Source organism: Bos indicus, chromosome 18 (genome assembly GCF_029378745.1).
Source record: "Bos indicus isolate NIAB-ARS_2022 breed Sahiwal x Tharparkar chromosome 18, NIAB-ARS_B.indTharparkar_mat_pri_1.0, whole genome shotgun sequence".
NCBI classification, from domain to species: Eukaryota; Metazoa; Chordata; class Mammalia; order Artiodactyla; family Bovidae; genus Bos; species Bos indicus.
Window position 1 is genome coordinate 50,757,550 of NC_091777.1, and position 72,089 is coordinate 50,829,638.

At 45.5% G+C, this 72,089-nt stretch overlaps 1 protein-coding gene and 2 pseudogenes across 1 annotated transcript; all 3 read right to left on the reverse strand.

The window, feature by feature from the left end:
- Nucleotides 1–4,239: 4,239 nt before the first annotated feature.
- LOC109571731 (cytochrome P450 2B11-like) lies at nucleotides 4,240–38,255 on the reverse strand (annotated as a pseudogene).
- LOC139177253 (cytochrome P450 2B9-like) lies at nucleotides 17,798–31,942 on the reverse strand (annotated as a pseudogene).
- A 1,005-nt stretch (nucleotides 38,256–39,260) lies between the features above and the next one.
- On the reverse strand, nucleotides 39,261–56,364 carry LOC109573028 (cytochrome P450 2B4-like). The gene is made up of 9 exons (XM_019980232.2): nucleotides 56,109–56,364; nucleotides 50,406–50,568; nucleotides 50,108–50,257; nucleotides 48,627–48,787; nucleotides 46,996–47,172; nucleotides 46,375–46,516; nucleotides 44,647–44,834; nucleotides 44,333–44,474; nucleotides 39,261–40,356 (listed from the first exon to the last, which is right to left on the reverse strand). The coding sequence occupies exons 1-9, from the start codon at nucleotides 56,277–56,279 to the stop codon at nucleotides 40,166–40,168; spliced, it is 1,485 nt and encodes a 494-aa protein (XP_019835791.1). The 5' UTR covers nucleotides 56,280–56,364; the 3' UTR covers nucleotides 39,261–40,165.
- Nucleotides 56,365–72,089: the final 15,725 nt, after the last annotated feature.

The window sequence follows — 72,089 nt, forward strand, 5'->3', positions numbered from 1 at the left end:
TGTCACGCCCAGGAATTATTATTAACTGGAGCTCTAAGTTAACTCCTTCTCCGAAAGAGGTGGTGAGGGACAGCCCCCCGTAAAGTCAGAGGTGTAGGTGAGAGCACAAAGTAGTAAAGTAGGCAGGCTCTGGTTATGGGGGTAGATGCTCGAGAATTTCCAGGGGGACTCCTGAGGCTCGATCCCGCCTTTGCGTATGTCGAGCCTCCTTCCTCATGACCTTTGCCACGGGCGGAGTGCCTCACGCTGGCCCCCAACAATAGATAACTAATAAGAAACTACTGTAGAGCACGGGGATCTCAACTCAATACTCCATAATAACCTAACCTATTTGGAAAAAAATCTTAAAAAGAGTGGATATATGTGTACGCATAAGTGATTCATTTTGCTGTACAGCAGAAACTAACACAACATTGTAAATCAATTATACGTCAATAAAAATTAATTACAAAATACTGCACAAGAGGCATTAAGGATGAGTTCTTCCACCAGACCATTCAAAGTATTGATAATTATTATTGTCAATCTTTATTATGACTACTTTTGAACACTCATTTGGCATGTATTATTAAACTGTACTGGGGACTATATTAAAAGTCTTTTTTTTAAAAAAAAGAACAAGATACATGCACCCCAATGTGATTGTAGCAATATTTGCAATAGCCAAGACGGGGAAGTAACCTAAATGTGTATTGACGGAGGATTGGTAAAGAAGATATGTTACTTATATACAGAGGAATATTACCCAGCCATTAAAAAAAAAAAAGAAATAATGCCATTTGCAACAACATGGTTGAACCTAGAGATTATCATAGTAAGTGAAGTTAGATACAGTAAGACAAATGTATAATAGCACTCTATAGAATCTCATTTTTTTAACAAATCATACAGATGAACTTATTTACAAACAGTAACAGAGTCACAGATATAGAAAACAAATTTATGGTTACTGAAGAGGAAACATGGGTGGTGGGATAGGATAAATCAGGAGCTTGGGATTAATATACACACACTAAAAAATACTTTCATACACACTACTATATACAAAGTAGATCACCAACAAAGACCTACTTGTATAATACAGGGAACTCGACTCAGTATTCTGTAATAACCTATATGGATAAAGAATCTGAAAAAGAATAAATATATGATATATATATATATATATAAACTGGATCACTTTTCTGTACACCTGACTAATGCAACACTGTAAATCAATTATACTCCAATAAATTTGTAAAATAAAACCAGTACAATATTGTAAACCAGTTATCCTCCAAACAAAAATAAATAATTAAAGAAAATTTTTTTTTAATTTCTCTCTCCACCCAACCTTGTCTTCACTCCTTCTCATAAGAATTCTGGTGGCTTCTCTATCGTGTATCTAGGGCCAGATCATGGCTGGAAGAAGACAGTCCCCAAGGGGGCCTGGGAAGTCACACCCGAACTTGACCCCCAGGTCCCTTGCTGCCTCAGCTGTTTTCCATCCACCCACCTCCTTTTCCCCCCACCCCCACCTGCCCTTTCCATCTACCATCTGCAATGACTTGAGGAGGCCCTTCTGATCCATTTGCAAGACGTTTCCCGGGAAGGGCAGAGGTCAGGGTCCAGGGGGGAGGTGGCCCTGGGAGGCAGGGCGGCCCCAGAGGAGCAGGAGGCCAATGAAGAGAATGAGGAGCAGGATGGTGGAGAGAGCCATGGTCCGTGCCTGCCTTCGATCCTGCTGTCTCTCTTAAAGGTAGTCTGCTCCACTGTTTGTTATTTTGCCCTATGGGTGGGGAAGGTGTGCCAGGATCCTACCTTGGCAGAGGTCCTGCTAACTCTCCAGAGACAAGAGGGAGCCCAAAGTTTGCAGGAGCTGCAGAGGCCATGAAGTTTATCATCTCAGCAGATCCTAAGCCAGCTCCCCACGGGCCCCTAACAGGCTGGAAGTGTCTTGGTGGGTGATGCCCTTGAACAGAGAGCACATCCCCCAAGATGGTGGGAGGCAGTGTCAGCTCCAAGAACATGTGGAGGCTGGGTACAGTGTGGTGGCACCACAAGGGCAGCTCTCAGAGAGTTTTATGGGCTTGTGGCATTGCATCATGAGGGATGGAGGTTAGCTGGCCAGCAGAAGTGGGGTGTCCTGTGCCCGCTGAGGATGGGCATCTGTGAAGAGTGAGGTGTGGAGGAGGAGGTAGGGTCTGATGGGAGACCTAACTCTGTGTGGTCTGGGTTTGGAGGGTTGTATTTTTTAATATATATATAATTTTATTTATTTATTTATTTTTGGCTGTGCTGGATCCGTTGCTGCACTTCTTTTCTCTAGTTGCAGCGAGCAGGAGCAAGGGTTGGGGGGCAGAGGTGGCAGTTCAAGGGTCTTCTCACTGCAGTGTCCTCTCTTATTGGGGAACTCGGGTTTGAGGCATGCAGGCTTCAGTAGCAGTGATACGTGGGTTCAGTAGCCGCAGCTCCTGGGCTCTAGAATGCAGGCTCAGTAGCTGTGGTGCACAGGCTTATTGCTCCACCAAGGAGATTGTGGGATCTCCTTGGACCAGGGATCGAACCCACATCTCCTGCATTGGGAGGCAGATTCTTTTACCACTGAGGGACCAGGGAAGCCCCAATGGGTTTCTTGACTCATTCATTTTTCCCCATGGAAAATTTTATTTTATCTTATGTTATTTTGCCACACATCACGGCATGTGGGATTTTCCCCAGCCAGGGGTGTAACCCAGTCCCTTAGAGTGGAAGCATAGAATCTTAACCACTGGATCACCATGGAAGCCCACTCAGCAAATATTTTAGATGCCTGTCATCTGATACACACTACTCTAGGTCCTGAGAGTATAGTGATGACCAAGACAACAGATTTTCCCTCAAGGAACAGGCATGGAGGTGTGAAAGAGAATTCTCACTTTTTTGAGGCTCTTTAGTGACCTGACAATAAACGGTTCACAACTAAGCTGGCAGGGATCATCACCTGCCCCAGGGATGTCAGGCTTCAGATTATTTGGGTGGCAGGGCATTAGGAGGGAAATATAGGCAAGGAGGTCAAACCAGTCAATCCTAAAGGAAATCAGTCCTGAATATTCATTGGAAGGACTGATGCTGAAGCTGAAGCTCCAATACTTTGGCCACCTGATGCGAAGAACTAACTCATTGGAAAAGACCCTGATGATAAGAAAGATTGAAGGCAGGAGGAGAAGGGGACAATAGAGGATGCGATGGCTGGATGGCATCACTGATTCAATGGATATGAGTTTGAGCGACTGAACTGAACTGACAGGGACTCAAGATCCCTATATAGAGCTACACAGCTCAGGGGGCATGGGCTGATGGGGCCTTGATGGATGGAAGGAGGTGGGAGAAGCAGGAAGATGAATAAGTGGGGGGTCCACTCTGTGTACACCTATGGTCTACAGTGTCAATGTACCGCAAAAACACCACACTAAGTGAAAGAAGCCAGACATGAAAGACCAAACATTTTATGATCTACTTATATGAAATGTGCAGAATAGCAAATCCATGGAGATAGCAAGCATTTGGTGTTGGCAGGGGCTAAGCGCAAGGGCAACTGGGGATTGACTACTAATGGGTACTGAGTCTTCTTCTGGGTGATGAAAGTGTTTGGAACTAGATAGGGCTGGTGATGGCCAGGATTGTGAATGAACTAAATGCCACTTCATTATGCACTTTAAACTGGTTTGTTACCAGAAGTGAACTTCATCTTCATTTTAAACTCTATCTTGGGCACAGAAAGGAGTTGTGTGAAGAGTTTGAGTTCAACAGCCAGGGACCCAGAGTGTGAATCTCGCATCTCCACTTACTAGCCAGATGACCTCTGGCTAGTTTACCAGTTTACTAGCATCTGTTTACTCATCTATATGATGGGCATGATCACTTTACCCACTGAATGGGGCTACTGAAAGGACTCAAGTGAGCTCATGGATGCACAGATCATGGAGCCCAAGAGTTGAGAAAGGGAGGCTGTGGCTATTCTCAAGAGGGGAGAAGTCACTCAGGGTGAACTGTAGCCTTGGAGACAGAAGTACAGAGAGATCCTGAGCCAAGTTGCAGAAAGACAGAAGGAGGTGAGACGTAGATGGGATTTCACCATGGAGGTGTCATCCATGGAGGGGAGGGATGCTGAATCACAGCACAGTCTCCTCAGAGGCAGGAAGACAGGGAGAGAGTCCAGCGGCCACTCTCTGCAGAGGTGGGGACACACATGACCCTGGTATCCTTGATCACCTTCCTTCAGCCTCTTTGACGGGGCAGGAACTGGATCTGGTAGACTGAGGACACTTTGCCCACTCCACTCTCCTGGAGAGTCTGGTTGATGTCCTCAGAGATCATGGGATTGGCCATGGAGAAGTTCTGGAGGGTGATGGTGAAGAAGAGGAATAAATCTGTGCAAGCAATGCCTTCACTAGCACAGAACAGAAGTTCACAATGTGGACACAGGATGCATGCACATTCTTTGCCCTGTCACACCCCAAAACCCAGACACCTCTGTCCATTGCAATAGATTTGTATGGGATTAGCCTTTAACTCGCAGTTACAGTAGACTGGTAGAAGACTACCAAATCCTTTGAAAGCAGTTGCAAGTCATTGGGTGATGCACCTTGCTTATTTGTAACAGAGTTTGTAACTTCTGTTCAATTTTTGAAGAGTTCTGTGGCCCCACAGAACATAAGAAGATATTGCTGCTTGTGTGTGTGTGTGTGTGCATGCGCATGCACACGCATCTGCCTGCACATAGGTATGTGTGTGCACTCTGTCATGTCCAACTCTTCACAGCCCCATGGACTGTAGCCCACTAAGCTCCTCTCTCCATGGGATTTTCCAGGCATGAATACCATTTCATTTCCAGGCATGAATATCATTAGAAAGTGGCAGGTTGCTGCCTAACTTCAGAATATACTACAAAGCTACAGTCATCAAGACAGTATGGTACTGGCACAAAGACAGAAATAGAGATCAATGGAACAAAATAGAAAGCCCAGAGATAAATCCACGCACCCATGGACATCTTATCTTTGACAAAGGAGGCAAGAATATACAATGGAGAAAAGACAATCTCTTTAACAAGTGGTGCTGGGAAAACTGGTCAACCACTTGTAAAAGAATGAAACTAGAACATTTTCTAACACCATACACAAAAATAAACTCATAATGGATTAAAGATCTAAACAGATCAGACCAGAAAGACCAGTTTCTTTACAGTAAGACCAGTTTCTTTATAGTAAGACCAGAAACTATAAAACTCCTAGAGGAAAACATAGGCAAAACACTCTCTGACATAAATCGCAGCAAGGTCCTCTATGACCCACCTCCCAGAGTAATGGAAATAAAAGCAAAAATAAACAAATGGGACCTAATTAAACTTAAAAGCTTTTGCACAACAAAGGAAACTATAAGCAAGGTGAAAAGACAGCCTTCACAATGGGAGAAAATAATAGCAAATGAAGCAACGGACAAAGAATTAATCTCAAAAATATACAAGCAGCTCGTGTAGCTCAATTCCACAAAAATAAATGACCCAATCAAAAAATGGGCCAAAGAACTAAATAGACATTTCTCCAAGGGAAGACATACAGATGGCTAACAAACACATGAAAAGATCCTCAACATCACTCATTATCAGTTCAGTTCAGTTCAGTCACTCAGTCGTGTCCGACTCTTTGCAACCCCATGAATTGCAGCACACCAGGCCTCTCTGTCCATCACCAACTCCTGGAGTTCACTCAAACTCATGTCCATCGAGTCGGTGAAGCCATCCAGCCATCTCATCCTCTGTCGTCCCCTTCTCCTCCTGCCCCCAATCCCTCCCAGCATCAGAGTCTTTTCCAATGAGTCAACTCTTCTCATGAGGTGGCCAAAGTATTGGAGTTTCAGCTTTAGCATCATTCCTTCCAAAGAACACCCAGGGCTGATCTCCTTCAGAATGGACTGGTTGGATCTCCTTGCAGTCCAAGGGACTCTCAAGAGTCTTCTCCAGCACCAGAAAAATGCAAATCAAAACCACAATAAGGTACCATCTCACACCACTCAGAATGGCTACTATCCAAAAATCTACAAACAATAAATGCTGGAGAGGGTGTGGAGAAAAGGGAACCCTCTTACACTGTTGGTGGGAATGCAAACTAGTACAGCAACTATGGAGAACAGTGTGGAGATTCCTTAAAAAACTGGAAATAGAACTGCCATATGACCCAGCAATCCCACTGCTGGGCATACACAGCGAGGAAACCAGACTTGAAAGAGACATGTGTACCCCGATGTTCATCGCAGCACTGTTTATAATAGCCAGGACATGGAAGCAACCTAAATGTCCATTGGAAGATGAATGGATAAGAAAGCTGTGGTACATATACACAATGGAATATTACTCAGCTATTAAAAAGAATGCATTTGAATCAGTTCTAATCAGGTAGATGAAACTGGAGCCTATTATACAGAGTGAAGTAAGTCAGAAAGAAAAACACCAATAGAGTATTAACGCATATATATGGAATTTAGAAAGATGGTAACAATGACCCTATATGTGAGACAACAAAAGAGACACAGATGTAAAGAACAGACTTTTGGACTCTGTGGGAGAAGGCGAGGGTGGGATGATTTGAGAGAATAGCATTGAAACATGTATATTACCATATGTGAAACAGATCATCAGTCCGGGTTCGATGCATGAGACAGGGTGCTCAGGGCTGGTGCACTGGGATGACCCAGAGGGATGGCATGGGGAGGGAGGTGGGAGGGGCGTTCAGAATGGGGAGCACAGGTACACCCATGGCTGATTCATGTCAATGTACGGCAAAAACCACTACAATATTGTAAAGAAATTAGCCTCCAATTAAAATAAATAAATAAATTTAAAAAAAAAAGAAAATGGCAGGTTGCATTTTCTACTCCAGGGTATCTTCCCAACCCAGGGATAAACCTGCATCCCTTGCATCTTCTGCATTTGCAGGCTGATTCTTTACCACTGTGCCACCTGAGAATCCTCCACATATAGGCAGGTTCATATTTCTGACTTGAATTTTTGATGCCTGTCATGTCTAATGTGTGAAGAACAGCACCTATTTTGTAGGGCTATTATGAAGATAAAGAAGTTAGTGTTTGTCAAAATTTTTCGAGTAACACTTAACCCACATCTTCTAGGCACTTTTACAGGTTAGGATACATAAGCTCACGAATATTTGGAATGGAGCTCTCAGCTGGTTCACCTCCAGTAACTGGTTCTGCAACCAGGCTTTTCCAAAACAGCCTGACTTCTGCTTCCTCCTAATCAGTCCTCCCCATCCCTGGGGCTTTGCAACTGGACACCCTTTGGCTCTTTCTCTCTGCCGATGGCCATCTCCTCAGTATTTTTATATGGCTATACTTTCTGCCAGGCACTGTTTCTCTGTCTGTCTTCTCTTGTTCCCTTCCTTGTTCCTCTTCCTTGTCCTCGCCAATCTTGTTTAACTCCCTTTGTCTGTCTGTACGGGTCTGATTCTCTCTGCAGTGCTCTCATTTTTCAGTATTCCTGTACAGTTCCCTCTTCTCTCCTTCAGTGTTTCTTCATTGCTCCTTATATCACTTTCTCTTTTCCTCTCTTTGTCTTACTCTGTTTCTCTACCTTTTATCCCTCCTCCACCTTCCACCTTGGGCTTCCCTTGTAGCTCAGCTGGTAAAGAATCTGCCTCCAATGCAGGAGACCTGGGTTGGATCCCTCAGTTGGAAAGATCCCCTGGAGAAGGGAAAGGCTACCCACTCCAGTATTCTGGCCTGGAGAATTCCATGGACTATACAGTCCATGGGGTTGCAAAGAGTTAGATAAGACTGAGCGACTTTCACTTCGCTTCACTTCACCCTCCACTTTCTTTTATTATCTCATATTCACTCTCTTTCTGCCATCATTTGTCAGTCTCTTTCTGCCATCATCTCTCCTGTCTTTCTCTGTGTTCCTCACTCCTTTGTCCTTATCTGTCTGTGTCTGTTTATTTGCCACATCTCTGTCATTCTCTAAACTTCAGAAAGGACTCATGGATGGAGAAATCGACCCTCAGCTCCCCGACCCCACGTGTCGCCTGATTCTCATGAAGATGAAACGAGGGAAGAGGCCATTGCATTGCAAGGAGCTAGGAGTCCCCGGTCACTGAAGTCACCTGTGAGATTCAAGATTAGGGACGTGATGCTGGGGTCTACCTTTCTCCCCAAGGAGAAAGACTCTGGGCATTGGGATTTTTTCTGGATGGGGTCAAAGAGTGGAGAATGGGGAGAGAGAGAAGCCAGAGCAGGTCAAGATCCTCCTGACTTCCCCCGATAATCCCCACCACCCCGCCTCCAGCTCCCCCTCCCCGCCTCCAGCCCATCCCTGGCAGGCAGGACAAATCCAGACTCCTCCCCATGTCAAGGCCCCGCCCAGCTGAGCTCTTCACTGCTATCTTCTGGAGAAGGAAATGACAACCCACTACAGTATTCTTGCCTGGAAAATTTCATGGACGGACTGAGAAGACTGGTAGCCTATAGTCCATGGGGTCGCAAAGAGTCGGACACGACTTCTGTAACCGGGTCTTCCAGAGTTCTACTTTCTAAGATGGGCCATGCCGTGTCCACCTGCAGGCTCTGCCCTTGCTTCTTCCTCTGAAGGAACACCCCTTCCAGTGGCTGGTTGATACTCCCCCATGATGTCATAGCTTAGAAGCCCCTGCTTCAGGTAAGCTTTTCCTCACCGATCCACGAGGGGGAGTCAGTACTTCCTATTTTATGTTCCCAAAGCCAGCTTTAGCGCACTTATCACAATTATGATTAATTATCTGAATAAGAGTTGCCCTTGGTCTTTCCTAGTGGCTTACTGGTAAAGAATCTGCCTGCCAGCACAGGAGACATGGGTTCCGTCCTTGATCTGGGACAATCCCACATGCCTTGGAGCAACAAAGCCCATGCACCACAACTGCTGAGCCGGTGCTCTATGGCCCAGGAGCCGCAGCTACTGAGCCCACCGTGCTGCAACTACTGAAGACCTTTAGAGCATGCAGTCTGCAACAAGAGAAGCCACCACGATGAGAAACTCGAGTACTGCAGCTATCCCCTGCTCGCTGCAACTGGAGAAAAGCTTGGGCATCAACAGAAGACCCAGCATGGCCACAAAAAAAAAGAAAGAAAGAAAATTATTATTTAAAAAATGAAAAGTTAAAAAAAAAAAAAGAGTTGCCCTCTGAGCATGTACTTTAGCCAAGCAGTTTTAAACATATTGCAAGCAGTCGTTTAATTATAGGTTATTTTGTGACCATGAATTATGCTCATCTTCCCTACTGGACTGTAAATTTCCTGGGGCAAAAACTGTGTTTCGATGTGACTTACCTGCTGCACTACCTTCAAACCCCAATAAAATATTTGGGATCAGCATAGTGCTCAACAGATATTTGATACCAATGTGTGTGGAGCTTCCCAGGTGGCTCAGTGATGAAGAATTTGCCTGCCCAATGCAGAAGAGACGCAGGTTCGATCCTTGTGTCTGGAAGATACCCTGGAAGAGAAAATGGCAACATACCAATCAAGAGGTTAAAAGTAATTGCCCAAGGTCTAGCTTCCCAAGATGTGCCTTAGGATGTGGTTTCACTTCTCTAGCCCCCTCTAGGCTTGGAGTGAAGATGGGATGGGTGAATACAGGTAAAGCAACTGGTGTAAGCTAACTGCCCCATGAACTAAGACCTCTGTTGTCTCAAGGAGACCATGGCACCTGTACTCTGGAATGCAGGTCCAGCCTACTTTTATTGGCATCCTGAATGTGGTCAGGGGGACCTTGGGGACCTTGTTGGCGGTTAAGACTACACTTCCAATGCAGGGAGTGCCATTTCAATCCCTAGTCAGGCAACCAAGATCCCATATGCCCCACAGAGTGACCCAAAAATTTAAGAAACAAACCCAAACAAACAGAAAGTGGTCAGGGTTGAAGGCATCTGGTTTTTCAAAGTAACCCGGATCATGGAGAGCAGAGCTCAGGATGGGATAGACTGCTGTGCCCTGAGGGGAGGGTCACAAGATTAAAAGACACTTCCGTTCCCTCTCCAACCCACCCCCAGACATAATGAAACAAGAGTGAGTGATCCAACCAAAAGAGTTGTTGTAGGAGGCTCACGCAAAGGAGATATGGGAGCCCAGTAAGGTGCTGTACCTTCGGGAGGATGTACCCTCAGAAATGAGCATCTTTAGTATCCATGTGGGACACGCCAATGGAGATGAGGTCCGCAAATCTCTGAATTTCATGGATGACTGTGTCTGTGTATGGCATTTGGGCTCTGTCATCCAGGGCTGGAGGGCAATATGAGCCAATTACCTGGTCAATCTCCTTGTGGATTCTCTCTGCACAGAAGCGTGGGACGAGTGAAACTTGTTTATAGAGACATTTCTCCAGGAACACTGCTTTCTATGTTGGAACACAGTTCAGTGTTCTGTGAACATTAGCCCATTCATTTCCAGGCCAATGAAACCAGAAAAACCTATAGGAAATGGTTAGATCATTGACGCCCCTCTGAGTAACCAGCTTGTAGCAGGAGGCGAAGTGGAACAATTGTAAATTTCTCACCTGTTGGTATCTAATGAATGTTATGGATACTCTCCCAACATGCACAGGCAAGCATGCACACACATGTGCACCCACGTTTTGCTCAGAATTTCAGACTGAGAACTCAAGGTATGAACCTGTAGAAACTCCTCCTCTAAGAAGAACTAATATTTATTGTGAGTGTATTATAGATGTGCCAATGTGCTAGGTCCTCAGGAATATAATAATAAAACAGATCAGTGAATTAACCCACAAACAACTGGAAAAAATAAATGAATACATCAATCAATCAAGCAGTGGGTCAATTCATGAATGGAAAGGCTGATGAATAGAAGAATGTTAATGAATGGATATATTATTTCCTTATCAAAGATCAATTAATCATTTATTAATAAATGATCCATAGACAAATAAATAAATGAGCATGATTAGCCAGTAAACCACATGAATGGTGGATGGTTAAATTTATGGAAGAGTAAAGTGAATGAATTGTTTTAAAGGAATAAATAGAGGAATAAGTGGGTGGTTAGATGGATTGAATAATAGATATATAAACAAAGGGAGAATAAAGGAGTCAATTACTAAGTACATAAATCAAAAGATAGATTGGATGAAGGATGAATTGAAAAACTGGATGATGGAAGGATTAGGGTATGTTACCTAGTTTTAGAAAACTATGTGGATGAATGAATGAATAAAGGGACCAATGTATCGATGACAATTCATTCAGTGAATAATTATTTTAAAAGATCAACAGAGGAATCAATTATCCAAATAAAGAATGGAAGTGTATGTCCTTAGATGAATCATAGATGAAAGAATCAGATGATGAATTAGTTTAATTGGTGAATCAAGGAATAGACAGATGGATAAATGGATGGGTCTATCCTTAAGTGATGGAGGAAAAGACATTGACAGCTTCTCTCTCTTTCTCTCTTTTTAGCCATGCTGTCCTGCTTCCAGGATCTTAGTTCCTCTGCCAGGGATTGAACCTGGGGCCAAGACAGTAAAAGCACTGAGTCCTAAACACTGGACCACCAAGGAACCCCCTACATTGGCAGATTCTTCATTCATCCATCCACCAACTAGGCTGGCTTAGTTTTGGAGTCATTCAGAACCTCCAGTGCTCCAGGACTTCCCTGGTGGTCCAGTAGTTAAGACTTTGAGCTTCCAGTGCAGGGGGCATGGGTTCAATCCCTGGTGGGGGAAATATGATTGTCTTGCTATAGGGTACGGCCAAAGAGGGAAAGAAACCCTACAGTGCTCCTGGTATAAGAGGGGAACACTGCCTTTCTGGTTCACAGAAGACCACTAGACCCATTTCTGCAGCCCCCAGAGGGGTCAGAACGCCCCTCCCCCAAGTGGCTGTCCCCAGTCCGCCCACCTGCAACGTGCAGGTATGTGAGTATGAACAGGAATCCATAGCGGAGTGTGGTGCTGGTGGTCTCAGGGCCAGGGAAGAAGAGCAACAGAGCAGTGACGATGAGGTTGCGCTCGTGGCACTTGCTGTTGAAGATGGACTTCTCCTGGGTCCAGAGGCGCAGGGTTCATGTCAGGAGAGACTGGGGCCCTGCTGCACATACATGTCTCTGGGTCCCTCCACCTCTTTCTGGGTCTCACGTCGTCTGGCCCTTTTTCCTTCCTCTATGCTCAACCATCTCTCTCCTGCCTCAGCCTTGCTTGGTTGCAATCCGTCTCTCCATCTCTTTGGTGTATTTGTCCCCCTTCCTCTCCCAGCTTCTTTCTGCCTCTGTAGCTCTTTTCACCACTTGCTAATGTTTTTCCCCTTCAGAATCTCCCCTCACCCGATTCTTCTACTCCTTTCTCCTCCCTTCTCACCCCATGTCTTTTTCTCATCCCCTCCCACCACCCATTGCCTCTCTGGAATCCCATTGTATCCAAGCAGAGCAGGCAGGAGGTGATGAGGTCTGGGAGGAGCAGGGTGGAAGTAGGGGGGCGCATTGGGGTCCAGGGTTTCATGGGTCTTCTCCACACCATGGTCGATGAAGGCGTTGACTTCCTGCAGGTTTTTGTAGACTTGCCTGTGAGCACCAGGAAGGTGCTTCAAGAAGCCAGAGTAGAGCTTGAACCGCTGTGAGAAAGAAGGGGCTGTAAGGTCCTCCCGGGGCTGAGCTAGCAGGTCACAGGGAAGGCAGCCCTCCTGGCCCCCAGAACCTTCACAAGAGATCTGTCTCCCTCTGTTTCTCTCTCCATCTCTCTGTCTCGGTGTCTGTCTCCCTGTGTCTGTGTTTCCCTCTGTGTTTCTGAGCCCCTCACTCACTGTTTCTGTGTCTCCTTTGATCTCTTATTGTCACATTTTTCTCTTTGGGCATCTTTCCCCCTCTTCTCATGTCTTTTTGTTGGTCTCTGCCCGCCTCTCTTCCTCTCCTTTCCACCTCTCCTCATCTCCCTGTGTCTCCTTCTCATCCACCCTCTGCCCTGCCCCTCTCTCTGTCTCTTTCCACCTCTCGCATCTTCTTTGCTGTGTCAGATGTTGATAACATAATGGTTACACAGGATAAATTTGCTGACTATTTAAGACAATTTATGTATTTAAGAGCATATCTCTGTGTTTGGCTTACAGAGAAATGTAATACCTAACATCAACAATTGCAAAAAAAGAATGCAAAATTGTATAAAGTCTGATGTAAAATTCCTCCTTCACCTGTCCTTCTAGACATAACCATGATTAACTGTTTGGCAGATCTCCTTCCAGACTTTTGATTCCCTGTGAGAGGAGAAAAATGAAACCATTGTTGGCCTTGTGCAAATACTCACCTGAACCTCCTTCCAGCTTTTCTGGATCTGACTCTCCACTAGGAGGTCATGGGAATTTTTATTTGCAACATTCATTCGTGTGACTCTGACCCGCACTCCCAGTTGAGAACAACAGCCAGTCAGACTTTTTCAAGTTTACCTTTTAGCTTAATGTACCATAGAGGTATTTCCAGGTTAGTTGAGAAAGAGAAGCTTTATCATTCTGTTTTATTTTTATTATTTCTTTACTTATTTTTGGTGATGCTGGGTCTTGCATGCTGTGCGCCAACTTTTCTTTAGTTGCGGGAAGTTGGGGCTACTCTCTGATTGCGGTGCTCAGGCTTCTCACTGTGCTGGCCTCTCTTGTTGTGCAGCACGGGTTCCAGGAACTTGGCTTCAGTAGTTGTAGCGCAAGGGCTCCATAGTTGTGGCACACTGCCTTCTTTGCCCCAAGGCATATGAATCTTCCCAGAATAGGGATCAAACCCATGTCTCCTTCATTGGCAGGTGGATTATAAACCACTGGACCACCAGGGAAGTCTCTATTATTTTGCCTTAAAAGAGGAGCATGTTGCTTTGTAATCTGGGAGGAAATTTTGTATGGGATGTTAGTTCCCTGACCATGGATTGAACCTGTGCCCTGAAGTGGAAGCACAGAGTCTTACCCACTGGACCACTAGGGAAGTCCCCAGGAGAATTTTTTTTTTTTTAAGATATAGCACTCCCCAATTTAAAAAGCCATTTATCTTGTATGAAGCTGAAAAACAGGGCACTGCTCTGGGGGTCCTTGTACGAAAGCTAGAAGTTCCTAAGCCTATTGGCTATTTTTCCCAAACAACTGGATTCCATGGCCTGAGGGTGGCCTGGCTGCATCTGGGTGATAGCTGCCCCTGCTTTATTAGTGGAAGAAGCAAACAAGCCCACCTGTGGACAGCCACCGGAAGTCCAGACCCCTCATCGAGGACAAGGGATTCTGGAAATTAAAGGCCACCATTCGTTAGCTGGAGGCCACCTTACTGAATACCACGCTTTACTTCTTGACTTCCCAGATGTAACCTTCAAAACTTGCCACACCCTCAACCCAGCAACACTAACGCCTACTCAGGCCCCAGAACTAAGACATTCCTGCCTTGAAACCCTTGACTAGGTTTATGCCTATGGATCTGATCTTACTGACCAGGCCACAGAAAAACCTGAGGAGGAATGGTTTACTTATGTCAGTAGTTGCCTTAAAGATAGAGTTGGGAGGGCTGCTGCTGATGCTGCTAAATCGCTTCAGTCGTGTCCGACTCTGTGCGACCCCATAGAGGGCAGTCTACCAGGCTCCACCGTCCCTGGGATTCTCCAGGCAAGAACACTGGAGTGGGTTGCCATTTCCTTCTCCAATGCATGAAAGTGAAAAGTGAAAGTGAAGTTGCTCAGTCGTGTCCGACTCTTAGCGACCCCATGGACTGCAGCCCACCAGGCTCCTCCATCCGTGGGATTTTCCAGGCAAGAATACTGGAGTGGGGTGCCATTGCCTTCTCCATTGGGAGGGCAGGCCATGCTATTATGAACCCTTATACTTCGTAAAAGCAAAACCTTTATCAGTAATACTTCATCCCAAAGGGCTGAGCTAATAGCCCCAACTTGAGCCTTAACCTTAGGGGAAGGAAAGATTATAAATATATACAGAGACTCAAAATATGCCTTCCTTGTCTTATACATGCCCATGCTACCATATGAAAAGAAAGAGGATTGTTATATGCAAAAAATTCCCCTGTAAAATATGGACCTGCGATTTTACAGCTCATAGAAAGGGCTCAAAAGCCAAAACTAGTAGTAGTTATTCCCTGCTGTGGACACCAAAAGGAAAATTCACAAATTACCCAGGGGAACAAAAAATGGCAGATCGGGAGGCAAAGAAAACAGCCACAGACCTGATGACCATTAAAGATGTGTGTATGTGTGTGTGTGTGTGTGTGTGCGCGCGTGTGTTTAGTTGCTGAGTCATGTCCAACTCTTTGAGACCCCATGGACTGCAGCCTTCCAGGCTCCTCTTATCCATGGGATTTCCCAGGCAAGCATACTGGAATGGTTGCCGTATCCTTCTCCAGGGGATCTTCCTGACTCAGGTATCAGTGGAAACAAACATGGAGAAAATTTGACAACAAGCTGCTAGGCTTCAGCAGACAAATAACCACCAATCCTGTTATTTAATATAGGAGAGAAAATTAGAAACTGATTCTCTACTTTGTTCTACAGGATCCTATGAGGTTTAACAAACTTGCTGGCAGCAGGTTTTCATTTTCTTATAACCCTTTTTCTTTTCCAGTCATATAAATTCATATTACTACGTATGTCTCATGCTCTGTTATCTACCCTACTGTGGTCAACCTATGACTAAGAATTTTTGGTCCAATAAAGACATCTGAGACCAATAGGTCCAGAACTTCCATTATAAAAATAGAGAAACATATTAAACTTGAATCTCGAGATTAACAAAAATATATACCAAAGCAGAGTGGCTTCTTGAAAGGGGTGACATCGCCTCCCCATCTGGTCAACGGTTAAGAAAGCCCTTCCAATGTTAATGTGGTTCCTTTCCTTTCTAGACCCTTCAAGGCTATTGTTGTTCTTCTTTTCAGCCCCTGTTTGTTTAAAGGTTAGGTTAAGTTTGTGTCTTCCAGGCTCCAATAGTTGGAACTAAACCTTATGATTACTCAAGGAAATCAACCCATTCCAACAGAGTGGTCCAGGTCCCTACAGGTCTGAGAATATTCAGTGAGGGATTCTATAAGCTAGGGAAGGCTAGGGTCTCTCCAGCAGAAAGAAGTTTCAGAAGAGGAGATAGTCAATCCCTGACCCCTTACGAACAACAGTTTAGAATGGGTCAGGGGAGATGAGGACGACCTGGGATCTGGATGCTTCACCTCAGGGCTTGCACTTGGGCACACCTCTCCTCCAGCAATAAAGTAAAAAGTACCTATTTGTTGTTCAGTCACCAAGTCATGTCTGAATCTTTGCAACCCCGTGAACTGCACCACACCATGTTTCCCTGTCATTCATTATCTCTGGGAGTTTGTTCAAACTCATGTCCATTGAGTTAATGATACTATCTAATCACCTCATCCTCTTACACCCCCTTCTCCTCTTGCCCTCAATCTTTCCCAGCATCAGGGTCTTTTCCAATGAGTTGGCTCTTTGCATCAAGTGGCCAAAGTATTGGAGCTTCGGCATCAGTCTTTCCAATGAATTTTCAGGGTTGATTTCCCTTAGGATTGGGCTTCCATGATAGCTCAGTTGGTAAAGAATCCACCTGCAATGCAGGAGACCCCAGTTTGATTCCTGGGTCGGGAAGATCCGCTGGAGAAGGGATAGGCTACCCATTCCAGTATTCTTGGGCTTCCCTTGTGGCTCAGCCAGTAAAGAATCCCCTGCAATGCAGGAGACCTGGGTTCAATCCCTGTGTTGGGAAGATCCCCTGGAGAAGGGAAAGGCTACCCACTCCAGTATTCTGGGCTGGAGAATTCCATGGACTGTATAGTCCATGGGGTCGCAAAGAGTCAGACACGACTGAGTGACTTTCACTTCATTCCCTTAGGATTGACTGATTTGGTCCACTAATGAAGGAATACATAAAAGTGGTTTTTCCACATAACACAATACTATTCAGCCATGAAGGAGATGAAGTACTGATATGAAGTACTGATACCTGCCAAAATGTGAATGAAACTTAAAAACATTAAGCTAAATGAAAAAGCCGAAACAATCACTTCATGTATGATGCCATTTATATTAAATTTCCAGAATTGATGAGTTCATCTGAAAAATAAAAGCCAAAGGCATAGTCATGGTTATCAGGGGTTAATTGGAGGAGAGAATTGGGGACTGACATGTTAATGGCATGGAGGTTTTTATGGGGTGATGAAAATGTTTCAGAACAGATAAAATTGATGGTTACACAACATGATTGTACTAAATACCATTGAGGTGTACGCCTTAAAATTGTTATGGTTAATGTTAAGATATGTGAATTTATCTAAAAGAGAGAGAGAGCAAAGGGAGCACAGATAGCCATTGGCCAGAGAGAACAGAACATTATTTTGGTCTCATGGGTTTTAAAGGATAAAATCAAAGAGGGGAGGGAGATATTTAGAAGTCACACAGGAAAACAGCACTGAGGGCTGGACTAGCCATTTCAGTTTAAGGAGAGAGGAGGAGGGCAGGGGTGAGCAGAGTAAATGAGACAAAGAAGACAGGCAGCAAACCTGGTGCTGCTGCTGCTGCTCTGGGTAAGCTTGGGTCTAAATCTTGTCCTCCTCTGGGGCTTCAGTTATCCAGACTGTGCTAGCGGGGTGGTAACACTGATATATTGTAGGTATTTCTTGACCCTGAAATATCCTCAACAACACAGGCCATCTGGGGATGAGGGTGACTACAGCAGGCTGGATGATGGGGAGACCACAGAAGGGACTTTCCACAGGAGAGAGTGAGCAGGGAGGAGTCAGGAACCTGCACATGTTAATTCTGGACAGAGGGAGGGGCTGCATACAAGGACTCAGAGGGGATCTGAGCCTCTTCCTGCCTTCCCCCTCCCCTGCAGGGTAGAAAGCTGACCTGGAACACAGGGGGCAGTCTCCCCAGCCCATTCACCCCTGGTGTAAGCTCAGTGTTCACAGGGGCCTTGGGAAACCCCAAGGAGAAATTCTGCAGCAAGAGGTAAAGATGAGGAAGGGCTGGAGCGGGCCAAACTCTCACCCAGACAGAGGCATTTTCCTGCGGGTATAAGGGAGACAGTGTCAATGAGGAGAGCCCTACAGAGCACTTGGTTGCCCACCGTGAAAATCTAAGGATATTTGCATGCTCATTTACATAGATTTACATGTCAAGCACTTCTAATTCTATGTTGGTGATGGTTAGTTGCTAAGTTGTGTCCAACTCTTCACAACCCCATGGTCCTCCGTCCATGAGATTTTCCAGGGAAGAGTACTTGCCAGGAGCCGGCACATTGCATATTGAGTGCATATTGCATATTGAGTGCAGCACTTTCCACAGCATCATCTTTCAGGATCTGGAATAGCTCAACTGGAATTCTATCACTGCAGGGAGCCAGCACGAGGAGCTCCACACATGACAAAGGTCATGAGGAAGGAGGCTCGGCATATGCAAAGGCGGGATCGAGCCTCAGGAGTCTCCCTGGAAATTCTCGAGCATCTACCCCCAAAACCAGAGTCTGCCTACTTTCTGCTTTGTGCTTCCACCCACACCTCTGACTTTACGGGGGGCTGTCCCCCACTACCTCTCTGAAAAAAGAGTTAGCTTACAGCTCCAGTTAATAATTCCTGGGTGTGACAGTGTTTCAACCTACAAACTCCTTTGGAAATCCTCTAGCCTGCCTGAATAGGTTTTTCCGGCCACATGTGATTGTTCAGAGCCTCCCAACTGTGAGAGGCAGGAGATGTTCTAAACTGTCTAAATACAGATTCTTTTGAGTAGTTAAAAGATTGATTAGAAATTGTATTGGTGAAGGGTTTTTCACTTACTGGGCCAATGTTAGCTGCTAAGTCTCCATACCCCTTACCTACTGTGTCCTTGGCAGTGTATTGATTGATATAATGGGTGTATAGACATGTAAGTAGTAGCCTCAATGTTTGTAACTTTGGACCCTTGAGTTAATTCTTTTCTTGATTGAGCCCACCTCACCATTGCCCTATAGGAACGCAGCTTTGTCCAATGCTTTTTTGGAGGCTGGTGCCTGACTTTGGAATAATCACCTTTAGAGAAATATGTTTCTTAAAATGTTAACAGGCCATGATGTAAATCACCTGAACTTTTGCATATGATAAGTTTGAAAGCCTGGCTTCAATTAGAACCAGGAACTTCTGTCCTTGCATGACTCCACCCCTTCCCCCATTATCCTCTATGCATAACTTATGGTATAAAAACTACTTTGGAAAATAAAGTGCGGGCCTTGTTCACCGAAACTTGGTCTCCCCATGTCGCGCTCTCTCTCACTCTGGCTGAGTCTCCATCTGGAGCGCGGAACCCACCATGCTTACTAATTATGCCTGGGCTTCTAAGATCCGACCAGGGAGGCCTCAGTGTCTCCTCTCCTTCGGGAGAACGGAAGGACGCCTGCGGCCTACGTAAGTGGTGCAAACTTCTTGTCTTGAAGTTTTATTGGTCTCCCGCATAAACCAAGCTACTCAACCTCTTTTCTCCACTGAATTTCCTCACTGAGCTATCCTCATACTATTACTCTTTATATCTTTGATAAATATTTAAATAAATAGGTTGCCTATGCCGTCTCTCCTTCGAATACCCTGGATCAGCCAGGGCTGGACCCGGGCAAGTACTGGCATGGGTTGCCATTTCCTCCTCCAGAGGACCTTCCCAGAGAGGGGTAGAGGGGAGCTGAAACCTCTGGCCTACCCTGGTGTAGGTGGGGACTTGGCTGATCAAATACTGACCTACTTCTACCCAGTGGATACATGGTGCTTGCTCTAAGCTTCTGAGTGTCCACACTCTTCTGGTCACTTCAACCCTCCTCCCAGCACCCTGGTTCTGCCCACCATCAGCAGGCAACAGAGTCAGCCTCCCAGACTCAATCCCTACACCCCAACCCATGGAGGTACTGTCTAGTCATGCCCACATCATGCTTGATAGAGACTTTAAATAACACCCTGCCCACATTTGCACCCATTTTTCTGACTCTCATGACCACTCCTCACATCGTCCTGCCACACGGGGTCAACTATCACCAATGGGTCCATCTAGGTGGAACCCTGAATATCCTTGACCGACTTCAGCATAGGCTGTGTCCACTGGAGTATCCAAGAGAGGGACCAGCACGTTCCTGGGTTGGGCAAGAGTTTCAACTGCATCTTGTTGACCCACAGTCTCATGGGAAGGAAAGGAGCCCAGAGAGCTGCCTTGTGTGTGTGGCCAAGTTCATTACTGTTCATTCATTAAGTATTCCCAGTACATCTCTTGGTGCATAAACTTCTCTGCCACATTGAACTTGGATGAGATTTCCTTTATCTGGTGAAATGAGGTCTAAACTTATGCATGTCATACATTTTTCCCTGTTTCTTCATATGTCAGGAGAGAGTCCCCACTAGCCCCCATTTCTACATGACTGTTATGGTCAGGGATGGGCATGTAGTGCCGGAGCCAGCTGGCAAAGTCGATCAGGTCCCGAGAACGTGCACGGCGGGGCTAAGAAAGAAACTAAAGCAAGAGACTACAAAGATGGGGTCGAGAGGTTCAGACACGTCACCACGAAGGGACGCAGTCTGACCCTCTCGACCCCATCTTTGTAGTCTCTTGCTTTAGTTTCTTTCTTAGCCCCGCCGTGCACGTTCTCGGGACCTGATCGACTTTGCCGGCTGGCTCCGGCAGGTGGCGCCCGAACAGGGACCCGAGAATCGGAGTGCGACGACGGCCGCTGCCCGCCAAGATTGAGGTAAGTAAAGAGCAATTCCTAAGTAATTAAAAGTAAAGGGCAGGGAGGGTGATTGTCGAGAGTAATAAATCATGGGACAAGGCAATAGCCGCCAGTTATTTGTACATATGTTGAAAACTATGTTAAAAGGTAGGGGAATTCATGTAAATAAGTTACAGCTAGAAAAGTTTTTACTTTTTATTAAAGAGGTTTGTCCCTGGTTTCCAGAGGAAGGAACAGTTAGTCTGGAAACTTGGAAAAAAGTAGGAAAACAATTGCAGACATATTATTCCTTACATGGTCCCAATCGTGTTCCTGTGGATGCTTTTTCTTTGTGGACTCTCATAAGAGACTGCCTGGATCCTGAACATGAGAGACATAAAATTCAAACGGCTCTCAGAGATTCCACAAGACCCAAAGTTACAGAGCCTTCTGCTCCATCACCTGAGCCGCTTTATGCTGTGCCTGAGAGAACAGCTTATAAGGCTGGAGGGAATGATGATGTGTTAAGCTCTGATGAACAGAAAGAGTTAAATGAACAAGCGGCTGAGAACCATAGAGAAGATATGCCTTGGGAGATGATGGTTAACATGGAATCCCCCCCAGGAAAAGGGGAATTAAAGCATTCAGGGCTTTCTGAAAAACAGCTGGAGAATTTAATTCAGAAGATTGTTATAGCAGTAAAAAAGGATGCACAGGGAGACTCCCACTCCAGCCAGCCTGTGCCTCCAGCATATCCTCCCTCGGTTCTTGCTGGACTCGATCCACCTCCGCCTTTTGTAGAACCGCGAGAGCTTATATCTATCCCTGCTTCTTTGCCCGGTGAAAACATAAAAATTAAAAGTGAGATATTATTATCTCCTCTTCAACAAGCAATTAAGCGAGCTAATGAAGAAGGAGAACATATTCCCGGGTTTTCAAAAATCTATCCAGTGTTTGAAAATGATCAACAGCAGAGGTATTATGAGCCGCTGCCCTTTAAACAACTGAAAGAGTTAAAAATGGCTTGTGCACAATATGGCCCGACTGCGCCGTTTACTCAGGCTATTATAGAGGCTTTAGGAAATCAAAATCTGCCACCTAATGATTGGAAACAGGTTGCTCAAGCTTGTTTATCTGGAAGAGATTATTTACTATGGAAATCTGAGTTTGCTGAGCAATGTGAGATCACAGCCGATATCAACCGGTGACAGGGACTGAACACCACTTATGAAATGATGGTGGGAGAGGGAGAATATCGAGACACTAATAGTCAACTTAATTATTTACCTGGAGCCTACCCTCAGATTAGTGCTGCGGCTCTACAAGCATGGAAAAAGCTTCCAAATTCTGATAAAAAGACTGAAGATTTATCTAAAATTCGCCAGGGGCCAGATGAGCCATATCAGGATTTTGTTGCCCGCCTGCTTGAGACAATTGGTAAAATGATAGGGGATGAACAGGCGGGGATGGTGTTGACTAAACAGCTTGCTTATGAGAATGCCAATTCGGCTTGTCAAGCTGCCCTGAGACCTTACAGAAAAAAGGGAGGCTTATCTGACTATATACGGATTTGTGCTGATATCGGCCCTTCATACGTTCAAGGCATAACTTTGGCCGCGGCATTACAAGGAAAGACAGTCAAAGAAGTACTGTATCAACAACAAAAGCGGGATAAAACTAGTGGTCGGCTTCGAATCCCTGGCTCTGGCTGCTTTTCTTGTGGCCAGATGGGTCATCAGGCCGCCCACTGCCCGCAGAAGCAGGCCCGGAGACCTGCTCAAACCCCTAACCTTTGTCCTAGGTGTAAGAAAGGCAGACACTGGGCAAGGGATTGCCGTTCTAAAACTGACTTACAGGGAAAGCCACTTCTTCCGGTCTCGGGAAACTGGGTGAGGGGCCAGCCCCAGGCCCCAAAACAATGTTATGGGGCGATGCAAAATCTGACCAAATTGGAGACGCTTCAAGGCCAAAACGCAGAACTGTTACCGAGTTGTTCAGAACAACTGCAGGGAGTGCAGGATTAGACCTCAGTTCCTCCACCTACACAGTATTAACTCCAAAAATGGGCATGCAGGCTTTGCCAACTAGAATTTTTGGCCCTCTTCCGAAGAACACTGTGGGCCTCCTATTGGAGAGAAGCAGTACTACGATAAAAGGTTTATTAGTAGCCCCTGGAGTCATAGACTCTGATTATATGGGTGAAATAAAATTATGGCCCATTCACCACAGGGCATAACAGTAATACAATCTGGTCAACGTGTTGCTCAATTAATTCTACTTCCTATAATTCCAGTTGGAAAAGCCATTAGGCAAGAACGAGGATCCCGAGGTTTCGGGTCTTCAGACGCTTATTGGATTCAGGCCATTAATAAGCAACGCCCTGAGCTTCTACTGTATATTCAAGAAAAGCCTTTTAAAGGTATTTTAGATACTGGTACAGATGTTTCTGTTATATCTCAAAAACATTGGCCTGATGAATGGCCTAAACAGGTTGTAATTTCTACTTTGCAAGACATTGGACAATCACATGACCCAGAACAGAGTTCAACCTTTTTAAAATAGAGGGACGAAAAAAGACATGAAAGACATTTTAAACCTTATGTTTTGCCAAGACTGCCGGTTAATTTATGGGGGAGAGATGTTATGATGAATATGGGGGTATATCTTTATAGTCCAGATAAAAAGATTAGTAATCAATTGTTAGACCAAGGCCTTTTGCCCCATCAGGGGTTGGGGATAAATTCACAAGGGCCTTTACAACCCCTGATCCCTGCAGTTAAGAATGATAGAAAAGGTATAGGATGTTTTTAGGAGGGGTCATTGATCGTCCTGCAATCCATGCTGATCCGATAAAATGGAAGTCTGATGATCCAGTATGGGTTGATCAGTGGCCCCTATCAATAGAAAAAATCACGGCCGCCAATCAGCTTGTGCAGGAACAGCTTGCTCTCGGCCATATTACCCCCTCAAATTCACCTTGGAATTCACCTATTTTTATCATTAAAAAGAAAACAGGTAAATAGAGGCTATTACAAGATTTACGAAAGGTTAATGAAACAATGGAATTGATGGGCCCCCTTCAGCCGGGGTTGCCTACCCCCATGGCCATTCCAAAAGATACTTACAAAATTATTATTGATTTAAAAGACTGCTTTTATACTATTCCCCTTGCCACTAATGATTGTCAAAGATTTGCTTTTAGTGTCCCTTCTACAAATTATAAAGAACCTATGAAAAGATATCAGTGGCAAGTTTTACCTCAGGGAATGGCTAATAGTCCTACTCTCTGTCAGAAATTTATTGCTCAAGCTTTAAAAACCACTAGGTCCTTGTACTCCCAAGTATATATTATTCATTATATGGATGATATTCTTTTGGCATATGAAGATGAGGAGTTGCTATTAAGAACATTCGCTTATATGCAAACTGCATTACAGAATTATGGTTTGATTATTGCAACAGAAAAGGTGCAACGCTTCCCCCCCTATTCTTATTTGGGGTTTTTTCTGGAAAAAAAATGGTTTCGAGCTCAGAAGATAGAAATTCGTAAAGATAATTTGGTTACCTTGAATGATTTCCAAAAACTGTTAGGAGATATTAATTGGATAAGACCTTACTTGAAGCTAACTACAGGAGAAATGAAGCCTCTTTTTGATATTCTGAAGGGTGATCCTGATCCAACTTCTCCCCGAACTCTGACTCTGGAGAGAAGGCAAGCCTTAGATAAAGTTGAACAGGCCCTGTCTAAACAACAAGCTACTTATTGTGACTATACTCAAAAATGGGGTTTATATATTCCTCCTACTAAACATGCTCCTACAGCAGTCTTATTCCAAAGATTGCCTTTAAGATGGCTTCACTTGCCTGCCTCTCCCTCTCGGGTATTAACCCCCTATTATGATTTGGTTGCTGCCCTAATAGCTCTTGGGCGGTCAAAATCCACTGTATATCTAGGAAGAGACCCACATTTTATATGTGTTCCATTTTCTAAAATTCAGCAAGACTGGCTGTTTCAGTTTAGCGACAATTGGGTTATTGCCTTAGCTGGTTTTAGTAGACGGCTTGATAATCATTATCCCTCAGATAAAATTTTGCAATTTGCTCATTATCACCAATTTCTCTTCCCAAAAATCGTTGTTTCTCAGCCCCTTGCCGACGCCCTAACTGTATTTACTGATGGCTCTTCTAATAGAATAGCTAGTTTGATTATACAAGACAATACTACCACCTGGCATACTAATTATAAGTCTGCTCAAGAAGTAGAACTATTTGCTGTTTTTCAGGCTTTATTACAAATTTCTGCTCCATTTAATTTATATTCTGACAGTCAATATATCATAAGAGCCTTAAACACTATTGAGACTGTTCCATTTATTGGTACCCTGAATTCTACTATCCAAACTCTTTTTCATGATATACAACATTTAATTTGCTCCAGAGTTAATAAATGCTATTTTGGTCATATTCGTGCTCACTCTGGACTTCCTGGACCTTTAACACGAGGCAATGCTTTGGCTGATGAAGCTACACGTATGATATTTCCTTCACTGGAACAAATGGCAAAAACTTCCCACAGCTTACACCATCAAAACAACAATAGCTTAAGACTTCAATTTGACATTACTCGAAAAGCTGCCAGACAGATTGTTAAGCAATGTCAAACGTGTCCTCAGTTTTTTAGCGTCCCCCACTATGGAGTTAATCCTCGAAGATTGTTGCCAAACGATATATGGCAAATGGATGTTACCCATATTCCTGAATTTGGTAAACAAAAATTTGTTCATGTTACTATTGACACCTTCTCCGGCTTTTTACATGCCTCTCTACAATCCGGAGAAGCTAGCAAACATTGTATAGCTCATTGCATTAAATGTTTTGCTGTTATGAGAACCCCTAAAACCATAAAAACAGACAATGGTCCAGGATACACTGGAAAAAATTTTCAATTATTTTGTACGCAATTGTCTATCTCACATAAAACAGGTATCCCTTATAATCCTCAAGGTCAAAGAATTATTGAACGGGCACATCAAACTCTCAAACATCAATTGCAAAAACTAAAAAAGGAAAAATTGTATCCCAATACCCCCTCCAACTCTCTAAACCATGCTTTATTTGTTCTAAATTTCTTACAATTGGATATAAGTGGCCGTTCAGCAGCACAGCGATTTTGGAACTTTGATGCACAAACAATAAGACCTAAAGTCTTTTGGAAAGACCCACTTGTAGGAAAATGGTATGGACCAGATCCAGTACTAATCTGGGGACGAGGGCATGTTTGTGTTTTCCCACAGGATGCCGAAGCACCGCGCTGGCTGCCGGAAAGGTTGGTACGCACGGCGGAGACAGTCTCTAGCAAATCAGATGAGGAGATTGACAATTCAAGAGCATGATGAATTACCGTCTCGGCAACAACTTCAGGTATTGATGCGAGAGGCACAGAATCGTGTTGCGGTGCAGGGCGATCCGATATCGCCTTTAAGCTTCCTGATAACCTTATTAATTATCTTAAATCAGATTAACACTGCACACTCTGAAGAATATTCAAGTGCTTACTGGGCTTATTTTCCCGATCCTCCCCTTCTATGTAGCATGAGCAGGAAAATAATAACCTTTTAATTTTAAGTTGTTGAGATATTCAGATTATTTATTACAGCCTAGCCCCGCCCTCACCTCCGCAGAACATGACTTCCTACCGGGCCTTGAGCAAGTAACCTGCTCACCCTGCCAGCCTCTCTTGTTCCACTTCTACAACAGAGAATGATTCAACACTGAGACAGCGACTATTTTTTAAGTGATCAAAGGAGGAAGACAATTTGATCCTCTTGACAAGAGCTGAAAAGATTATTGAGAATACTCAGTGTAATATCTTGGTTAAAAATTTAAAAAGAATTTACTGTAAAATATGGAGAAAAAAACATTTCCTTAGTTTGATTTACAGTTGAGAAAAATATATGGTAGAGTAGCCATAAAATATCTGGAATAGGCAATAGCCAGCATTCAGCTTCATAGAGAAAATAAAAATATTCTCCTTAAAGTTAGGACTTGGACAAGATCGCTCACTATCAGTGCTATTGCTTCATGTGATTCCAGAAGTGCTAGTCCTTGATATTAGGGAAAACATGACATGTGACCTTAACATAAGAAACAATTAACTCAAAATATCATCATTTACAGCTGCTAACATCAGTTATTAGGAAAATCCAAGAGAATAAAATGAAACATTGTAAGGTATAAAAGTAATATAGGGAATTTGTTCAATTACGACAGACATACACACCCCAAAAGGTGAGTGGATTTCTGATATACTTAGTAAAACAATTTGAAATGCCTTTAGAAGAGTGCTCTGGACTGAAGCCTATCTTCCCAAAATTTATATGTTGCAGTCCTAATGCCCACGGCGGTATCTTGAGAAGGGATCTGGGAGGTAATTAGGTTTAAATTAGCTCATTAGGGTGGGGTCTCCCTGAGAGGAGAGCGTTCTTAGAAGAAGAAGTAAGACCACGGTCCCCAGGCTGCATGCGAATCCACAGCAAGATAGTGGCCGCATGCAAACCACGAAGAGACCTCACCAGAACCTGACCATGCTGGCTCCCTGATTGCAGACTTGTGGCTTCCAGACCTGTGAGAAAATAAATTTATTTTTTTAAGCCACCCAGTCTACGGCATTTTGTTATGGCAGCCCACAGCTGAGCTGACAAAGAGGCCCTACAAACAATAGCCACAATCTTCTCCCGTGTTTCTTAGGAATACATTTAGCAAAAAATATGCAAAACCTAGTTTTAAAAAAGTTCAAGGTGCCACCAGTGGTACAAGGACTAAATGAACACACTATCTTTTATCTGCTTCTGCTGCTGCTTAGGACATATCAAAAATGGGCTTCAGGTGGTGCTCATGGTAAAGAATCCGTCTGCCAATGCAGGAAACATAAGAGACACCTGTTAGATCCCTGGGTCCTGGGTCGGGAAGATCTGGAGAATGGCATGGCAATCCACTCAGGTCTACTTGCCTGGAGAATCCCATGGACAGAGGAGCCTTGCAGGCTACAGTCCATAGGGTCGCAAGAGTCAGACATGACTTAGTGACTAAACCATTACTATCAAAAATGGAGATTTGGCAAAGCATCAGAATCAAAATACAAATTTAGATTAATCCTAGTAGAATCCCAGTGGGATATTTTGGGCCTTTGACAAAATAATTCTAAAATACACTCAAGAAAAATAAAATGTGTTACAAAAAAAAAAAAAAAGGAAGAGTAATGTCCCCTGGAAAATATTTAAATATATGTACAGATATAATATTAATAATTCAAAGAATATTATATAGCTGAAAAAGACAGATTAGAGAATCAGTGTGGATATGGATTATTACCAAAAAAAAAAAAAAGAACCCCAAAACAGAAATAGACCTGAGGAGAATAACCACTTCAAATATGATGAATTTCAAGTCAGTGGCCAAAACTGAATTATTTCATAAGTGATGATAACAGAATAATCCTAGGAATGCATTTTGAATCAGGGTTAACCTAGGACTGAATATTCCTTACATTTCTGTGCCTTAAGTGTCTCATATATCTCACTCTAGTCTTGCTTGTATTTTTAAATATGAAATCAGCTAACAAGAAACAAATTAAGGAGTTTTCTTTCTTTTTCTTCCTTTCTTGTTACTTTTAATTAAGTTACCTACCTATTATCTATTTACCTATCCACCACCTACCTTTGTGTGTGAGCAAATATTAATAAAACCATTAAAGGACATTCTCTGTAGTACTAATAGGTCAGGTTTAGTGATGAATTACGGACGATTTTCACTTTTACTTCATACCTCATTTTTTGTATAAAAATGAGAGAAATGTCATTATTTAATTTTGAAAGAAAAATTATAAACACCTTTCCCCATTCTTGCCACATAGGAGGTGCTCAATATTGGATCATTTATTTGTCTGTTCTCTGTGTGCAAGTATGTTTCTCTGCCTCTCACTTTATCTCTATCACTGACTGAGTCTCCATCTTCCTTCCCCATCATACGTCATCCCTATCCTTCCCCCTCACACTATTCTTATCTCTGAAGATGTCTTGCTTTCTCTTCCCTTTAGACTCCTCATCTTCTCCCAAACTGTTCACACAGGGTTTGGAGTTGGATCAAGAGAGTCACATACAGAGTGGGAGTGAGCAGACATTCCCATGGGGGAGAAAGAACATGACTTACTTATGGAGAATGGAATGAAGACTTGTGGCTTCTTGAACTTCCCCTGAGCATCCAGGAAGTGGCCAGGGTAGAAGGCATCTGGCTTCTCAAAGTGGCGTGGGTCATGGACGGCAGAACTCAGGATGGGGTACACAGTAATGCCCTAAGAGGACGTCAAAGACAAATGGGCCCACATGGCCATCAACAAAGAGCGGCTGGATTTTCAGCAGATAAGGAGCTTCACTTACTGTGTGGCTCTATAGTTGGTGGCAGGAATGTTGAAATAATTCTGCCCTATTTGGTCAATAGTGTCCCATCCCTCCAGGTATCCTCACCAACCACCCTGATTCCTTATCCCCAAGACCCCTGGGTCTTTTTTATGATCTGTCGACTGAAAGGTTCACATCTGACTCAACAGAGCCCTGTAAGAAGCTGTCTCCAGGACTTCAGACTGGGGCCTGAATATAATCAGATGGGTGCTGTTCATTGGGCAATTTGATACTGTTCATTGGGCAAATTGATACATTATATCAACTTGATACACAAATATCAGGTGTATCTAGATGCACCTGATCACCTAGATATCTAGGTGATACACCTAGAAACACCAATACTCAGTAACATAATCAAGGATGAAGATAAGAGTTAGAACATAGGCATTGACCTGAAAAATATATCTACAGAGTATGGTTATATTTCAAAATGAAAGCCACACACACAAATTGCAAATTACATTGGTATGGACATAAAGACCAGAGGGGAAGGTGACATGAACGCTGGACACATAAATTGCATAGTAACAGATGCAGTAGGAACCAATCATTGTGTTTATAGGTATATATAAACATATGGGTTCATATAAAGGAGAGATTATAACACAGATTATAAAACCAGTCAACTGTATCAGAGCAGATCAGATCAGTTGCTCAGTCGTGTCTGACTCTTTGCGACCCCATGAATCGCAGCACGCCAGGTCTCCCTGTCCATCACCAACTCCCGGAGTTCACTCAGACTCAAGTCCATCGAGTCAGTGATGCCATCCAGCCATCTCATCCTCTGTTGTCCCCTTCTCCTCCTGCCCCCAATCCCTCCCAGCATCACAGTCTTTTCCAATGAGTCAACTCTTCGCATGAGGTGGCCAAAGTACTGCAGTTTCAGCTTTAGCATCATTCCTTCCAAAGAAATCCCAGGGCTGATCTCCTTCAGAATGGACTGGTTGGATCTCCTTGCAGTCCAAGGGACCCTCAAGAGTCTTCTCCAACACCACAGTTCAAAAGCATCAATTCTTCGGCGCTCAGCCTTCTTCACAGTCCAACTCTCACATCCATACATGACCACAGTCATAAGAAACGCTGGACTGGAAGAAACAAGCTGGAATCAAGATTGCCAGGAGAAATATCAATAACCTCAGATATGCAGATGACACCACCCTTATGGCAGAAACTGAAGAGGAACTAAGAAGCCTCTTGATGAAAGTGCAAGTGGAGAGTGAAAAAGTTGGCTTAAAGCTCAACATTCAGAAAACGAAGATCATGGCATCCGGTCCCATCACTTCATGGCGAATAGATGGGGAAACAGTGCAAACAGTGTCAGACTTTATTTTTGGGGGCTCCAAAATCACTGCAGATGGTGACTGCAGCCATGAAATTAAAATATGCTTACTCCTTGGAAGGAAAGTTATGATCAACCTAGATAGCATATTCAAAAGCAGAGACGTACTTTGCCAACAAAGGTTCGTCTAGTCAAGGCTATGGTTTTTCCTGTGGTCAACTGTATAACAAGTTTCAATAAGTACATGGTACTTTTTTCAGCAAACATAACATCTTGTAAAGGTAAAAAAAGAAAAAAAATACAACAGAGCAAAAGGGAGAGGACTTTTCTCTTTCTAAAATCTCCCTCCCTCCCACAAAAATCTGGAAATAAGAATTCTTCTTGTAGTCACGAACCTGACACAAACCATAAGACTGGAGGTGGCCAACACCTTCCAACCAATAGTCTGTGGCCCTCTGGTTTCACATTATTATTTGAGACCAGATTATATAATATATATAATGAGAGATAATAATTATCTCTCATTATTTGGGAAATAATATCCCCGGAAGTGAGTGTCCCTGATGACAGAGTAGGGTAGGCCAAGTGGGACAGAGTCAATGAATCTGAATCTCATGGATGACAGCATCTGTATAAGGCATGTTTACCCGATCTTCCAGTGCTGGGAGATGGTGTGCACCAATTACTCTGTCGATTTCTGCCTGGACTTCCTCTAAGGATTGTTAGGATGGGAGGAGGGTATGTCAATAAATATCCATAACAGTGGACTCAACCAAGTGACCTAAAAATGACCTGCAGCCTGATGGGAGGATCTTGTAAATTCTTTACTAAAGATGTTAGGCTACCATTCCTTCTTAATGAAAGCATCAAAAAGGAAGTTAGAAGCTTCTTTGAGGGAAGTCTTGTGTGATGTTTCCACTCTAGTTACAACATAAGGATAACTTGGATAAAGATGGGTGGGTGGAAATTCATTCAACACTTCAGGATGTGTTTTTTTCTTTTCAGCTAAAAATGAGTTGCAGGTAAAACTGGTGTCATCTCTTTTTGTCCCACTCACATGCTATGTAATTTTATATACGTCATTCCCCACTCTGGCCTTAAATTCATTCTTGTGAAATAACGGTGTGTGATCAGGTGAGAGCATCTCCAAGTCTGATCTGCAGACCATTAACTTGAATGGAGGGGCTCTTTAATTAATTGTAAATGGGCAATATACTTCAGAAAGTCAAGTTTTTTTGTCAAACTCAAAGAGTAGCTGTCAAAAACCATGTACTTTCGTAAACTGGCGTAATCCACTTCAAATGCTTTGTGCTTTTATTATAAGCCCAAATAGCAGTGATTTTTTATTTTTCAGACTACTCAGGACAAAACTTATTTGTCTTAGTTCATCAGACAACCACCTTCCAGTATGGCCTCAGGGACACTCAACCCTCCATCGTCCCCACCTCCCATAAGCCCAGCTCACCTAAAGACATCAGGATTTTTAAGGAGTAGAAACCCATAGCTGAGAGTGGCACTGGAGGTCTCTGTGCCAGCAATGAACAGTGAGAGCACTGTGTTAAGGAGATTTTTCTGGTGAAACTCACTCTCAGGATCTGAGTGCTCCTAGAGACAGTGATGGATGCTTCTTAATGTCTCGCCTTGCAAAGATTTCACTTTTTAGAGTCTTCTTCCCTCTCTACCAGCACCACATTCCTCTGTGCCCATCATTCTTTTTCCTGATCTGTTTTTCTCTAGCCAAGGCCAATAAGATACTAAAAGGGTGAGCTCTGGAGCCAAAGCTCTGGATTTAAAACACAGGTCCTACTGTGTGCCTTTATGCAAGAAATAAAAATTCTATGTGCTTAGTTTATCAGGTGGGTTGTCATGATATAATGTATAATAAGCTCAATGGGCTTCCCTAGTAGCTCAGATGGCAAAAAATCTGCCTGCAATGCAGGAGACCCAGGTTTGATCCCTGGGTCAGGAAGATCCTCTGGAGAAGGAAGTGGCAACCACTCCAGTATTCTTGCCTGGAGAATTCCAATCTGAGGAGCCTGGCAGGTTACAGTCCATGGGCTCACAAAGAGTTGGACACAACTGAACGACTAACACTTTTACTTTTCAAGCTCAATGAATGTAGAGTTTAAATTGTTGAGATTGTTGTTCTCCTGTTGTTGTTTTTCTGTCTTTGGATGTCATTGCACTCCTGTTTGGCCCTTGCAGCTGACATTCCAGAGATGCGAATGAAGACATTTAACAACTGCCAAGCTTCCCTGGTAGCTCAGCTGGTAAAGAATCTGCCTGCAATGCAGGAGACCCCACTTGGATTCCTGGGTAGGGAAGATTCCCTGGAGAAGGGATAGGTTCCCCACTCCAGTATTCTTGGGCTTTCATGGTGGCTCAGTCAGTAAAGAATCTGCCTGCAATGCTGGAGACCTGGGTTGGGAAGATTCCCGCTGGAGGAGGGCATGGCAACCCACCCCAGTATTCTTGCCTGGAGAAGCCCCATGGACAGAGGACCCTGGTGGGCTGCAGTCCATGGGGTCACAAAGGGTTGGATACCACTGAGCCACTAAACACAGCACAGCACACGGCACATGCCAGACCAAGCAGAACAGCCACTGGTCTCTATCAATCTGCATATACGTGGAGCCTGACCAATCAGAACAGACTTGACTCTGTCAGAACTGGGGAAGGAGTGAGCTGTGTCTCAGAGAGAGCTTACTGGACACATGTTAACTGCTTAATTACCAGCTCTTTAAAGGCTGCTGGGAGGAAGGCTTGGGGAGGCATAGGAAAAAATGGTGGGAGATTATGGACCTTGGCTTTCTTGCTAATCCTTAGGGAAATATTTCAACATTTAAAAAACATGTAATCACATCCAAAGATATTAGTTCAATGTCAGTACAGTTTCCATCACTCCGTTTCCCATCCCCAATGCCCATCTGGGGCAGGTCTTGTTTTGTCCATGCAAAGCAGGATGGAATCCTTGAAGTCCTTAGGGCCACTGGGATCCAGCATCTTCTGGTGCCTCTCCCTGTTCTCAGTGATAAAATATTTCACCTCTTGAATCATGCTGTACAAGCATGTGTGTGTGCCAGGAAAGTGCTTTAAAATGCCCGGGGAGATTTCCAACACCTACAGGGTGCAGACAAGGTCCCAGAACCCATTATACTCGCTGGACTGGTTCTGTGAGTGTTGATATTCTGAGCTGCACATGTAGCAACAACAACAAAGGCTACTATTTACCCTGCAGACTTGGAAGGTGTGCCTCCCACCTGAGCATACTCACTCACACACATACACTGACACTCACACACACATTCATACACACACACAGTGCTACATGGACCTCTGCATCCAGCCCCAGTCACTGTCTCATCTGCTGAGGTTTCTTCTCTCGAAGCCCATCCTTGTCCAAGGCCTGATTCTGACACCCAGACTGACGGATGGCTTCACCTGGGAGGGGTCAGGGCTTGGAGTGTGCACATAAAACTGATCTCTCAATGCCTTCTGCCTTTGGTGATCAGGACAGAAAGCATCTGACCTCTTCCCAGGGTCTACCCACCCTGATTCCTGGCCCACCGTGGAATCTTTAGCCTCACCTAGCTATGGAAGGAGCTGATAATGACAGAGCCTTCATTCATTAAATGTAGGAGCTGTAATAATTGAGGGGCCTGGTAATTAAAGTGCTTGCCAAAGACAATGGAGGAGATGATGTTCGCAGGGATGGAGTTCAAGAAGAAGTGGGGATCCAGGTAGGTCCCTGAGGAGAAGAGGTCTGTCATGGGGGTGCCCTGTATTGTCCTTCCAGGAGACTGACCTGACTGGTGCCAGCCTAGCTTGTTTGATGGTTTTCCTCTTTTTTTCTTTGCTTTCATTGTTCCTCTCTGTCTCCTATTTTTCTTTCTGGGAATGTCCACATCTGTGTCTCTTGTAGTTTTTCTTGCTCTCTGTCTTGGGCCGACTTTCTCTGGTCTTATCTTTGACTCTTTATTTCAGGCTCACCCCTTCTTCTCCGTTCTCTCTCCAACTCCCCATCTACCCTTGACCTCACTGACACTCCATGTTCTTCTGACTCTGTATCTCTCTTTACCTTTATCTTTGTATGGCTTTTTCTTGCAGTTTCTGCTCCCAGATTCATTTTGCCAGTGTCCTCAGTATCTCTGTCTTTTGTTTTCTCTCTGTCTCTGGTCTCTTGTGCTTCTGGCTGCTTTCTCTGCCTGTTTCTCTCTCTGTCTCTGCTAGTCTCACTTTGTCTCTCTCTCTACCATTTTCTGTTTTTCTGTCTATGTCTCCTTCTCTCTATTCCTGAACCTGTCTCCGCATTTCTCTCTTCTTCTTTCTGTCCCCATCTCACCCCCACCTCCACCCAGCCCGCACTCACCCTGGGATTTCCGAAGCTCCTCCACCAGACACCGAGACTCCTCCTTGATTCATTCCTCAATACTGTGCTTCCCCATCCCAAAGTCCTTCATGGTGGTTACAGAGAATCACTGTAGAACCTTCCAAGACTTTCCATTGGCAAACCCACACCTGATGGTGGGGCATGAAAGAAAGGTTTTGAAGGCGCATGGGATGTTCCCTCCTCCCCTCCCTAATCCTCACCCTCGTCCCCCACTCACCTGATCCCTGGAAGACAGGGTCAAGGATGGTGACTTGCACTCGGCCAGAGAACGCCTTGGCCTGATCCACCAGGGCCTCCCTCATCACCTCGTACCCCTACAGGATGACAGCAGGCCGAAACCCCAGGTGAACGGTAAAGACATCCCCGTATTTCTCCTGGAGCTGTGAGGGCAGAGTCCAGGTCTCACTCTCTAACTCAAGAGACGGATCTCCACCTAACCCCTGGATCACACCTCCCAGTTAGCCTACCCTGCAGGCTGCAGCCCCATCAGGGAAGAGCAGAGACTGGAACTCTGTGGTCTCCTCCGAGCCTCACATATATTACCTGACCCCGAGTATCCTCCTCTCTTGGCTTTTCCAAGAGCCCTCCTAGCTTTGCTTTTAAGAATTACAGAGACTCCTACATCCAAGCTATAGAATCTCTCCTTCTCAACCCACACAGGACCACAGCTCAATGTCTCAAGTCTATCAGAATCTCTCTCTTCAAAGGAAACCCTCCTACACTGCTGATGTAGCCACTATGGTGCAGCCACTGTAGAGAACAGAATGGATGTTCCTCAGAAATACTAAAAATAGAGTTTCCATATGACCCCGCCATCCCACTCCTAGGCATATGTCTGGAGAAAACCATAATTCAAAAAGATACATGCAGTCCAGTGTTTACTGTGGCACTATTTACAATAGCCAGGCCATGGAAGCAATGTCCATCCATAGAGGAGTGGATAAAAAAAGTGTGGCACATATATTCAATGGACAATTACTCAGCCATAAAAGAGAATGAAGTAATGCCATTTGCACTGACACAGATGAACCTGGGATTGTCAAACTGAGTGAAGTAAGGCAGATAGAAAAGGCAAATATATGGTGTCACATATACGTGGAATCTAAAAAAAATGGTGCTAAAACACCTAGACACAGTAACTGAGTCACAGATGTAGAAAACAAACTTATGGTTACCTAGAGGGAAAGTGGGGAAGGATAAACGTGGGAGACTGGTTTGACATATACTCAGGATAATATACAAAATAGGTAACTGATATGAACTTCCTGCATAACACAGAGAAGTCTACTCAGTTCTCTGTAATGACCTATATGGGAATGGAGTCTAAAAGAGAGTGGATATATATGTGTGTGTGTGTGTGGCTGATTCACTTTGCTGCACCAGAGACCAACACGCCATTAGAAATCAACTATTCTCCAATAAAAAATTAATTAAAATTGTGAAACAGAAATTGTCACACAAAAAACATACTTACAGTAACCAAGGATAAAAGAAGGGAGGGATTACTTGGGAGATTGGGATTAACACATATACATTAATAGACATAAAATAGATAACTAATAAGAATTTACTGTACAGCACAGGGAACTCTACTCAATATTCTATAGTGACTTATATGAGAAAAGAATCTTAAAAAGAGTGTGTGTGTGTTAGTCACTGAGTCATGTCCAACTGTGATCCCATGGACTGTAGCCCACCAGGCTCCTCTGCCTGTGGGATTTTCCAGGCAAGAATATTGGAGTGGATTGCCATTCCCTTCTCCAGGGGATCTCTCAACCCAGAGATTAAACCTAGGTCTCCCACACTGCAGGCAGATTCTTTACTGTGTGAGCCATTAGGGAAGACCATAAGAAGAGTGGATATATCTACATGTATAATTGATTCACTTTGCTAGACAGCAGAAACTAACAAAACATTCTAAATCAACTATACTCCAATATAAAGTGAATTAGAGAAATGATACAGGACTTCTCTGTGGTACAGTGGGTAAGAATCCTCCTGCCACTGCAGGGGACACGGGTTTGATCCCTGGCCCGAGAGGATTCCACATGCTACAGAGTAGCTAAGTCCATGTACCACAACTACTGAAGTCCGTGTGCCTAGAGCCCGTTCTCCTCAACAAGAGAAGCCACCACAATGCGAAGCCCACACCCTCAACTAGAGAGTAGCCCCTGCTCTCTGCAACTAAAGAGAACCCACAAGCAGCCTCAAAGACTCAGCTCGACCAAAAATTTTAAAAATTTTGTTTAAAAAAGAAGGCCTTAAGAAGCAACTCTTTCACTGCACCTTCCAAAGTACTAATGATCATTATCTATCCTTACTATGACTACTTTTTGAAAACCCATTTGGCACTTGTTATTAAACTGTACAGGGAACTGTGTTAAAAGTTTTTTTTTTTTTTTTTTTTTTTAAAGAAAAGATTCTGGCACCCTAATGTTGACTGCAGCACTCTTCACAATAAGGAAGAAACAGAAGCAAAGTACATGTCCATTGACAGAGGCTTGGGTAAGAAGATATGGTGTATGTATACAGTGAAATATTACTTAGCCATAAAAAAGAACAAAATAATGCCATTTGCAGCAACGTGGATGGACCTAGATTATCAAATGAAGTGAAGTAAGAAAGAGAACAAGTGTCTTATGATGTTGTTAATATGTGGAATACAATTTTTAAAAATGATATAAATGAACTTATTTCCAAAATAGAAGAAACAGAGTCACAAATGTAGAAACAAATTTATGGTTACTGAAGAGAAAATATAAGGCAGAGAGGCAGGACAGGATAAATTAGGAGTTTGGGGTTAACATACACACCCATCTATATATTAATATAAAACAGGTAATCAACAAGGACCTCTATATAGCAGGGAACTCTACTCAATATTCTGTAATAACCTATATGGGCAAAGAATTTGAAAAGAATGAATATATGTATATGTTTAACTGAATCACTTCTCTGTACATCTGAAACTAGCACAAGAGTGTAAATCCACTATACTCCAATAAACTATTTTAATTAAAAAAAACAAAGATACTTCTTTCTTAACTCAACCCATCCTCCACTCCTTCTCGTAGGAATTCTGGTAGCTTCTCTATCCCATATCTAGGGCCAGATCATGGCTGGAAGAAGACAGCTCCCAAGGGAGTCTGGGGAACCCCATCCAAAGTTGACCTGCCTCCCTGAGCTCCCTTGCTAACTGGGAGCTCTTTCCCATTCATCCACCTCTTGCTTTCCACCCCCTGGTGCCCCTTCCATCTCACTGCCTACAATGACTTGAGTAAATCCTTGGGGTTCATTTGCAAAATGTTTCCCAGGACGGGCATAGGCCAGGGTCCAGTGGGGAGGTGGCCCCGGGAGGCAGGGCAGCCCCAGAGGAGCAGGAGGCCAGTGAAGAGAATGAGAAGCAGGATGGCAGAGAGAGCCATGGTCCATGCCTACCTTCCATCCGACGTTCCTCTAAAAATGTAGATGTCTCTGTTCTTTGTTATTTTGCCCGATGGGTGTGGAGGTTGTGCCAGGATCCTGCCTTGGCAGAACTCCTGCTAACTCTCCAGAGACAAGACAGAGCCCAAAATTTGCAGGGGTTGCAGAGGCCATGAAGTTTTATCATCTCAGCAGATCCCAAGCCAGCTCCCCACGGGCCTTTGATGGGCTGGAGTTGTGGCCTGGTGGGCGATGCCATTGAACAGAGAGCACGTCCCCCACGGAAGAGGGGTGGTGCCAGCTGAAGGAATTTGTAGGGGCTGCACTTAGGGTGGTGGCCCTGCAAGGGTGGCTCTCAGACATTTTATCTGTGAGTTGCATTGGAACATAAGAGATTAAGCTTAGCTGGCCAGCAGAAGTGGGCCTCCTGTGCCCACTGGGGACAGGGGGTGTGTCTGCGCATCTGTGGAGCATGAGGTGTAGAGGAGGAGGCGGGGTCTGATGGAAGACCTAACTCCGTGTGGTCTGGGTTTAGGGGTTCATTGCTTTTTTCATTCATCCATCAGCAAATATTGTAGATACCTGTCTCCTACCACACACTGCCTCAAGTGCTGACCGTGGAGTGTTAAACAAGACAATAGGTTTTCCCTCAAGGAACAGGCATTGAGATGAAGCAGTTCTCACCTTCTGGAATGATCTCCAGTGATCTGACAATCAATGAGTCATCTGTAAGCTGGCAGGGATCACCACCAGACCCAGGGATGTCAGGCTTCTGATGTTTATTTGCAACTTGGGGCATTGGAGGGGGGATGTCAGGGAATCCAAGACTCCTGTATAGAGCCACACAGCTCAGGGGCCGTGGGCTGAGGTCCTTCATGGGAGGAAGGGGGTGGGAGAAGCAGGAAGATAAATAAGAAGGAGGACCACTCTGCGTAACCCATGGTCTACAACATGGATGTACCTCAAAAACACCACACTAAGTGAAAGAATCCAGACACGAAAGAACACACATTGCATGATCCGTTTATATGAAATGTGCAGAATAGCAAATTCATGGAGACAGCAAGCATTTGATTTTGCCAGGGGTTGAGCACAAGGGAAAATGGGGAATGACTACTAAAGGGTACCAGGCTTTCCTCTGGGTGATGAAAATGTTTGAAACTAGATGATGGTGATGGCCAGGATTGTGAATGAACTAAGTGCCACCTTGTTACACACTTGAGATTGGTTAGTTACAAGATATGAACTTCATCTTCATTTTAAACTCTATCTCAGGGACAGAGAGGAGCTGTGTAAAGAGTTTGGGTTCAAGAGCCAGGGACCCAGAGTGTGAATCTCCCTTCTCCACTCATTAGCCAGGTCACCTCAGACCATGCTGGTCATTGCATGGCCTCTGTTTACTCATCTGTACAATGGGCATGATCATTGTACTCACTGCATAGGGCTACTGGAAGGACTCAAGTGAGCTCATGGATGCACAGATCATGGAGCCCAAGGTGTGGACAAAGGGAGGCTGTGGTTATTCTCAAGATGGGAATAGTCACTTGGGTAAGCTCTGGCCTCAGAGGCAGAAATGCCGAGAGATACTGAGGCAAGTTTTCATTCTTTGCCTCATTTATTTAGCCAAATATATATATATATATATATATATATATATATATATATACATCACTTGTGTAATTCTATTAATAGGTGAAAGGAAGACACCTCCTTGAGTTTAGAAGAGCTGCAGAAGGACGGAAAGAGGTGAGATGCAGATGCGACTTTCCCATGGAGGTGGCATCCATGGAGGGGAGGGATGCTCGCTCAGAGCACAGCCCGTCCAGAGGCAGAAAGACAGGGAGAGAGTTCAGGAGCCACTCTCTCCAAAGGTGGAGACACACGTGACCCTGGTATCCTTGATCACCTTCCCTCAGCCTCTTTGACGGGGCAGGAACTGGATCCGATAGTTTGGGGGCACGTTGCCCACTCCACTCTCCTGGGGAGTAAGGTCGATGTCCTCAGGGGCCACGGGGCTGGCCACGGAGAAGTTCTGGAGGATGGTGGTGAAGAAGAGGAATAATTCGATGCGGGCAATGCCTTCACCAAGACAGATACGCTTCCCTGTGAGGACAGAACAGAGGTTCACAATGTGGACACAAGGCACAGAATCTCGGATCACAGTGTACATTGGGAGCAGATACACATACTTTGCCTTGTCACACCCCAAAGCCCAGACACCTGTGTTCATTGCAACAAAGTTGTGTGGGATTAGCCTTTAACCTGTAGTCACGGTAGACTCTTAAGGGATTTCAAAACTCTCTGAAAGCCAGTGACAACTGTGGGGTGAATGTACCTTGCTCATTTTTCTGGGACAGAGTTTGTAAGCTTCTGTTCAATTTCCGGAGAGTTCTGTGGCTCCAGAGAATGGAAGGATGCTTGACTGTATGTGTGTGTTCATCTGCCTGCACATACAGACTGGTGCATATTTCTGACTTAATATTTTTCATGTCTGTCATACCTAATATGGGAAGAATGGTACCTATCTAGTAGGGCTCTTTTGAAGATAAAGAAGTTAGTGTTTTCTAAAATTTTTAGAAGACCTGACCAGTTCAGTTCAGTTCAGTTCAGTCGCTCAGTCGTGTCCAGCTCTTTGCAACCCATAGACTGCAGCACGCCAGGCCTCCCTGTCCATCACCAAGTCCCGGAGTTTACCCAAACTCATGTCCATCGAGTCAGTGATGCAATCCAACCATCTCATCTTCTGTCATCCCCTTCTCCTCCCACCTTCAATCTTTCCCAGCATCAGGGTCTTTTCATATTAGTCAGTTCTTCTCATCATGTGGCCAAAGTATTGGAACTTCAGCTTCAGCATCACTCCTTCCAATGAATATTCAGGACTGATCTCCTTTAGGATGGACTGTTACTAAAGGCAAATGTAGTGAGTACCTGTGTTGGTTTCTGGGTGTGTGTAGTGGGGAGTTTGTATGCCAGGTGTGTCTCTGGCCCTATGTATATTTACATGTCTCTGTGTTTTCTCCTTATCTCAGCCTGGGAGCCATGGGCTCCAGGAGTTCTAAAAAAAAAAAAAAGTATGTAACATTGTGTGCAGGACTGATGGTCATGGGATGTGAGTGGACAGCTTCCACGAGATTCTCAGAGGGATATGGATCCCCCCCACCACAGTTCTAAACCATGAACTTGGAGGGAAGTGAGAACGGAAGGAGCCAGAAGAAAGGCTGAGACCCTGACAGCCTCTCTCTTTCTAAAAAAATTTAATTTGATTTGATTTTTTTTGGCTGCACCGAGTGGCCTTTGAGAACCTCAGTTCCCTGACCAATGATCAAACCTTTAGTCCCTGCTGTGGAAGCCCAGAGTCAACCCCTGGATGACCAAGGAATTCCCCCTCAAGTCTTCCAAGTGGTTAGACTTTATGCCCATTGGAGGTAACTGGAGAAGGGTCTACATCTTCTAGGCTCATTTAGAAGTTAAGACACAGGAGCATAACAATACTCAGAGTGGTGCTCCCAGCTGATTCTTCTCCTGTAACTGGTTCTGCAACAACGCTCTTCCAAGAACAGTCTGACTCCTGCTCCCTCCAACCCACTCCTTCCCATTACTCAGGCTCTGCAACTGGACACCCTCTGGCTCTTTCTCTCTGCCCATGGCCGTCTGCCTCAGTCTTTTTCTCTGTCTATACCTTCTGCCAGGCACTGTATTTTTCTTTTTCTCTTCCCTGTTCCACCTTCTTGAATCTTATGTAACTCCCTTTCTCTGTCTATTTGAGTCTGATTCTCCCTTCAGTGCCCTTGGTTTTTTCAGTCTCCCTGCACAATCTCTCCTTTCCTCTCCTTCAGTGTTTCTTCCTCGCTGCTTATGTCACTCTCTTTTCCTCTCTCTGTCTTACTCTTTCTCAGCCTCTTCTTTCTCCACCTCCCTCTATTACCTCATATTCACTCTAAGTCTCTTTCTAGTGTTATCTCTCCTGTCTTTCTCTGTCTCTCTCTCTCTCTGTTTCTCACTCACTCTATCTTTATCTGTCTGTCTGTCTCTGTTTTTGTTTGCCACATCTCTGCCTCTCTTAAAACTTAGGACAAGACTGTTTAATGGAGAAACTGACCCTCACCCACCGCCCAGACCCCACAGGTCCCCTGGCTCTCACTGAAGAAGAACTAAGGAGGGAGGGGCCACCCCTGCTGATCCAGTGGACAAGACTCCAAGCTCCCAATGCAGGGTAACTAGTTCGATCCCTGGTCGGGGAACTAGTAATAAGATTCCCACATACTGCAATCGAGCCTGTGCAGCAACTACTGAGTCCACATGCTCTAGAGCCCCTGCAACACAACACCCAGCGCAGCCAAAAATTTAGAAAGAAATGAGAGAGGAAGCCATTGCACTGGGCAGAGCTAGAGGCCCTGAGTCACTGGAGTCACCGGTGCGATTCAAAACTAGGGACTTGATGCTGGGGTCCACCTTCCTCCCCAAGGAGGAGAACCTGGGCATTGGGATTTCCTCTGGTTGGGGTCAAAGAGCAGAGAATAGGGAGAGAGTGAAATCAAAGCAGGTCAAGACCCTCCCTGGCTCCCTAGTTCCAGCAGAACAAATTCAGACTTCCAGTCTTCAAGGCCCCACCCAGCTGAGCTCTTCACCCTTCTTGTTCAGTTGCTAAGTCGTGTCCAGCTCTTTGCGACCCTACAGACTGCAGCATGCCAGGCTTCCCTATCCTTTACCATCACTGAGAGTTTGCTCAAACTCATGTCCATTGAGTCAGTGATACTATCCAACCATCTCATCCTCTGTCGCCCTCCTCTCCTCCTGCCCTCAGTCTTTCCCAACATCGGGGTCTTTTCAAATAAGTCAGTTCTTCTCATCAGGTGGCCAAAGTATTGGAGCTTCAGCTTCAGCATCAGCCCTTCCAATGAATATTCAGGGTTGATTTCCTTTAGGATTGACTGGTTTGATCTACTTGCAGTCCAAGGGACTCTCAAGAGTCTTCTCTAGCATCAGAATTCAAAAACATCCATTCTTCAGTGTTCAGCCTTCTTTATGGTCCATCTCTCACATCCATACATGACTAATGAAAAACTATAGCTTTGACTATATGGATCTTTGTCTGCAAAGTGATGTCTCTTATTTTTAATACACCATCTAGGTTTGTCATGGCTTTTCTTCCAAGGAGCAAGCATCTTTTAATTTCATGGCTGCAATCATCATCTGCAGTGATTTTGGAGCCCAAGAAAATGAAATCTACCAGTTTCCACTTTCTCTCCATCTATTTGCCATGAAGTGATAGGACTGGATGCCATGATCTTCATATTTTAAATGTTCTTTCACCCTCATCAAGTGGCTCTTTAGTTCCTCTTCACTTATCTCTTCTTTGCCCTTCTCTTCTGTAACCCACATCCCAGTCTTCCTGAGTTCTTTTTCAGATGAGCCATGCCATCTCCACCTTCAGGCTCTGCCCTTGCTTCTCCCTCTGAGAGAACATGCCTTCCAGTGGCTGGTTGATACTCCCGCATGATGTCATAGCTTAGAAGACACTGTTTAGGGTAAGCTTTTCCTCACAGACCCACCAGGAGTAGTCAGTATTCCCTATTTGATGTTCCCCAAACCCCCATTACAGCAGTTATCATAATTACGATTCGTTACATGAATAAGAGTTGACCTCTGAGCACTTACTTTAGTCAAGGAGTTCTAAGCCCACTGCAACATTTATTCATTTAATTATAGATTTTTCTGTAACCTTATGACCCATGCTTATCTCCTTTGTTGGACTGTAAACTTCCTGGGGCAGGAACTGTGTCTCTTCATGACTTGTCTGATGCGTTATCTTCAACCTCTGATGAAATGTTCCTTTCATAGTGGTGCTCAACAGATTTGATGCCTGTGTGTAGAGAGGTGTAATTGTGTCCCTTACAGAGCTGTGCCTTTGGGATGTGATCTTGGTTCTCAAGCCCCCTCTAGTGTTGGTGTGAAGATGAGATGAGTTAATACAGGTAAAGCAACTGGCACAAAGAAACTGCTCAATGAACAAAGACCTCTCTTGGATTGTCTTCAAGAGGTCACGGCACCTGCAGTCTGGAATGCAGGCCCAGCTTACCTATGGAGAAGGGCATAAAAGCATCATTTTTCTTCACTACCCCGTTGGCATCCAGAAAGTGGTCAGGGTTGAAGTCATCTGGTTTCTCAAAGTAACACGATTCATGGAGAGCAGAGCTCAGGACGGGATAGACTTCTGTGCCCTGAGGGAGGGTCACAAGATTGAAAGATATCGCCATTTCCTCCCCAACCCACCCCTACACATAATGAACCAAGGGTGAGTGATAAAACCAAAAAGAGGTCAATGTTGGCAGATGAAGGAGAACCCAGGAGACCCACACAAGGTAGAGATGGGAGCCCAGTGAGGTGTTATACCTTGGGAAGTATGTACCCTCGGAAATGAGTGTCTTTAGTGACCATGTGGGGCACACCAATGGGGATGAGGTCCGCAAATCTCTGAATCTCATGGATGACTGCGTCCGTGTATGGCATTTGGGCTCTGTCATCCAGGGCTGGAGGGCGATATGAGCCAATCACCTGGTCAATCTCCTTTTGGATTCTCTCTGCACAGAAGAATGGGACCAGTGAACCTCATTTATATTCCTATGTTGGAACACAGTTCAATGTTCTATGAACATTGGTCTGTTCATTTCCAGGCCAATGAGCCCAGAAAACATATAGGAAATGGTTAGGTCATTGACACCCCTCTGAGTAACCAGCCTGGGGTGGGAGGAGCAATGGGAAAACTACAAGAATTTTCACTCTTTAATATCTAATGAATATTATGGATTTTCTCCCAACATACACAAGCAAACACACACACGTGAACCCCAGTTTTGCTCAGAATTTCAGACTAAAAACCCAAAGCTATGAACCTATCAAAGTTCCTCCTCTAAGATGAGTAGAAAATGAACTAATATTTATTGTGTGTATATTATAGATGAGGCACTGTGCTAGGTCCTCAGGAATATAATTGTAAAACACATCAGTGGATTAACCCATGAACAACTGGATAAATAAATAAATACATCAAGCAGTAGATCAATTCATGAATGGAAAGACTGGTAAATGGAAGAATGCTAATGAATGGATGTATTATTAACTTATCAAAGATTAATTTATTACTAAATGATCCATAGACAAATAAATAAATGAACTTGATGAACCAATAACTCATATGAGTGGCTGGATGGCTAAATTTATGGAAGAACATTGTGAATGAATACATTTAAAGGAACAGGTAAACAGAGGAATAAGTGGGTGGTTGGATGGACTGAATGATAGATGTATAAATCAAGGTGAATAAATGAGTGAATTATTAAATAAATAAATGAAAAGATAGATGGATGAAGGATGAAGTGAAAAACAAGCGATGGAAGGATTAAGGTAGGTAACCTAGTTTTAGAAAAACAGATGGATGGATGAATGAATGAAGGAACAGATGAATCAGTGACAAACAGTTCATTCAATGAATTGCTATTTCAAATGATCAACAGATGAATCAGCTTGTCCAAATAAAGCATGGATATATATATCCTAGATGAGTCATAGATGAAAGAATCTGAGTGCACAGGTTGATTGATGAGTTGAAAGGACAGATGGATAAATGATGGGTCAATCTTTAAATGATAGGAAAAACAGTGAGAAAACAGATTGACAGATTTTTTTTTTTTTTTTTTTTGGTGATGCTGCACTACTTGCCAAATCTTAGTTTCCTGACCGGGGATTGAACCCAGGGCCATGGTAGTGAAAGCACTGAGTCCTAACCACTGGACCTCCAGGGAACTCCCCAAATTGACAGATTCTTCATTAATCCTTCTACCAACAGGGCTGGCTTAGTTGGGTAGATCATTCAAGACCTGCACTGCTCGGGGGACTTCCCTGGTGGTCCAGTGGTTAAGACTGCACACTGCCACAGCATGAGGTGCAAATTCCATCCCTGGTCAGGGGCCAAGTGAAAAACAAAAACCAAAACAACCCTCAGGGCTCCTGGTATAAGAGGGGGATGCTGCCTCTCTCATTCACCAAAGACCTCTAGCCCCATTTCTGTACCTGCAAAGGGGTCAGAACCCCCTCCCCAGTGTCTGCCCCCAGCTCACCCACCTGTGATGTGGGGGTATTTGAGCATGAGCAGGAACCCATAGCGGAGCGTGGTGCTGGTTGTCTCCGTGCCAGCAAAGAAGAGAGACAGAACAGACATGATGAGGTTCTGATGATCGAACTGGCTTTGGGGGTTGGACTTATCCTGAAACCAGATGGGTGGGGTTCACATCAGGGGAGGCCGGGGGCCCTGCTGTCCACCCCTCTTCTCTCCGGGTCCCTCCACCTGGTTCTGGGTCTCACACCGTCTGGCCCTTCCCCCTTTCCTCTATGCTCTGTGTGTCCCACCATCTCTCTATCTCGGTCTCAATCACTCTTTGCTCTGTCTTGCTCTGTTTCAATCATCTTGCATCTCTTTGGTGTGTTTGTCCCCCTTCCTCTCCCAGTCTCTTTCTGCCTCTGTGACTTTTTCACCAGCTGCTGTAGTTTTCCCCCTTGTCCTGTATTTCCCGTACCTCTGTCTCCTCACTACCATCTCCCCGCTCTTTCCTCTCTCCCTCTGCTCCCTTCCGAATCTCCCCTTCCCTCTCCCTCCCGCCACTGCTCTACTCCTTTCCCGTCCCTTCTCACTCTGCATCTTTTGTTCTCCTCCCTTGCACCCCCATTGCCTCTCCCAAATCCCACTTTTTCCATGCGGAGCAGGTAGCAGTCAATGAAATCCCGGGGGGCGTTGGGGTCGAGGGTCTCACGGTGCTGCTCCACACTGCGGCCAATGAAGACGTTGATTTCCTGCAGGTTTTTGTAGATTTGCCTGTGTGAGCCAGGAAAGTACTTCAAGAAGCTGGAGTAGAGCTCGAACAGCTGCGGGAGAGAAAGGGCTGTGAGGCCCTTGCCGGGTTGAGCTAGCCAGTCACAGGGAGGGACAGCCCTTCTGGCCCCCAGTACCTTCACAAGGATCTCTGTTTTCCTGTCTCTCTCTCCATCTCTCTCTGCCTCTCTGGGGTATCTTGGTCTCCCTGTCTCTGTCTCTCTCTCCACCTCTCAGCCTCTGTCTCCCTCTGGCTCTTACTCTGTATCTGAGCCCCTCACTCACTGCTTCTGTGTCTCCTTTGTGTAAGAGATCACATTTTTCTCTTTCTGCATCCTTCCCCCTCTCCTTGTGTCTTCTTGTTAGTCTCTCGCCCACCTGTCTCTCTCTCCTTTCCACCTCTCCTCATCTCCATGGGTCTCCTGCTCATCCACCCTCTGGCCTGTCCCTGCCTACCCCAGCCATTTTATCTGTTCTGCTCAAACCTCTCTCTGTCTCTTTCCACCTGTTGCATCATCCTTGCTGTGTCAGGCGTTGATATCATGATGCTTACACAGAATGAAGCTGCTGACTATTTGGGAGCATATGTCTATTGCTTTGCCTAATGAGAAATGTAACATCTAACTTGTTGCCAACAATTGCAAAAAATGCAGGATAGTATAAATTATAATGTGGAATTCCTCCTTCACCTATCCTTCTAGAGATAACATGGTTAACTGTTCGGCAGATCTCCTTTCAGACTTTTCCCCTCTCTGTGGTTCTCTGTGAGAGGAGAAAATTGAAACCCCATGTTGGACTTGTGCAAGTACTCATCTGAAGCTCCTTCCAGATTTTCCAGGCCTGACTCTCCACTAGGAGGTCATGGGAATTTGTATTTTTGATATTCGTTCCTGTGACTCTGACCTGCACTTTTGGTTGAGAACAACAGCCAGGCAGACTTTTCTGAAGTTTCACTTTTTAACTTAACATACAATAGGGGTGGGGCTTCCCTGGTGGCCCAGAAGGTAAAGAATCTGCCTACAATCTGTCTGGGTTAGATCCCTGGGTCGGGAAGATCCCCTGGAGGAGGAAATGCAACCCCTTCCAGCATTCATGCCTGGAGAACTGCACGGACAGAGGAGCCTGGCAGGCTACAGTCCTTGCGATCACAGAGTCAGACACGACTGAGGTACTAACACTTTCACTTTTCACAATAGGGGTATTTCTAGGTTAATTGGGAAAGACAAACTTTATCATTTTGTTTTAAAAGAGGAGCATGTTCATGTGTGTGTCTTTGATTCCTCTTTCTGTTTCTCCCTCCTCCATTACTCCCTTTTCTTCCTCTTACTCTCTCAGTTCTTGTCTCACCATCTCTCCCTTCCCCCAGGTCTCTGTGTCCCTGTCTCTCTCTCTCTCTCTATGTGTTGTCTTTGCCCCTCTTCTGGCTGGAAGCTGCATTTCCGGTTCACAAAAGCAAATCACCCCTCTCCCCTGCCTGGATGTCCACTCGAGCTCTGCCCTCTCAGACCTGGCTGGACAGGGAGCTGATGAGCACGAAAGATTGGAATAACAACTCCAGCAGCCTCAGGAACTCAGGATCTCTGTAGTCAAAGCGTTTTCCAAAGACAATGGAGCAGATGATGTTGGCGGTGATGCAGTGGAAGTAGAAGACGGGATCCTGGAGGGCTCCTAGAGGGAAAGGAGTGGGTGACAGGGCACAGACTCAAATGCCTGGGGAGCTGTCTCTGTGTGACTCTCCTCTGTCACTCAGTCACAATGAATAAAGGGAAAAAAAAAAAAAACCACACACACATCATAACAGCCAACACTCGCTAGCCTGGAAGTTGTGCCAGGCCCTATTCTAAGCACTTCACATATTATTGTATTAAATTCTCATCTCAGTCCTGTGAAGAAGGTGCAGAGCAGGTGTTCAATCAATTGCATGTGCCATTTACAAAGCTCTGTTCTCCTGGTTCCTTAACTGTCCACCCTGCGCCCCACCCCCTGCCATCTTTTTTGTCCACCTCTAGAGTTCTCTGGTCTTTTAGGAACTGTTCTGCACTTGATTGTTGATGTTTAGATGTGCCAAGCTCACCCCAGTCAGAGGGAGGGTGGGCTGTGCACCCAGGAGTGTCAGGTCAGTGCAGTCTCTCTCCCTGGGTCTCGCCTGGCCATCATCTCTTGTTCCCTTGCACACCCTTTCCTGAGCCTGTCTGTCTCTCTCTAACCTTCGTGCCTCAGTTTCTCTCTGCCGTTGCTCCTTCCTGCCTCTCTGAGTCTCTTCTCTTTTTGGCTCAGTCCCTCCATCTCTCTCTTTCTTCCTCTCTGTGTCTCCATCCGAATCCCTCTGTCTCCTCTGGTCTCCCTTCTGAGTCCCTTCGTCCTTATACCTCTATAGCTCCCTGTGGCTCTGCCTCTTCTTCCCAAACTCTCCATTTATGTCTCAAAATCTCTTAAGAAAGCATCTTGTCACCTCTATGTCTCAGACACACGTTTCTGAGGAATCCTAAACCCACCGGAAGTGCCCACCTGACTTCCTAAGAGCAGAAAACCCTGACTGCCCCCCTTGCTCACTGCCAGTTGTTCACCCAAAGAAAGGAAAACACAGTTTGTCCTTTTAAGAAAAAAAAATCTGTAGTTTTCTCTTTTTCTCTCTTTACTGTCTTTTTACTGAAGTCACATTTTGGCCCTTGACAGATACAATCAGACCATGAACTGGTTCCCTTGAACACAGGCAATTAACGTGCTATTTACTGTCTGAGTCATCTTCGAGTTCCTCTTGACACTACACTTCTGTATCTCTCCTGCCCCTGCATTTCTCACCTACCCACCTCTGCCCCTTCTCTCTGCCCCTCTCTCTGTCCCTGCTCCTCTGACGGTCTCCCAAGCTCTGTCTCCTCTCTGTCTCTACATCTCTCTCTCTGCCCAACTATACCCTCTCTCTTTGGGCTACAGTCCTCTCGCAGCTTCCCGTGTTTCTCTCCTGCCCACCCCCGCCCCAGGGCTCACCCTGGGATTTCCGAAGCTCCTCCACCAGACACTGAGCCTCGTCCTGAATCCGCTCCTCCACGCTCCGCTTTCCCATCCCGAAGTCCCTCATGGTGGCCAGAGAGAATCGCCGAAGGGCCTTCCAACGTTCCCCATTGGCAAAGACAACACCTGGGGTTTAGGAGAGGCTTGGGTTGCAGAGGAATTTTCAAGGAGACTCTGGGTCCCGCTCCACCCTTTCCCTTCCCTTCCCAGCCTCATGCACCCCAATCCCCATCCTCCATCCCCTGTCCCTTCCCAGTGGCCCTGAGGTCCTTACCATATCCCTGGAAAATTGGGTCAACAACGGCGATCTTCGCTCGGCCAGAGAAGACCTCGGCCTGGTCCACCAGGGCCTCCCGAATGGCCTCTGTCCCACATATTATGACCACTGGCCTTGGCCCCAGGTACACCGTGAAGACATCCCCATATTTCTGTTGGAACTGCCAAGCACACCCACAGCCAGTGTTGCTATTAGTCAGTATGCACCTCTGTCGCCATCTCCAGTTTTAAACCAGTAAAACACTTGTGTGTGTGTGTGTGTTAGTCAGTTGTTTCTGACTCTTTGTGACCCCATAGACTGTAGCTCACCAGACTTCTCTATCCATGGAATTCTCCAGGCAAGAATACTGGAATGGGTTGCCATGCCCTTCTCCAGGGGATCTTCCCAACCCAGGGATCAAACCTGGGTCTCCTGTATTGCAAGCAAACTCTTTACCATCTGAGCCACCAAGGAAGCCCTAAAACACTTATATATAGATTGGTAATTAAACACTTGCATATAGATTAATAACTAGCCACTGCCCCAAGACCTTACACCCTAGTCTGCCTTTTTGCTTCCCAGAACCCAGCGATTAAAAGATTAACCCATGATCCAGCCCAGTCCACAGTGTTCGGCTTGGTTGGTGTCTTAAGCAGCGTGTGTGTGCTAAGTCACTTCAGTTGTGTCCAACTCTTTACGATCCTATGGACCATAGTCCGCCAGACTCCTCTATCCATAGGATTCTTGAGGCAAGAATACTGGGGTGGGTTCCATGCTCTCCTCCAGGGGATCTTTCTGACCCAGGGATCGAACCAACGTCTCTTACATCTCCTGCATTGACAAGTGGGTTCTTTACCACTAGCACCACCTGGAAAGCCCCCTAAGAAGCACAGATGGTTAAATATTCCTATTTAATTTCACCCAAGCCCAGGTGGAGAAGGCAATGGCACCCCACTCCAGTACTCTTGCCTGGAAAATCCCATGGACGGAGGAGCCTGGTGGGCTGCAGTCCATGGGGTCGCTGAGAGTTGGACAGGACTGAGCAACTTCTCTTTCACTTTTCACTTTCATGCATTGGAGAAGGAAATGGCAACCCACTCCAGTGTTCTTGCCTGGAGAATCCCAGGGACGGGGGAGCCTGGTGGGCCGCCGTCCATGGGGTCGCACAGAGTCGGACACGACTGAAGCGACTTAGCAGCAGCAGGTGATATTAGTTGAATCTGGTGAGATCTCCCTGGCATCTCAACTAAAGAATCATCCTTCTTGGAACTTCCCTGGTGGTCCACTGGCTACGACTCCGAGCTCCCAATGCAGGGGCCCACGTTCAATCCCTGCTCAGGGAACTGGACCCCACTAAGCATTTGCATGCTGCAGTGAAAAGCAGCTAAGACCTAGCACAAGCAAAATAAATTAAATATTTTTTAAAAAACCATCCTTCTTGTGACCCACCTTCAGCCCCCATCTGCCTCCTGGCAATTTGCCCAGAGAACCACCCAACCACTTGGGAGGCATGAAGGTAAAGTGATGGCCTTCTGGGGGTTATCATGAAATTTGAAAAAGTCATAACATCAAGTCTTGCCACTGGGCCAACAGCTCAACAGTATTTGTTGAAGCTGGAGGCATGTATGCTGAGTAACTCAGCCACTTCATTCCCAGAAACACACTCAACTAAAATGCATACAAGTGCTCAGCAAAATAAAACACAAGGAGATTCATAGATGCCTTATAATAAAATGCTCTGCAACATAGGGAATAAACAACTAGTGATGAATTCATATCGTGGATACTATGCAACCATGAAAATGAACAAACCACTGCTGCAAGCAACAAGAATGAAACTCACAGATGCAATGTGGAGTGAAAGCAACTAGACCCAGAAGAGTTCCTATGCCATAATTGTATTTATATGAAATTCAGAAACAGATAACAGGAACTTATGGTGTCAGAATAATAGGAGGGTAGTGACTGGAAGGGGGACTGAAGAAGGTTTCTGGGCATGAGCCAAGTTCTTACGTATCTGTACGTCAACTCTATTAGTATCTTCATTTGAGAAAATTCACTGAACTGAGCACTCAGGATTTGTGTACTTTACCCTAAAGGTTAAACTTCAATTACAAATTGACTTACAGAACAAGAAAGACAAACAGCATATGATATCACTTATATGTGGAATCTAAACTATGACACAGTCAGGGAACTAAGACTCTGCATGCTGCACAACGTGGCCAAAGAAATAATAATTAAATTAAGGTAACAGTGTAAAAAAGAAAGAAAAAGTGACACAAATGAAACAAATATGACACAAATGAACATCCCTAGGAAACAGAAACAGTTGTTGTCAAGGGGGAGGCCATGTGAATGGAGTGGGAGGTGGGGCATAGCAGATGTAAGCTTTTACATATGGAATGGATAGACAATCAAGTCCTATTGTATAGCACAGGGAACTATATTCAATATCCTGAGATAAATCATAATGGAAAAGAAGATTTTTAAAAAGGAATGCATATATATGTGCAACTGAATCACTTTGCTCTACAGCAGAAATCAGCAAAACTTGGTAAATCAACGATACCGCCATTTCAAAAATTGATTTAAAAAGTTGACTTAAAATTATAAAAAGGTTAAGTGTATTGAAAACTCTCTCACAGTGATCTCTGCAAACTTCCTTTCCTGTGTTACCCACAATCCTTTCACTACACACCCCACCCTATCTTGAAACCAGAGCTGTCTGATTAAAAGGTAAATTGATTAATATCCCTAACCTGTGTCAAACCATCTAGCACTCCTACTACCCTGAAAGTAAGACCTGAAGTTTCCCCATAGTGGACAGAGCCCCCATGATGTTGCCCCATTACCCCTCTGATATCTCCACCCACACACACACAGATCCTTTGATTGCACAGATCCAGGTTCCCTGTGGCTCCCCAAACATGCTGAGCTTGCTCCTGCTTCTGAGTTTTGGAACTGATACCTGTCGCTCATTGATATCTTCCACAGGCATCTTTCAGGGTGTCTGTTCAGCAACAAGGCAAGATGGAGCCTTTCCTTCGCCACTCATTCTAAAGTAGCTTCAAGGAACTCCTGTCACTTTTAAAATATATATATTTATTTTTAATCAGAGGATAATGACTTTACAACATTATGTTGATTTCTGCCATATGTCAACATGAATCAGTCGTAGGTACACCTATGTCCCCTCCCTCTTGAACCTCCTTCCCACCTCCCGCCCCACCCCACTGCTCCAGGTTGTCACAGAGCCCTGGTTTGTAGCTCCCGCCACTCTTGAGAATATCACCTTGCTTTATTTTAATCACAGTTCTTACCAACCTAATATGTCCTTCTCTGTTTGTGTGCCCTAATGCCACACCACCAATGCCCAGAACATTTTCTGACACACAGAAGGTGCCCAGTAAGTTACCATTGAATGAATGAATAGATTGAGTATTAATGAGCACTTGCTGTATACCAAGCTCTATGCACTGTCTAGTCCTCACAACTCTCTTATGAGGCAGGCATTCTTATCATCACGACCTCATCTTGCTGAAGAGAAGCTAAGATTCAATGAGTAAGAGTTGAATCTGGAACACAAACCCTCATCTGTCTGACTCCAGAGGATTTGGAAATAAATCATGACACCTACTAACCTACGACCTCTTTCTCTCCCTCCCTCCATCTGTCTCTCTCAACCTCTCTCTCTCTCTCCAAAGACGCAATGAGAATGGAGGATCATGGGGAAATTCCCTGGTGGCCCAGTGGTTGGAATTCCAAGCTCCCACTGTAGGGGGCACGAGTTCAATCCCTGGTTGGGGAATTAAGATCCCACATGCCCACATGACAGGACCCGGAAAAAAGAGGATCACGGACACACAGAGGATCCTTGCGAGGACTATAGAAGAGATTTAGGGGGTCTGGAGCTAGCAAAAATTTATGCAAAATATCTGTGAATATTTGTGGGGGAGGGGATCCATTGTGCCTTAAACTCCCAAAGGATTTAGTGATCCCCAAGTTGTCAGGAGACCCAGGAGAAGGGGTTTTGATCCCTGGGTGGGGAAGATCCCCTGGAGTAGAACATGGCAACCCACACCAGTATTCCTGCCTGGAGAATCCCATGGACAGAGCAGCCTGCCAGTCTACAGTCCATGGGGTCACAAAGAGTCGGACACAACTGAGTATGCATGTGATAACAATAAATAAAATAACAAAGTGTTAGGCACTTCCGTCTATGAAGGAGAAGAAAAGGCCTCCATGCTGGACTCGCACATCCCCTCTGTGAAGTCCCAGGGTGTAAGTACGGACCAGTGCCTTCCCTGGGCTGCCCTCACTATCTATTTCTCTAAGGTGAGGGTGACACCTCTTCTGGCCCACGAGGTGCTGTAACCGAGACCTGATGAATTCCCTCCACGATACAAATAAATCCTAGCCACATAGTTCTGAGTGAAGAAACTAAGTCCAGGTGTTTCCACAAAAGTCGTGGTGTTTACCCTTGTGATGAAAATGAAATAATACCCAATTGGGGGCTCCACGTCTGTGATAAAACACTCTCCCTTAAAATCAAAGGGTGGTCCAGTGGTTAAAAATCCAGTTTCCAATGCAGAGGACACAGTTTCGATCCCTGGTCGGGAAACTAAGATCCCACATGCCACAGAGGAACTAAACTGGAGGGCTGCAACTAGAGAGCGCTTGAGCTCTGAGCCTGCACACTCTAGAGCCCATGGGCTACAGCAAGTGAACCTGGCACACCACAACTAGAAGAAGTTTGCACACCACAACAAAGAACCAGCGGAGCTCAGCAACAACAAAAATTAAACAGATGACAAGCCCAAGACTCAGGAGTGTGGTCACTGCAGGTTTGGGGGGAGGGGACAGAGGCACCTGGGGCTGCTGGAAGTTACTGTCAAGTGTTCCCTAAGCCTAACCTGTTGGGATGTGGGCTCACAGGTGTAGATTACATGGTGCATGTGCTCGGTTGCTCGGTCACATCTGACTCCTTGCAGCCCCATGGACTGTAGCCCCTCAGGCTCCTCTGTCCATGGAATTTTCCAGGCAAGACTACTGGAGTGGGTTGCCATTTCCTACTCCAAGGGATATTCCCAACCGAGGATTCGAACCCACTGACAGGCAGATTCTTTACCACTGCACCACCTGGGAAGCCCACGGATTACATTATTAATACATGAATAGATCATCAATCAGGAAATCATGCCTAGAGAGCAGTGATACAGGACCTGGTAAACACTCCAGTGTCAGCTACTCATTGCACATTAATGTTTATGATTAGTAAGAACTTTGGACTTGGCCTCTCGTTCCATTCTCCCTCCCTCCTCCTCTTTGTCTGGCGCTGGCTGGGACTAATCTTTGTCAGCTTTTGTTGCCAGAGGAGAAACCTATTGACAGGTACTACCACCTCTTTTCTCCCTCTCTCCCAAGTCTCTGCCTTGGGAGAAGGGGACAGAGGAGCAGGGATTTCTATACCCCTGGCTCACACCCAGACACCTCTTCATGCCCGCCTACCCTCTCCAGGGACAGTGCCCACACACTTCCATATGAGCAAGGGACACCTCTGACTGCCTGATCCACCACACTTCAGCTCCACATCCCTTCCTCACCGAACTTCCCACAGCCCACCCCTGAGCCTAGAAGGGTGCCTCACATCTGCTGGTGAATGATCCCCAAGGACGGAGGCAAGGAGCCACCCTCAGATCCCACCCACCTGAGTCTCACCCTCAGGAAGGATTTGAGCAGGCCTTTTCTGTCCATCTGCAGAAGGTTCCCCAGGAAGGGCAGAGGACGGGGGCCAGGCGGGAGGCGGCCATGGGCCTTTGGGCGGCCTCTGGCCAGGAGGACCAAGAGTCCAGTGAGCAGAGCAAAGAGAAGGAGCACGCTGAGCTCCATGGCCGAAGACCGATGGTCTTCCAACCTGCTGGGCTTCTGGCTGAGCCTTTTATACTAAGCCTGCGCCAACACCCAGTTGTGTAACACCATCCATTCCCTGGTGTCCTTCGAGAGTCTGAACTCAAAAGAGAAGGAGCACACACTTCCTGCTCTGACAGTCAGCTGACCTTCTCCCCTGATACCTCTACAGCCCTTCCCTAGATACTGGCAGAGACACCATGGTAGCAATAACAAGGTCCGCATAAGCCTGTTTACTTTGTGGGTATGGAGAGAACTCGTTGTCTCCTTGCTTTAGCTGTGTTAGTGGGTTTGTGTTTACATACTTTGGTACATACCTGCTTGCGTGATTCTTACACATGAAAGAGGGTTTGTATTTATGTGAACATGCCCATGTGTGTTTCTGTACATGAGTGTGAGTGTGCTTACTCATGTGTCTCTGCACGTGTGTGGACTTGTATGTATTTGTGTGGTGTCTCACACCTGAAGGTGTGTCTGTGTTTTCATGGTGGTAGTGGTGGGGTGGGTCCATGTGTGTGAGTCTGTGTGTATGTGTGTGTGTGTGTCCGCATCAGACAGTCCCTGTCACTACAGGGCTTGCAGACACTCAGCCTTTACCTCTCCAGCCCCGCTTCCTTCACCCTCCCTTCTGTGAGAGCCGTAGATGGGAGAGGCAGGAGAGGAAAAACAATAGGGGGTGAGAGACAGTTCTGGAGTCTTCAGATCTCTGATTGCCCTGAGTTTTCTCCCTGCCTCCTGCTCTGTCTTCACAGTTGCAGAACTTTTTTCTGTCCCTCGATGATAGTCTATATGTGTGTGTGTGTGTCTCTCTCCTGCTATCTCTCTCTGTCTCTGTGTCTCTGTTTCATTCCTTAAACTCTGAGCTCCAGGAGCACAGAGACTGCGTGCAGTTTGATCAATGCCCACTGAGCTTGCCTGTCTCCAGAATTCCCCTGAGCTTTTGGTAGGCTCCATTCGTATTTACCAAATATGCTAATGATTGTGTCTGTGTCCACTTGTCGTGGCCTGGGTCTGGGTTTCCACCTCTCTCTGTCTCTCCTCTTTCGACGGAGGGTGGCAGTCTCTTTCTTGCAATGTTAGGCAAACTTCTTGAGGAACCAAAACTCTGATCCCAGCAGTTGAGTCAGACTCCTCCAACCCAGTGTCCCTTGATCTCTTGAAGAGATGGGACCTGTACTTTCCTGACCTTGGAGAGAGGCCACCATGAACTTTCCTCAACCCAGGTCCTGGGTTCTGCTGTGCTGTGTGAACTGGCAGTGAACTTGGGTCCTTATTCCAGGCCTAGGAATCACTGATGGGGAGACACGAAATGCTTTACATAGAGGAAATCACCTGATCCTCACTCCGTTAATGCAGTGAATCACAGAGAGGTTAAGATCTTGCCCAAAGTCACACAGCCATCCTGTGGTAGCCTCAGGAGTCAAACCCAGACAGTCTAGCTCCAGAGTCTGTTCTTCCAACCATTTGACTAGGCTGCCTTTCTGAGACAGAGGCAGAGATGCAGAGCAAGATAACAGACAGAGAGAAGCAGAAGGAAAAAGAAACAGAAAGGGTGAGAGGCAGAAGAGGGCAGTACGTTCTAAGGGAAAGAGTTCTCTGGGTAAGTAAGCAAGGGAAAAGCTTGTTTAAACAAACTGCTTTCTTTCCTACAGGACTTCTCAGAGCCCTTAGATTGCTAACATGAGCTGTCAATAACTCATCAAGAGGGGAGGGGACTTGACAGGAGCTCCCAGTCTATTTGGAGGACACATCACAATCTCTTGGGCAAGTGTTTGCTCATCAGGGAAATGTGGATACCTAGCCTATAGGATATTTATGATAATGAAAATGAGACCCAATGTGCAGGGGGCCTGGCCCATAGTAAGTGTTCTATGAATGCACTGTAGCCACAGCGAGAGACACAGAGACTGATGAGACCAAGACTGAGGAAGGTAGAGAGACAGACCCAGAAAGAGAGACTTGAGACATGACTGAGAGAGACACCCAAGACAAGGCTATGGTGAGACCTCAAAGGACACAGCAAACATTTACTCACTCACTCAGTAAGCCATTATTGGGTACCTACTGTGTGCCAGGCCCTGTTTTAGGCACTGGGGACACAGCAGTGAACAAAACATGGATATCTTCGCTCTCACAGAGCTTACATTCTAGCAGGAGGATCAGATAACAATAAAATGGTGATACAGTCAGTAAATTCACATAGTGACAGGTAATACACAGGCATCAAGCCTTGGGCTGTCCTTCCTGGTTGTCTTATCACCTGTGCGCATTCTGTTTGATCAGCATCCACCTCCACTGGGTAGATTATCTACACTGGGTAGATAATCACCCTGGGAGTGTGACAAGTTTTATTGTCAGGAAAGAGGCACACAGGTGGAAATGCTTATACCTGAGATTGTGAAACAACAGGTGTGGCCAAGAGGCAGGCACAGAGATAATGAGACATGATGAGGGAAACACAGAAGCCCAGAGACAGAAGGACAGACAGACAGACATGAACATGGGAGAAATGAAGGCACTTGTTGCTGTAGCTGTTTAGCTCCTGAGTCATGTCCACCTCCTTGCGACCCCATAGGCTCTAGCCCTCCAGAGTTCTCTGTCCATGGGATTCTCCAGGTAAGAACACTGGAGTGGGTTGCCATCCCCTTCTCCAGGGGATCTTCCCGGCAAAGGGATCAAACCCATGTCTCCCGCATTGGCAGGCGGGTTCTTTACCACAGAGCCGCCAGGGAAGCCCTAAATGAAGGCACACTAAGAGACAGCAAAGGACAGACGTGTATCCTGAGAGAACTGGTGAGAAGCTGAGGGAACTAGAGAGGGGGCCAGCGAGGGGACTAGTGGCAGGACTAGTGAGGGGCTGAAGAAGGGGCTCTGGGCTGAGGGAACCCACAAGGGGCTCGGAGAACTAGTGAGGAGCTGATGGAACTGGTGAGATTCTGAAGGGAAGTCAGGGGCCACCTGAGGCAGACTGAGAGGCTGAGGGTAAAGCAAGGTGACACTCAGGATCAGAGACATAGAAACACAGAGACACGGAGAGACCCAGAAAAGAGGGCAACACTGTGCAATGGGGACCCAGGGCAGCCGCAGCGACAGCTGCCTATCCAGAGACCACGATGGACAGACACATGGGTGGTGGTCTCTCGGGCCACCCCCTGTCACCACAGCTGAGGGCCTGGCAGGGGCCAGTGTTCACGGGGCTCCTGGGCCCAATGCCCACGGTCATTGCTGTATGGCTACCAGGCAGTGTGAGGCCCTGCTGAAGAGGTGGATGCCTTCACTGGGCACACTGGGCACAGCCATCGCCCAGAGGACCCCATGGGTTGGTGGTGAGGTGGGGGTGCCCGGCTCAGGGGTCACTTCACACCCAGCAGACCGCCTGCAAGATGCAGCTCAGCCCAGTCGTTAAGTTAGGGCTCAGGCCCTAGAGTCAGAGGTTGTCATTGTTTAGTTGCTCAATCGTGTTCAACTCTTTACGGCCCCCAAGACTGAGGCATGCCAGGCTTCCCTGTCCTTCACCATCTCCCAGAGTTTGCTCAAACTCACGTCCATTGAGTCGGTGATGCCATCCAACCGTCTCATCCTCTGTCATCCCCTTCTCCTCCTGGCTTCAGTCTTTCCTAGAATCAGGGTCTTTTCTAATGAGTTGGCTCTTCATGTCAGGAGCCAGAGGACCCGAGTTCAAACCCCAGCCCCACCAGCACTGTCTATATGCTGGCTGGTTCTCGAACCCCTCTGTGCCTCTCTTCCCTCACCTGTAAAATGCGGATAATGTCCAACCCCATCCCCAGGGATGTTGTGAGAGTTCGGTCAGGTGTTATACCTACACTTGGTATATACCCTGGTGGTCCAGTGGCTAAGACTCTGCGCTGCCAATGCAGGGGGCCCAGGTTCCATCCCTGGTCAGGGAACGAGATCCCACATATCGCAACTAATGATCCCCCATGCTGCAAACTAAAGATTCTGCATGCCACCACTAAGACCCAGAACAGCCAAATAAATAAAAAGTAGAAATAATTTTTAAAAAAGAAAAAGCAACTTAGATAGATTCTAGCACGTAATACCCATTACACACTTGTTTTCCTGCTAACGTCAATTGAAACATCGAGAGGTTTGCTCCAAATCCTCTTTTGCCCATTCACACGTGAAGGTGCACAATGGTTTCAGAATAATGCTTTTAACTGCATAAGGTTAAATTCCTTAAAGAAGTCAAGCACATGGTGTGGCTGAGTCCCTTTGCTGTTCACCTGTTAAATTATTATTAACAACATCGTTGTTAATCGGCTATGTGCTACGCTTAGTCGCTCAGTCGTGTCCGACTCTTTGTGACCCTGTGGACAGTAGCCTGCCAGGCTCCTCTGTCCATGGGGATTCTCCAGGGAAGAATACTGAAATGGGTTTCCATGCCCTCCTGGTTTTTTGGCTATATCCCAATACAAAATAAAGTTCAAAAGAAAAAAAAAGGCACTTTTTAGGATATCTAATATTCTTTGTATACCATTATAAAATCTTTTTAGCATAAATAAATGTCAAACCAGAAAAAGAAGAAGTCAATCACACAAAGTCACACATTGCACATGATTCCATTTACATGAAATATCCGGAACTGGCAAATCTGTGGACACAGAAAGCAGATCAGTGGTTGGCAGAGACTATGGGAGGGGAGAATGGGCTGTGCCTACCTAATATATACAGGGTTTTCCTTTGGGGTGTCTGGAACTAGACAGTGGTATGGTTTTACATCGTGTGTGTACTTAATGCACTCAATTGTACTTTTAAAAATAGTAAACCTCATGTTGTATTTGCTTTACCATGATAAAAAAAACACCTTAATTCATAAGATCCCCACAAAAATCAATTTTATTAAAAGTCAAAAATAAACCAAATGTGTGATATAGTGCATTCTTCTCAGAAACGTGTTCAAAAACAAGGTCTAGGGGCATCATCTTAGACTGGTGACAAGTCTAAATGATATTTCCAGAGCTGCAATTGAAACGTGCTGTGAAAATATCTATGGTTTCTGGGGACTTCCCTGATGGTCCAGTGGTTAGCACTGCAGCAGGAATGCAGCAGGACTGAATGGGTTCCATTCCAGGTCGGGGAAATAAGATCCCAAATGTTGCAGGGTGTGGCCAAAAAGAAAAGAAAATGTCTGGTTTCCATTAGTGACAAAGCCACTGTTACTGCTGACATGACTGCAGTCTGCCTTCATAATTGGGAAAAAGGCTAAATTTCAGAATGAGTTTAGTGAAAAAGATGCAATTTTTGTTTTCCATCCAAGTTCCTGGGGCCCCTGAAATCTAGGGGTGCCTGGACGTCAATTAAAGACTTCCAGGTCTAGAGGCTTCAAATCTAGACCCTGGAGTCCTATAAGCCTGGATTTCAACATTGTCTCTGGCACATATTAGCTTTAACAAGTGACTGTCCTCCCTAGGCCTCCATTTTGTCATCTGTAAAATGGGGAGTTTTTATTTTTTTCTCATCATTTTTAAAATTCATTTATTTTCAATGGAAGGATAATCGCTTTACAATATTGTGTTGATTTCCACCATACATCAACATGAATCAGCCATAGGTATACCTATGTCCCCTCCCGCTTGAACCTCCCTCCCACCTCCCACCCCCATCTCACCCCTCTAGGTTGTTACAGAGCCCAGGTTTGAGTTCCCCGAGTCATAGAGCAAATTCCCAATGGCTATCTATTTTACATGTGGTAGTGTATATTCTTCCTTGCTACTCTCTCCATTCACCCCACCCTCACCTTTCTCTTCCCACCCCCACGTCCCCAAGTCCATTTCTATGTTTGCATCACCACTGCTGCCCTACAGATAGATTCATCAGTACCATCTTTCTAGATTCCATATATATGCGCCAGTATGCGACATTTGTTTTTCTCTTTCTGACTTACTTCACTCTGTATAATAGGCTCTAAGTTCATCCACCTCATTAGAACTGACTCAAATGCATTCCTTTTATGAGTGAGTAATATTCCTAAAATGGGGCATTTTAAAATTGTTTATACACACTGCATCAAGAATGTGGCTACTCAGTGAATCACACAGGTCACACTGCACAGTAGGAACCATGACCTGGGGTCAGGAAAGTCCATGGTGGCACCTCTCCAAGGTCAGGAAAGTGCATGTTTCACCCCTGTGTTCAAATGCACCACAATAAGACCAACAGGAAACAAAGGTCAGGAAGCAGAAGAGTTTACGATATGTAACTCCCAGTCCCTGTAGGGCACAGATTGAATGTGTCTGGTGTTTCCAGTGCCCAGTTGGATGTTTGGGTCATGGCAGGGGCCCAGAAGAATATTGTGACATGAATAACAATTTTCTGGGGTTTAACTGTGTCACCCCCAAAATTGATACATTGAAGTCTGACTCAATGGACATGAGTTTGAGTAAATGGGAGCTGGTGATGGACAGGGAGACCTGGTGTGCTGCGGTCCATGGGGTCGCAAAGAGTCGGACATGACTGAGAGATCGAACTGAACTGAATTGAAGCCTTAACCCCCAGTACCTCAGCATGTGACCTTATTTGAAGATGCATTCATTCATTGCAAATGTAATCAAGTTAAAAAGAGGTCCTTAGTGTGGGCCCCAATCTGGTTCAACTGGTGTCTTTAAGAAAGGGGTAGTTCAGGACACAGACACATCCCAGGGAAAATACCATGGGAAGATGAAGGCAGAGATCAGGATGATGCTTCTAGAAGTCAGGGAACATCAAAGATGGCCAGCAAACCACCAGACATGAGGGGAGAGGCCTGGAATAGATTCTTTCCCATGGCTTTTAGAAAGAATCAACTCTGATGACTCCATGATCCTTGTTACAGCAGACTTAGAAAACTAATATAGACTGGGATGACCCCAGATGGAAAGTCACATGATTAATCAGTTTCCTATGGCTGATATAAAAAACGATCACAAACTCAGTGCCTTCAAATAACACAAACATACTATCTTACAGCTTATTTATTTAGCTGTATCATCTTACAACTTTTTTATTTATTCTTATTATCTTACACGTCTTCAGTTTCTAGATGCTGCATCTCTTGGTTCATAGCCCCTTCCTCAGTCTTCAAAGCCAGGAGCGTAGCATCTTCTTTCTTCTCTGACCTCTGCCACTGTCCTTAAATCTTCTCTGTGTCTGATCTTTCTGCCTCTTTCCTTTTTTTTTCCCCAGGGGGGACACACCATATGGCTTGCAGGATCTTAGTTTCCCAACCAGGGATAGAACCTGTGCCTCCTGCAGTGGAAGCATGGAGTCCCAGCCACTGGACCACCAGGGAATTTGCTCTGCCTCCCTCTTATAAAAACTCTTAATGTTACCTTGGGTCCATCCAGATAACCCAGGTTAATCTCCCCACCTCAAGATCCTTAATGTCATCCCATCTGCAAAGCCCCCATGCAATGAAAGATATTTTAACATATTCTCAGGTTGTAAAGGTTAGGATACAGAGATCCTTGGCACAAGGTGAGGAGATACTACACAGGACTTTGCAGGCTGGGTCCATGGGAAGTGACCCTGAGATGGACATTCATGCATAAGACCCCTGTTGGTTCTCATCACCAACTCAATGGACGTGAATGCAAGCGAACTCCAGGAGACAGTGAAAGACAGGGAAGCCTGGCATGCTGCAGTCCACAGGGTCACAAAGAGTCAGACACAACTCAGCGACTGAACAACAACAAATTCCTGAGGAAGGTCCTAGGAGCCATGGAATGGCTTTGAGCAGGAGAGTGAGATGGTCAGATGTGTGCTTGGAAGGGATCATGCTCTGGCTACCAAGTGGAGAGTGGCTGGGAGAACAGCTAGCCTCTCTTGACCTTGGCACAGATACATCCTTTCACCCCACCTTCCTGATTTGCTGCTTGGTCTCCAACATCATCTGTTCCATGATCTTTGACCATTGTTTTGACTCCCAGGATGAAGACTTCCTAGGGCTGCTTGCTGAAAACCTGCAGCAGGTGGACAATTTTGGGGTGAAGGTGCCTGCTGAAGCCACCCCAACCCCACTCGCACAGCCCTTCCTCCAAAGTCTCTTTTTTCAGTTCAAACATCTGCCAACATAAATAAGCCTGTATGCGTGTTCAGCTCTTGGTTGGATACTGGTGACACACCAGGAGCCAAGATATACCTAGCTGTGTCATCATGGGGCCACAGTCCAGCGGGGTAGACAGACATGTCACCAAACCTGATAGCCCAGAGGGATCAGGACCATGACAGATTTAACAATCATTCAGTCCATGCTCACTGAACCTGCTATCCTGTGCCAACCTGCACTGACCAACCTGCAGAAGACAAAAGGGTGGCCCAGATAGCCACAGTGGCCCTGACCGGTAACCTTGAACTTTTTTTTTTTTTTTTAATTGTTGTAGATGGTTTATTAGTTGACTATACACATACAAGTTTGTTAAGTAAAATGAATGATACTGTATTTTTTTGTGACAACATAATAAAAAAGTATATCTTGACATAGAAAATCCAGCCAGTCATCAGGTTTTTTTTTTTTTTTTTTTTTTGCTACATTGATAGAACCTTGAACTTTTTAATCAATATAAATTGACTAGAGACCAGAGGAGAATTTCAGGCAAGGCTTTTTGGGGGGCTTAGGCTGCAATTGTTGCGGTAGTTTGAGCATTCTTTGGCATTGCCTTTCTTTGGGATTGGAATGAAAACTGACCTTTTCCAGTCCTGTGGCCACTGCTGAGTTTTCCAAATTTGCTGGCATATTGAGTGCAGCACTTTCACGGCATCATCTTTCAGGATTTGAAAGAGCTCAACTGGAATTCCATCACCTCCACTAGCTTTGTTCATAGTGATGCTTTCTAAATGTTCCCTTGATATCTCTAATTTTCTTGAAGAGATCTCTAGCCTTTCCCATTCTGTTGTTTTCCTCTATTTCTTTGAATTGATTGCTGAGGAAGGCTTTCTTATCTCTTCTTGCTATTCTTTGGAACTCTGCATTCGGATGCTTATATCTTTCCTTTTCTCCTTTGCTTTTCACTTCTCTTCTTTTCACAGCTATTTATAAGGCCTCCCCAGACAGCCATTCTGCTTTTTTGCATTTCTTTTCCATAGGGATGGTCTTGATCCCTGTCTCCTGTACGATGTCATGAAGCTCATTCCATAGTTCATCAGGCACTCTATCTATCAGATCTAGGCCCTTAAATCTATTTCTCCCTTCCACTGTATAATCATAAGGGATTTGATTTAGGTCATACCTGAATGGTCTAGTGGTTTTCCCTACTTTCTTCAATTTAAGTCTGAATTTGGTAATAAGGAGTTCATGATCTGAGCCACAGTCAGCTCCTGGTCTTGTTTTTGTTGACTGTATAGAGCTTCTCCATCTTTGGCTGCAAAGAATATAATCAATCTGATTTCGGTGTTGACCATGTGGTGATGTCCATGTGTAGAGTCTTCTCTTGTGTTGTTGGAAGAGGGTGTTTGCTATGACCAGTGCATTTTCTTGGCAAACTCTATTAGTCTTTGCCCTGCTTCATTCCATATTCCAAGGCCAAATTTGCACAATTGCACTCATTTCACATACTAGTAAAATAATACTCAAAATTCTCCAAGCCAGGCTTCAGCAATATGTGAACCGTGAACTTCCTGATGTTCAAGCTGGTTTTAGAAAAGGCAGAGGAACCAGAGATCAAATTGCCAACATCCACTGAATCATGGAAAAAGCAAGAGAGTTCCAGAAAGACATCTATTTCTGCTTTATTGACTATGCCAAAGCCTTTGACTGTGTGGATCACAATAAACTGTGGAAAATTCTGAAAGAGATGGGAATACCAGACCACCTGACCTTCCTCTTGAGAAATCTGTATGCAGGTCAGGAAGCAACAGTTAGAACTGGACATGGAACAACAGACTGGTTCCAAATAGGAAAAGGAGTACGTCAAGGCTGTATATTGTCACCCTGATTATTTAACTTATATGCAGAGTACATCATGAGAAACGCTGGACTGGAAGAAACACAAGCTGGAATCAAGATTGCTGGGAGAAATATCAATAACCTCAGATATGCAGATGGCACCACCCTTATGGCAGAAAGTGAAGAGGAACTCAAAAGCCTCTTGATGAAAGTAAAAGAGGAGAGTGAAAAAGTTGGCTTAAAGCTCAACATTTAGAAAACGAAGATCATGGCATCTGGTCCCATCACTTCATGGGAAACAGATGGGGAAACAGTGGAAACAGTGTCAGACTTTATTTTTGGGGGCTCCAAAATCACTGCAGATGGTGATTGCAGCCATGAAATTAAAAGACGCTTACTTCTTGGAAGGAAAGTTATGACCAACCTAGTTAGCATATTCAAAAGCAGAGACATTACTTTGCCAACAAAGGTCCGTCTAGTCAAGGCTATGGTTTTTCCTGTGGTCATGTATGGATGTGAAAGTTGGACTGTGAAGAAGGCCAAGTGCCGAAGAATTGATGCTTTTGAACTGTGGTGTTGGAGAAGACTCTTGCGAGCCCCTGGACGGCAAGGAGATCCAACCAGTCCATTCTGAAGGAGATCAGCCCTGGGATTTCTTTGGAAGGGATAATGCTAAAGCTGAAACTGCAGTTCTTTGGCCACCTCATGTGAAGAGTTGACTCATTGGAAAAGACTCTGATGCTGGGAGGGATTGGGGGCAGGAGGAGAAGGGGACAACAGAGGATGAGATGGCTGGATGGCATCACTGACTCGATGGACTTGGGTCTGAGTGAACTCTGGGAGTTGGTGATGGACAGGGAGGCCTGGCGTGCTGTGGTTCATGGGGTCACAAAGAGTCGGACACAACTGACCGACTGAACTGAACTGAACTGAACTAGGCTGCAATACCAAACAGTGAAAATAGGAAACAAGTTCCTTTGCTCTCTCCAAGGTGCGGCAAGCTGGTTTCTTAAACGGGGTGAGGATAGGGGTGGATAGGTGGATTGGGCAAGAGGTATAGCTTAGGTGGTCTACCCACTCCCTTGGTGGTGCTGTGGGCAGGACGGATCATGCACAGTACCCTGCTGTGCGCCTCAGAAGTGGACCTTGGTTTGTGGCCTCTCTGTATCTTTTTCTTCCTAATTGCCCCAACTGCACATGCGTTCAGTTATTTTCAGCAGCTGCTAGTTTCTTTGTTTTCTGTTGCTCCCGGAGATGTTTGTCCAAGAGCTAGCACTGCAGTAAAGAAAGGGTCCAAGATCCCAGCCAATCTCACTGGGACGTGCCCTCACAGAACTCTCATCCCAGAGGGGGAGACAGAACAGTAACCAGACAGTGACATGTCAGAGTGTAGGGGGCGGGGGGAGCTGATGCTCACGCAGCCGTGGCAGCACAGAGAAACTGCTTGTTATTGTCTGGAGGTCAGGGAAGGCTTTCTGGAGGAGATCACATCCAACATGAAACCTCAGTGATGAACAGGAGTAAGCCAGCAAGAGTGAGAGGAAGGATGGGGAACAGGATTTCAGGCAGAGGGAATAGCATGTGCCAAGACACATTCTCTCCAGGGCCTCTTTTCCCCCCAAGATATGTAGCCTTTTCCCTGCTTTTCTGAGCCACTTTCCTGGTCCACACAGCTGTCTCTTTGAGGTCTTTGAGAAACAGAAGGAGCTTGTGGCTGGAGAATTGAGGAAGCATGAGGTCTCCTTGGACCCAGCTCAGTCCCCGGGATTTCATGGATGCCTTCCTCACTCGCATGCAGTAGGTGAGACTTGGAGCAAGATGCAGTGCATTCTGGGATCTATTGGAGCTAAGGGTCTTGGGGTCTGAGGGTCTCATCTTTGGATGAGACTCAAGAGACTTGGTTCCTGGATTTCCCACTCTGCCTTTCAGTTTACTGTGTGAGAGGGTACAATTCCCCCCACATCTCTGAGCCTCTGGTTTTCCATCAGTAAAATAGAAGTTCTGATGAGGCAGCCTTTGTTCTAGGTCTGGAACTATAAACGGCTTCATTTTGGGTGTCAACTTTGTTCATCTGAGAAGGATTCTGAGGTTTGGTATCAAAGAGTTCTGTGACTCATTGGTGATGCCTGCTGTGGTCAGAGAGTCAGGAAGAAGTGTAATCAGGGATCTGAATAGATCTTTTGGCTATCTGAAAAGTCTCTTTTGGCTCCTCTCTAATTCCAGCATTCTGTGTTTTTGCATGTAGGAGGAAAGGGAGCCCCCCACTCAGAATTTAGTGAAAAGAATTTGCTCAATTGTGCTCTCAACATCTTTTTTGCCAGGGTGGAGACAACCAGCACCACCCTCAGATATGGGCTCCTGGTCCTCCTGAAGTACCTACCGGTTACAGGTTAGGACCAGCCCTTTCTCTTCTGATGTTGTCAAGCTGGATCAATTTCTAATAACACCTTGCTTGGAGGCTGGGGGAGTGGGGTGGAGTGGAGTACCCATTTTTTAAATTTACTTTTGGCTGCCCTGGGTCTTCCTTGCTATGCATAGGTTTTCTCTAATTCCAGCAAGCAGGGGCTCCTTTTTCTTGCAGTGTGCGGGCTTCTCTTTGTGGTGGCTTCTTTTGTTGCCAAGCATGGGCTCTAGGTAGTAGTTGTGGTGCACAGGCTTAGTTGCCTGTGTCATTTGGAATCTTCTTGGACCAGGAAAATCAAACCCATGTCCCCTGCATTGGCAGGTGGATTATTAACCACTGGACCCCCAGGGAAGACTGGATATCCATTTTAGAGCATGCAAGATGACTGCCATTAATGCAATCCTGGGCTTGAAGCCTGGGAAGTTGAGGGTAGGGGTGGGTGCCCAGGATGACACGTCTTCCCAAGGTCAGGACTTCCTTTTTCCCACCCTTTTCTAAATGGAGCAGAACTCATACAGCAAGAGATTGACCATGTGGTGGGGCCAGAGAGGTGGCCCTGCCAGGGGTACATGGCCCAGATGCCACTCACAGATGCTGTCCTCCATGAGATCCTGAGGTTTGCTGTCATCTTACCTCTGGGCATGCCCCGTGCCACCACCCAGGACACCCAGTTCTGGAGATACCGTATGTCCAAGGTACAGACTGAGTATGAATCCTCTGGGTTCAGCTGGTATTTCCAGTCTCGTAGATAGAGATGCAAGACTGGGCCTCTCAGTATAAGGTTCCTGGATCCATCCACAGCTTGACCTCCCACCCCAACCCAAGGGGATCTGGGATTGCCAGCTCCCTGATGGAACACCAAAGCACAACCGTTGAGAACTAGGCCTCTGGAGTCACCTAGAATCCCTGCACCTCCACTGCCCAGCTGTGCAATTCTGGGAAAGTGACTCAACCTCTCTGAGCCTCAGTCTGCTCTATGATCCAATGGATATAATAATACTACCACAATACTCTGTATGGTTGTGAGGCTTCAGTGAATTGATGGTACATAGTAAATGCTCAAACATGTTTGCTATTTTGGTTATTTTTCCGTCTATCGTCAACACCAAAGCCAGAGTAGCCTAATAAGTTCAGTTCAGTTCAGTCACTCAGTCGTGTCCAACTCTTTACGACTCCGTGAATCGCAGCACACCAGGCCTCCCTGTCCATCACCAACTCCCGGAGTTCACTCAAACTCACATCCATCAAGTCGGTAATGCCACCCAGCCATCTTATCCTCTGTCATCCCCTTCTCCTCTTGCCCCCAACCCCTCCCAGCATCAGAGTCTTTTCCAATGAGTCAACTCTTCGCATGAGGTAGCCAAAGTACTGCAGTTTCAGCTTTAGCATCATTCCTTCCAAAGAACACCCAGGACCGATCTCCTCTAGAATGGAATGGTTGGATCTCCTTGCAGTCCAAGGGACTCTCAAGAGTCTTCTCCAACACCACAGTTCAAAATCATCCATTCTTTGGTGCTCAGCTTTCTTCACAGTCCAACTCTCACATCCATACATGACCACTGGAAAAACCATAGCCTTGACTAGATAGACCTTTGTTGGCAAAGTAATGACTCTGCTTTGCAATATGCTATCTAGGTTGGTCATAACTTTCCTTCCAAGGAGTAAGCATCTTTTAATTTCATGGCTGCAGTCACCATCTGAAGTGATTTTGGAGCCCCAAAAAATAAAGTCTGACACTGTTTCCACTGTTTCCCCATCTATTTCCCATGAAGTGATGGGACCAGATGCCATGATCTTCGTTTTCTGAATGTTGAACTTTAAGCCAACTTTTTCACTCTCCTCTTTCACTTTCATAACTCCTGTTAAGTCATATCCCTCCTCTGCTTAGAGAGCTTCCCTGATGGTTCAGTGTGTAAAAAGAATCCCACCTACAATGCAAGAGCCACAGGAGACTCGAGTTCAATCCTTGGGTCAGGAAGATACCCTGGAGAAAGAAATGGTAGCCCACTCCAGTATTCTTGCCTGGGAAATCCCATGGACAGAGGAGCCTGGTGGACTATAGTCCAAAGGGTTGCAAAGAGTTGGACACAACTGAGTGATGAAGCACTCCTCTGCTTAAAACTCCCCCATGGCTCCCATCTCTAAGCAAAAACCAAGTGACCCTGCATCGGATGCCCTCCAGTCCCCTCTGTAAGCTCACCTCCTGCATTGTCTTCCTAGCTAACTCCAGCCCACTTGGCCTCCTCATTGTCCTTGCATGTTCCGGGGCTTCTCTCATTTCAGGGCTTTGCACCGGGGAAATGCCCTTCACTCAGAGACCCTCATGGCTCACTCTCTCCTCTCCTAGAACTTGCTAGAAGTTACCTTCTCCAGAAGGCCTTCCCTGGCCCTCAGATGAACAAGCGCACAGTGTAGAGAGAAGTGTCTGTCTGATCTCATCCACACGGCGCATTTGCCTCAGTCACTGTGAAGGAGAGAGGAGGCTCATGGGAAGTTGTGTTTTGCCCTGGAATTGCCTGGAGTGAGAAGTCCCAGGTATACGCCTACTCTTGTTGCTGAAACTCAGCCTGTGTTCACCAGTGCCGAATAGAAACATGGAGACGGAATTTGGAGGGAAGTAGAAAAGAGTAGCTTCAATTTCTTTGCCAGGCAAAGGGGGCCACAGTGGGCTAATGCCCTGAAGACCGTGTGGCCCACCCTGGAGCGGGTAGTAAGGAGTTTTATAGTGTTCAGGGAGCAGGATGTGATCAACTCATGGCCAGTTCTTGGATTGGTTGGCATCAAGGTAAGTTTCAAGCATCATCAACCTTCTGGTTTCAGCCAGTCTAGGGTCCATGTTCTTGTGGTCGGCAGTTTTCATCTGGGCGGAGGGTCTTCTTTTTCATTTGGGGTGGGGGGAGGTCTTCTTCCTGTAAAAACAGAAACAACATATGAATGTGTGTCAGGCTTTATCTATGTCTTTCAGAGAACCGGGAGTTCGGTGACTCTCTTACATGGCTGAGTTACCATCTAAATTGTTACAGTTCCTTAGCCCAACAGCTGTCCTTTGTTTCTACAGCTTCACTTTTCCCAATCATTAACTCTTGAGTCAGTATTTTGCTTCAAAAGACAAGGGCACCAGGGTCTTGAAGACAGTTTCACTGTTGTGAGCACAGCATGTCTGATGTTGGTTTCCTAGAAATAGATGGCAAGATGGAGATATGCATGCAGGAGTTTCACCAGGGAAGCCTCCAGGGAGTGATCCCCCTGGGGAAGCTGGGGTTGCAGGATGGGGAGCAGGTGGTATTGGACTGGGACACAGCTGCATAGAGGCCCCGGTCAGTCCCATCGGGGGCTCTGGGACTGTGGGGCCCACAGAGCTGTCCCAAACCAGAGCAAGGGGCTGGCTTCATACTCCTGCATCAACAGTGGCTGGCCATGGCTTTCTGCAGGGAGGGGCTCTGACCAGGGCAAGGTAAGCTCCCTTTGTCAAAGGCAATTCTTGGAAAGGAATCAGGTCTGAGTTGTT

Bases quoted from the DNA above. Each gene is read 5' to 3' on its own strand.
- LOC109573028 (XM_019980232.2), bottom strand. From the start codon at position 56,279: ATGGAGCTCAGCGTGCTCCTTCTCTTTGCTCTGCTCACTGGACTCTTG. The intron at 50,569-56,108 runs GTGAGACTCAGG...TGTGCTTGGCAG, and splicing joins TGCTCAAATCCTTCCTGAGG to TTCCAACAGAAATATGGGGA. The intron at 48,788-50,107 runs GTGAGCCCTGGG...CTTTCCCTCTAG, and splicing joins GGAGCTTCGGAAATCCCAGG to GAGCCCTCCAGGATCCCGTC.